Source organism: Diadema setosum, chromosome 18 (genome assembly GCF_964275005.1).
Source record: "Diadema setosum chromosome 18, eeDiaSeto1, whole genome shotgun sequence".
NCBI lineage: Eukaryota > Metazoa > Echinodermata > Echinoidea > Diadematoida > Diadematidae > Diadema > Diadema setosum.
Window position 1 is genome coordinate 29624963 of NC_092702.1, and position 72089 is coordinate 29697051.

General features: G+C 39.1%; 5 protein-coding genes across 5 annotated transcripts in view; 2 read left to right on the forward strand and 3 right to left on the reverse strand.

The window, feature by feature from the left end:
* The first annotated feature begins 4180 nt into the window (after positions 1 to 4180).
* On the forward strand, positions 4181 to 13387 carry LOC140242118 (F-box/WD repeat-containing protein 4-like). The gene is made up of 8 exons (XM_072321881.1): positions 4181 to 4626; positions 5305 to 5400; positions 6138 to 6332; positions 6659 to 6880; positions 9662 to 9727; positions 10914 to 11051; positions 11920 to 12064; positions 13195 to 13387. The coding sequence occupies exons 1-8, from the start codon at positions 4355 to 4357 to the stop codon at positions 13327 to 13329; spliced, it is 1269 nt and encodes a 422-aa protein (XP_072177982.1). The 5' UTR covers positions 4181 to 4354; the 3' UTR covers positions 13330 to 13387.
* A 106-nt stretch (positions 13388 to 13493) lies between these two features.
* On the reverse strand, positions 13494 to 28315 carry LOC140241440 (melatonin receptor type 1B-B-like). Its single transcript, XM_072321169.1, has 4 exons — positions 28087 to 28315; positions 21550 to 21700; positions 20210 to 20825; positions 13494 to 13724 (listed from the first exon to the last, which is right to left on the reverse strand). Exons 1-4 carry the CDS (start codon positions 28313 to 28315, stop codon positions 13494 to 13496), a joined length of 1227 nt encoding a protein of 408 aa, XP_072177270.1.
* Positions 28316 to 41671: 13356 nt separating this feature from the next.
* On the reverse strand, positions 41672 to 48260 carry LOC140241545 (actin, cytoskeletal). The gene is made up of 6 exons (XM_072321280.1): positions 48131 to 48260; positions 46214 to 46381; positions 44851 to 45090; positions 44081 to 44327; positions 43385 to 43576; positions 41672 to 42825 (listed from the first exon to the last, which is right to left on the reverse strand). Exons 2-6 carry the CDS (start codon positions 46337 to 46339, stop codon positions 42500 to 42502), a joined length of 1131 nt encoding a protein of 376 aa, XP_072177381.1. The 5' UTR covers positions 46340 to 46381; positions 48131 to 48260; the 3' UTR covers positions 41672 to 42499.
* Positions 48261 to 62150: 13890 nt separating this feature from the next.
* Positions 62151 to 66743, reverse strand: LOC140241839 (uncharacterized). Its single transcript, XM_072321594.1, has 2 exons — positions 66640 to 66743; positions 62151 to 64723 (listed from the first exon to the last, which is right to left on the reverse strand). The coding sequence occupies exon 2, from the start codon at positions 64656 to 64658 to the stop codon at positions 62586 to 62588; it is 2073 nt and encodes a 690-aa protein (XP_072177695.1). The 5' UTR covers positions 64659 to 64723; positions 66640 to 66743; the 3' UTR covers positions 62151 to 62585.
* A 3566-nt stretch (positions 66744 to 70309) lies between these two features.
* Positions 70310 to 72089, forward strand: part of LOC140241588 (THO complex subunit 3-like) — a 10492-nt gene continuing 8712 nt past the window's right edge. The window contains exon 1 of the mRNA XM_072321321.1: positions 70310 to 70529. Coding sequence (XP_072177422.1) covers positions 70344 to 70529 — 186 coding nt within the window. The 5' untranslated portion in view covers positions 70310 to 70343. The remainder of the gene's footprint in view (positions 70530 to 72089) is intronic.

The window sequence follows — 72089 nt, forward strand, 5'->3', positions numbered from 1 at the left end:
TTTCATTATGTCTGCTACGTCTTTGTCCTTTATCAACGTCCACAAAACGTTTTTATGCTATACGTCGACTTTGTCTTTAATGAACTTTTAAAAAACGTTTTATTTGGTCCGCTCAATACGTGTTCGTCATTGGTTTCTTTTTCATGAATATTCATGCCTATTTATGAATATTCAAATGAGAAATATCAGATGTGAAAACTAGGGGAAATAGATAAAAGACATTGAAATCTAAAGATGTATGCTGGGTTCAAACTTTCTGTGTTAAAAATTGTACCTGATACGTTATTGTTCAGTTATTCACAATATCACATTGTGTTATGAAGAGGTATTTTCATATATAGGGCCTAATTAAGGTGTGTGTGATTTAATTTTAGTAACCGGTATGTCTTCATGCATTACAACATTTTGCTGGTATATAAGAGAGTGTGATAAGATTCAGCAATTCGGAATAGGATGTAGTCTGTATAGGTGGTAGGACATTAGGAACATAGGATTATATAGGATTAGGGTACATTAATTCCAGATTGTGCGTGTATGATCTCATAATTATAACTGTACTTTTTTAAATGCCCAATAAAAATAAACATTAGAAGTTCTTAAAAGGTTTTCTGGACGTTCTAGACGGATATGAAAGGTTCTCTAAACGTTTTTGGAACGGGTCATAAGACTTTTAGACGTTTTCAAAACGTTTTCTGAACGTTCTAGACGGTTTTCTGGACGTCCACAGAACGTTTTCAATATTCGTAAAAGGTTTTACTGACGTCTTTAACGTCCAAAAGGTTTTTCTGCACGTCCTTAAAAATTTTGAAAGGTTTTTTAATTGGTTTTTAAACGTTTAAAAAACGTTTTATATACGTCGATAACCTTCCACATAAAGACGTTCTGAAAACGTTTTGACAAAACGTCCAAAATAACGAACTTGGAACGTTTCAAGAACGTTCAGAAAAACGTCCAAATGTTAAAGCTGGGTTTTTATAATATTATGGAGTCTGGCTTGTCTTGTGTATAATTGTTTTCCCAATCTATTTTTATACATCTTTGATGTGACAACGTGATAGAGCTCTGAACGGTCCATTTCACACAGGCCTACATCGTATCATGGCAATTAACCCCCCCCCCCCCCCCCCCCCGGGGGGGGGGGAGCTAAATGCTGGTTAGATACAAGATTAAGAATAAAGATTGCGGTTAGGGTAAGGTTTAAGGTTTGAGTTTTGGTCAGGGTTAGAATTAGGCTCAGGCTTATATGTAGGTTTAAGGTCAGGGGAATTGTCCACGGGGTAATCGCCCTACTAGAACCGCCTGCAGTTGTGAGGATCATGATGATAATCATCTTATTTCATCTTGATCCGCAACCGCCCCCCCCCCCCTCGTGTAAAACATTCCGCGACCCTTGAATCAAACAAGAATCAAACACTTTTCAGACCTTTCGTCATGAAATAGTCAAGACGAACTTCCTCTTATTAGGTTCGGGAAAGTACTATGGTGTTTTTGTTAATATGGTTTGTTTTCTTTGTTATATTTTGCTTGTAGCTCCATGGTTGGTCTTTATCAGGCCTATTGGCCTAAAACATATGTCTAATGATATTGTTGCTCTGTAACTTCACCCCTCAACTCTTATGTAATTTTACACAATACTCATATGAATTCTCAATGAATCAGATATTCAAATTCATGAAATTCTTCCGTCGAGATGTTTTCATTGCAACTGATTGACAAATTGCCCTACATCGACGTGAATAAGCACTGAATTGATCAGTGTTTTAGTAGTAGCCATGATAAAGAAAAATCATGGGCGTACATACTCGAGCAGGATTCGAACCTACGACCTTCTGATCACCGGACAGGCATCATCTCCACTTACTCTAGACCACCGAGCTTTGTCATCTCCACTATAGACCAGCTCGGTGGTCTAGTGGAGATGACGCCTATCCGGTGATCAGGAGGTCGTATAGGTTCGAATCCTGCTCGAGTATGTACGCCCATGATTTTTCTTTATTATGGCTACTACTAAAACACTGATCAATTCAGTGCTTATTCACGTCGATGTAGGGCAATTTGTCAATCAGTTGCAATGAAAACATCTCGACGGAAGAATTTCACGAATTTGAATAATTACGCAGTACCCGTTGCATGCTATAATGATTAGAACCAACACTTGCTGTCGGGCGAAAGCTCGGTGGTCTTGTGGAGATGACGCCTGTCCGGTGTCAGGAGGTCGTAGGTTCGAATCCTGCGCGAGTATGTACGCCCATGATTTTTCTTTATCATGGCTGCTACTACTGATCAATTCAGTGCTTATTCACGTCGATTTAGTGCAATTTGTCAATCAGTTGCAAAGAATTAGATATTGGTTTCATTCAGTAATTTCATGTATTTTGCAGTGGCTGCAAAACGATAGGCTATTATACATTTATTATGATATGTACAAGTTATACAGAGAGAGGGGGAGGGAGAGAGGAAGTGTGTATTGTTAGGCCTATGTGAGTCGTGTTTGCTTTTGTTTTTTCCTTTTTCAGGCTTCACCACCCCCTCCCCATCCCCCCTTTCTGCAATTCCAATTCGTAGCAGGTCCATGGTTTTGGTAATACATTTTATCGTGATTTCAGTTACGTAACACTAGTCACTGTTTTTCTCCAGTATCATCGCACTCCGGAAGGAGCATCGTTTATTGCGCAATCAAACTTCCAGCGGTGATTGCCGTACTACATCACCACGGCGCACACACGGGATGAGAGCTCTGCAGGAAAGTGACGTCAATTACCGTACGCTGATATCATCAAAGCAGCGAGCACAAATGTGCATGCAGTGTTCGTAGGCTGGTAGGTTGTAACGTTAGCACTAACGATCTTAATGTCATTTCTCTGTGGGAAGTAATTTGATATTTTCTTCATATACTGCGGAACAACTTCAAATTTGGTGAAGCGACCAAGCATTCAAGATTCCAGATGGTGAACGGAAGTAAAAATGGCTATATAGTTACCATCTTGTGCTGGTGACAGAAGAAATGGTCTCACTCGGCCTCGGGTAAATATACACACATCATTGCACATGGGACTAGGTAAACCGTCTACCTTTTACTGCACGTAGATCTATACATTGCCATTGATTGCATCGCACTTATATTTTTACCTGTAATGTACGTTGTATCTGCTTTCAAGTCGCATGCGTAGCTAGACAGCTTACCAATATCAGCTTTCAAATATCATTTAAACTATGTAACTCTTTACACTAGACTAAGTATACCTCTCTACGTGCTCTAAACGGTTAGAGCTCTAGAGCTCTAGAGTTTATCTAGATCTAGGCCCTTTTACAACTCTTGAAACGGGCACGACAGGGGGTGCAACAAATTAGACTTCGTTAGCCTCTTTCTTCTGTCTTTTTTAGCAGCACATAGCATCCGTAGTGATCTTTTTACTCGCACTTTTCATCTGGGAACTTGACAAGCACAAGTATGATAATACGCCAACGGCAGTCTGTACTTGATAGCTGGAAGAAAAAGAAGATTAATTCTAAAATCTAGAAGAATGTGAGGCGCTGTTAAAAATGCCAGTGGCAGTGCAGTAGCAGGCGCCTGTGCACAGGTGCCAGGACTTGGTGGCAGGAGTAGCATCCGTGGATACTTTTATCATGATTTTTACACATGTCCTGACTCCCGTCAAATGTCTTTACTCTACATAGATGATAGTCTTTTCTCTTAGTCTTAACCATAAAGAATAATGGATAATAATGATCATGATAATAATAATAATAATGATAATGATATTAAATGGAAGATTTGATGTCAGGAAGAGCAGGATAACTGGGGGTTTGGTTACCACTCCACTACCGTTCATTTACTGGAAGATAAACAGTTTTTCATTACATGCAGTTTACATGGTGACATCTTTTCCTAGAGCTCAATGGACTGTACATAGAAGAGAGACATATTTCACGATAGTTAATATGCTGATATGTTAATTGCCAATGGGGAATGCAATTGGCGCTGATGCAGATATGTACTCCATTAAAAGACCTGCGCCTAGGATTGACCTCCCGTGCTAAACTTTGACTGCATGTGTCATGTAGCAGGTGGTCAAATTTTGGAAGCTGTTACGGTCGAATTATAAGCACCTTGCTCTATGCCACGACAAACAGTAAATTTAATCAATCCTGGGCCTTAATCTATGCGTGTGCTGGATGATATGTGAGAAAATAATTTTCTTCACATCATATCCTCCCATTGATTTACAGGACCTACATTGTTCTTAGTTAAGGGAGTTGCATCAACGCCAGTAGTATGCAACGTACTGATGGGTTGCTAACTTTTCTTAATGTAGCTCTTTATGCAATGTTATATCCACTTTGTTGACAGAGAATGACAAGTGAACAAAGTGTGAACCTCAATATGTCAACCATGAATGGAGAGGTGAGCAATACACCTGCAGAAGAACTCCACTTCCTGAAACTGCCCGTCGAGATAGTCATCTCTGTGCTAGATCTCCTGCCAGTGGCGGACTTGGCTGAGGTCTCGGGCACCTGCAAACAGCTCTGGGAGATCTGCTGTGACCTGGCCATCTGGAGAAAGAAGGGTCTGGAGTACATCAACTTTGACTCGCACACTTCTGCTGGCGACATAACTGATGGAATGTAAGTTGGTAAACGACAGTATAACCCCATGCTTGTAAGCATTCATCCTATCTGTCATTTCCCTGCTTGTTTCACTGCGTTGTGACTGTTGTATAGGCCTAACTTGTCAACAAGGTCTGTTCTCAAATGACCACTTTGGTAGATCCAGCTGCTTAGTGCTGGTTGCTATGTGTTGCTGGTATTATTTGCTACTGTTACATCAAGATATTCTTGCAACATGTACTTCTGTAAAGGGATGTAAAATTTTGGTTGAGATGTGGCTACAGGTTTCCAACTTTTTTGTAAGATACTGAGAAACCTTTTATGAATATTAAAAATCATACAGTTCTAAGAGGAATTCAAACTTTATTTGATGAATGCTGGCTTTATATCTGCTGAGATAGCCAAAACAAAGTGATCCTGACAAAAGCTGGAACCCACCTTTTATTAGGGTCAGTTCATTTTACTTTGTTTTTGGATATCTCAGCCATTTTTTAAACTTACTTTCATCAAAAAACTTTGAATTCCTGTTAGAATATTTCATAAGCAGTTTCTAATTATCCCCCCCCCCCCAAAAAAAAAAAAGAAAAGAAAAAGAATTATAGCTATTAAAATCCCCATCTCAACCAAAATTATACCATCCTTTAAAATGCTGAACCTCTTCTTACTTAACATATTCATGTGTCAATTCTTCTGCAGAACATCGAGCCTTTCATTGAGAGACCGGTGCCGGATTGCACACCACTGGCATCATGGTAAATGCAGTGAACACGTATCACTCAGATTCAAGACCAAGTGAGTATGCATATCTGATAAAGCAAGTCCTCTGATAAAGAGATATGAGTTGGGTTATATGGGGCTGGCTTTACTTCAAGTTAACTTGATATAAAGTTGATGATAGTGAATGTCTGAAAATCATCAAACATTAGGGACTGTGAAAAAATGCTTTTATAGTTAGCTAACTGTGAGTTATCATTGATATTCCTAATCATTGAGATTTTTTTTTTGAGTAAGCCATGAATAGCTCAATAAGAACACCAGCCAACACTGCCGGCAAAACGTTTTCAAAAGTGTGTGTGGGGGGCCACTTCTGGGTTTCATGAGCTAACAAGAAAAAAAAGGGGGGGAAGGCCTTCAGCACAACTTCTAGTGCCACTTCCGGGTTTCTTCAGCTGACAAGCCCCCCCCCCCCCCCCCCCCCAAAAAAAAGGGTCTTCAGCGCAAAAACATAACATTACCGCGCTCACCTTCGAGGTTTATCTATTTCTTTCTAGTGCCACTTACGCACTTCTGGGGTAAAAAAAGTGGGGGCCCAAAGTGGTGACACCTTATGTATTCCTTTGTATAGTGCAAAAAAAAAAAGTGCCTCGTTTTAGTAAACATAGGTCTGCAATTCATTTAAAGTGAATAGATAACTCTGCAGTACTGGTGCATAATCATTTACCTATATTGCAGAAACAAGTCACACATAGTTTGCACACCTAATAATGTTTATTGTGCCCCTGTTTCCACACCATTTTTACCATGCCTAGATTGTTACCATGGCTACAGCTAACGGAGGACCACCTTTACATCAGTGTGATGAGTGACATAACCAAGCATCGTTTGAAGGAAAACAAGAGACTGGCCACCCACCACAATGCCAAGAATGTGGTCAAATTCACTGGACATTCCCAGGATGTCAATCGCTTTCTGGTCAAACACAATGACGTCATCAGTTGTAGCAGGTCAGGAATTTGTATGCAAAAGTTTTTCTGTGTGTCTGTGTGTTTGATATTGTGTTGTATAATATATATTTGCATAGATGGATAGATAGATAGATGATTAGATTATTACATCAGTTTATACATTTTATATACACAACAAATGGCCAGTGACAGCACATCAGATTTTTAAGAACTTGTAGTGGAATGAATTTTGAAACTCCTGGCTTGTTTTACATACTTCCTAGGCTTGGCCCTGAGGGTCATCAGCACACCGTAACCCATACAAACATTGGTTTTCAACATCATCAAATTACTAAAAAAAAGTGATGTCTTCTCTAAAAAAATAGGGATGGTCAAGTGCTGGTTTGGGACAAGTCGAGTGGCACAAGGTTGGTGACCACCCCCAGCAGCCGATCCGCTGTGATGAGTGTGGACGCCACTAGGACGCTCCTGATCGGGGGCACCAACAACATCGGTGTGCGCATGTGGAGCCGGTCCGACGGGAGGCAGGTGCATCACATTCGAATGGAGGACCGGGTGTGGTCGGTTCGACTGGATCCCTGTGACAGGTTGGGAGGTGTTTTAAAGTTTCCTTCTCTATGAACTTCAAATGTATCTTTACATTCTCAAAATATATACATTTCTTTTTCTTTTAAATTGCATTTGTTCATATTCCAAATTACAATAATAACATCAAGAATTTCATGCACATGCATTACCAGAGAAGACAAAGAACAAAATCAAATAAATCATTTGGAAGATTGAATGAAGGTCTGCCAAAACAGTTTGTTTACCTCAGGGAGGTGGAAGAAAGATGGAGATGGCACTCTGAGAGCTTCCCTCAGAGAAAAAAATCAAGTGGTCTTACACCGATTAACGTCTTGAAATCCAACCCTCATTCTGTGATAAATATGTCAAAATCTGGCCTTATCGGTCCACCCATCACCCTCCGGCGCACTAGAGTGACGCAACATGATCTCCTTTCCAGGCCTTCCATAAACACACGCTCGTAAAAATCGGGCTTTGAAGCGATGCGTGGCACCGACAATATGACGTCATATTCAAAATTTTGGCAGTCTATTACATTCAGTGAAAGACGTCCCCCTTCGAAAGCTACAACTTATGGCTCAAGAATTGGGTAGCGTGGTATGTCTATACCTTTCGCTGGTTCAGCAGACTGTGCTGAGGAGATTACCGTTTGAACCAGCGAAATCGGTACACAAACAACGGAGTTACTGAGCAGTAAGTTTTGTGCGCTAGAGATGTCATCATATTGTTTCTGTATCGATTATGAGAAATCCCACACATTTCCGCAATTTTTTTATAGTTAGAGAGGTAGGCCTGACCTTGATCTTCAAAATGATATAAGTTACATGAGCGTGTTCGGGCGTGTTTTCAAACAGTTCGAGTGTAAAAGTAGTGCTTCATAGAGACCGAAGCGGTTTTTTTTTTCGTCTGCACCCGAGCGAGCTGGGGCTTTTCAGCGTACTCGTCGGGTTGTTGTAGGGCCGCCGCTTAGGCGTCGGGACAGCGTTCGTTGCCGTTGTTTCGGTGAATTTGAGTTACTAGTAAATACATATTGGAATAGAAAGTTGAGTGTTAAAAAGTGTAAATTAGACATATCAGCCTTGATTATAATAATTTTCCGTAGAGAATTAAAGATGATATCTATAAAAGCCTAGATGTATGATGCTGTAAGTATATTTTAGGGGGAAAAACAGAGCTTAGTACACAGTGTTTCGCCTCGCTCTCCCTCGATCATTCATCGGTAAATACTGGTAATCGGCTTGACTCTACCCCATGCTAACGTTACAAAAAATTGAATTAAAAAGTAGTAGAGAACACCTCTGGAGCTAGTAGAATCTAACGTTTAACAGTGGTTAGATTCTAGTTTGTGAAATACTAGAGTCTACTAGCTAGGACTAACGTCAGGTATGCTTTTGCTAGGCAGCGTACCTGAGGTGACGCTGCGCTATTAAACAGTGTCCTGAGCCTTGCCCTTGCCTTGGCCTCCAATTTCCAAGCCAAGGCCCAACTAACTTTCTGAGTTTCAGTTTCAATTGCAAATCAAATTTCGTTAAGTTGCTGTGTCAATGTGATTTTGAATTTGCTAAAAGCAATTCCTCCTCAACAAACTCGTCTCCGTCAAAATCACGATCGCCAGAACCACCACCACTGCTTACACCACTGCTTTACAGAATACACTCTATGGCCCGAATTCACGAAGGTGGTACAAACGAAACAATGGTTTAAACCATGGACAAAAACCATGGAGCGCCAAGTGTCGCACGGAATATTTCGTTACGAAATTGGTCATTTCGTCGACAAAATGACCGTTTCGTTAAGGAAATTATAATTTATTGGACGAAATGTTCTTTTAGTTACAAAATGTTGTCAAATTTTCGTTTCAAAATAATCATTTCATCGACGAAAAGACTGATTTCGTAACGAAATATTCCGTGCGACACTTGGCGTTCCATGGTTTTTGTCCATGGTTTAAACCATGGTTTCATTTGTACCACCTTCGTGAATTCGGGCCCATGAGTTCTGTGCTTACACCGTAGGACGCCATTTTATTCCCCGACCACAATGCATTTCGCGTCGTGATTTCCGCCACAAGATTTACGACTTGCAGTGCGCCGAGCGTGAGTAATGGGATTACGGGAGGGGGGAAAAAACGCTGTCGGGGCCACGCATGACTTCAAAGGAAACTCAGAAGAGCACACTCCATCTTTCTTCCACCTCCCTGTTTACCTCAAGCCTTTCTGCGGTGTAGATACAAACATATATGTACTTCATTCGACTTTCTCAGTGATCAGCCCTTTTATATGTGACTAATATTGGTCACGAGGTGAAGGAATAATTTCAAAGCAAGGCTGTTTACATTTTTCAAACAAAACATCCTATAGTATCCGCTCATCTCATCATGTATGAAAAAACATTTGTGTATGAAAGTGTGCAATATATGTCTTTTTAAGCAAAGTAAATCTGGAAATCTTCCCCCCCCCCCCCAAAGAAGACTGTTCGATAGATGATTCAACAAACATTATATTTTACTTGTGACTGGTCATAAGTAGAATATGTGTTTGGCAAAATAAATGACTGGCAACGTGATCTACTTTATCATTTTATAAATTCCATTTTTCCATGAGAGCCACCTGAACTGAAGTTTGCCGAACAGTAGCTTTTACGGTTCACAATCTTAAAATGCCATTGATATTGTCCACAGATTGTATGCCAATGAAAAATACAGTGTTACGATGGATAAGGATTGAGAGCTGAAGCATACTTTGGCAGTCAGTGTTGATTTAAGCTCATATTTTCTTCATTTTTTTTTTCTTGCTTGCCAGGTTACTTGCTGTTGGCTCATCAGGCAACAGTGATCTCAATTCCCTAAAGCTGTGGGACCTTGAATCGTAAGTAGATTAATCACAATGTCTTTCACACATTTTTCTTGAGCATCATAGGCATGCAGGAGAATATGCTATAGTTAAGCTACCTAGGTCAATCAAACCTCTCCTTTTGTGACTGTATTCTGTTGCCTTGACAACAGTCACCGCCAGATGCCAACTTAAATGCATCTAGATTGAGTTTCAGTTGATAACGTACAGATGGCCATTAGTTTTCTTGTTGAAGAGCAGTGGTGTCAATGCCTGCCAGGACAGCCAATTTAAACTCCTACAGATAGTAAATGCAAACAAGCTCTGCATGGTAACAAAAGATTTGAACTTGTACGGGTAATTGAAGGAGAAGAAACACTCAATGATACATACGCCATATCTTAGAAGTGACACTTTTTGTGACAAAAAGTTCTACAACGAAAAAGTGTAGGCTTCATTTTCCCATTTTTTCTCGTATCACTTTGTGATACATTGTTCAAAATGCACATCTTTTTCACTTTTCTCTCTTATTTCTCTCTTATCTCCATGATTGTCCATCCTTGTCCTTCCCCCATCCTCTCTCCTTTCTGGTTCATCTTTCTTCCCCCACCAACTTCCGAATTCTTTACCTGATTTTTACTCTGTTCTTCCATACAGCTGTCCCTGTCTCCTATTCTCTCGTCTCCATTAGTGCAGCCTCGACCTCTAGCTGCCCTTTGACTGTTACTATTTGCTATCCGTGCACTTCCCCTATGTCGCTTATCTCCTCCACTGTCCACTTTCTAGTGTCTCCAAACAACAGTCATTTTAAGGACTTCATACACATGGTATTACTGCAAACCTCGCTTCCACAGAAGTCTAGGCCTAAAACAACAACAAACTTCAAAGGCTCTATTGAGTCATTCCAATCATTCCAAACTTGTATAGTAAATGGCAAAATGTTTTATTCGTTTTTAAGAATATGAATCTAGCAGCACAAGTGTTTTCGTGTGCAGGCTTTGTATGTGTGTGTGTGTGTGTTGTTTTTACATGGTGTAAATACAGTCAAGTACAATCCGTTTTGTTGTCATTTTCAAAGCAGTATGATATTTGTCGCATTTATACATCTGTGATAACTCCGTGCATGGCGACTAGATTAAGTGATATATCTAGAAAGGTATTCAGTCTGTTGTAGCAAATGAAAAAAACAACAACATTGCATTTGTGTGTGTTCTTGTGAAAGGCACAAACCCTATCTGGTTCTTGGTGAAAACAAACGGAAAGGTGCCGGGATCCTGGACTTACAGTTTGAGTCGTCCCAGAGCCTCCTGTCTGCTGGATATGATACGTACATCAGACAGTGGGATATTCGCACACCAAGGTCAGTTTATATCTTAGCCATGTAACGTCTTCCTCCATTAATGGATCTTGTTCGTGCCTATACCACTTACACAGTAGTTGGCTGTCCAGTTCTGACAATGGACAAACTACACTGCTTTCTCAGCATGCAACAGAAAATAGTAACAGCCAAATTTAGCATCCTGGAAAATGCATAGTCTCAACCATCACCTTACATACTGTAAAGAAAGAAATTTTCACAGCATGAAATTTTCACAAATTGTAGTCAACAGCCTTTTTTGCAGCATGAAATATTTGCAAATTCACTACAAGCATTCAATGCAAATAGTGTGACACGGACGTTCATGTACATTTTTATTTCGTGAATCTTGGCTGTTATGAAGTTTGCGAAAATGAAATGCACGCGAAAATGTGTGGTTTTACAGTATTGTGGGATGCTGCCCCTAGTGCCAGAAAACTCACAGTTAATCACATTTGTTAATGATTGTGTCCAATGGGAGCAGTATAGAATAAATGTCATCCAGCATATACATTATAACCATGGATACCAACATGTTCTTTGGTAGTTTCCTGTATTCTTTATCTCTTTTGTACACATTTCCAGCTATATATGATGACCTACATGTATATTTTGTATGTTGAACAGGGTGACACATAACACAGTGCAGACATGCATGGACATAACACCATATTATAATAAGAAAAACAATCATGACCCACTTAAAGAGAAAAGAAGAGTTTGTGACTGGGACAGGTGCACAGACTGTGCACATTCCAATGACAGCAATATTGCAAGAAAGACTTTATAAATGTGTTAATGACTAAAGTAGATCCAACTGCGCCTTAAAGTTACCACTTCTATGTCCCTTCTCACGCTTCCCCGTATTCAGAATACCCACCCTGGAGTTTGAAGAGCCAAGTGACAATGTGGTCTACTGCCTTTCGTCAGACAACAACAATTTCATAGCTGCCGGCTCGTGCAGACACGGAGTTGTGCGATTCTGGGACAAGCGGAGAAGTGACACGTGTCTCCAGGTATGATTGTGTGAATGCAGTAGCAAACTACGAAGTAGATAGAAGCTTTTTTATGAGAGTTCATGTGTAAGAGTGACCTCAGCCGCAAATTTTAATGCTGCAACTACAATGCAGAAAAAGTGCATGCAATCATTGAAAACAACTTTGGTGATCATCTTGTTTCTTTGTGGCATAGTCTAACTCTTATAAATGTCTGTGAGGCCATTTGTGTCAAATTATTAGTATGTTACCTGGCTCCACATGAAATTGACACAGTTGCAACCCTTAGCAAACTGCTGATAAAATTACTGGCCTTAAAATGAGATATTTCTTAACTTGTATATAAGTCAGAAATTTAATGTCCTGACTACCTCATGTCCGAATGCTTTGAGTTTGAAACTTTTCAGTTCTCATGATAGATACCACTGCAGTGGTAGACCTCTTGGGTTCAAAGCCCAGTCTCCTACGTGCTTTGTGGCATTTCAACTTCAAAGCCAATATTTTCTCAGGTCTGTGTTTACCTGATTGTCAATTCTCACTGTTTTCTTTATTTTGTGTTATGTTTGGGGAAATAGCGTGGGACAAATTGCATGGGGTCTTGAAATTTGAACAATACCTGAATCAGGTAGTTAATTTTCATAGACTTTATCAGATGTTTTGGATTGCAGGTGTCCAGGTGTTCCACAAATTGTTGTTATTTTGGGGTTTATTTTTGCCCCTGCATGATAGGAGCACAAGTGTTCAGAGTGTTTGACAACAGGTTTGACCCTGCCCACTCTCACATTATGAATTAAATGGGATTCAAGTAGGGCACAGGGGACCTCATAGTCATTGTTTGAACCCAGTAATTATCCTTTCCATTATGAAGATGATTAAGGGATTACAAGATTTGATAATTCAAAGGAAAAAGAAAGATATGTACTGCAGACAAGTCAACATATTTTTTTTTTTTGAAGAGTTTCTGTGGCAATTTGGTTTGCATGTGTAATGCAGCAAATGATATTTGAGTGTGCCATTGCCGTATTGCTTTCATGATTACAGTTTTATCACTGTCATTCTTACGTCAGTTCCAGACATTTCCTCATTCTGAGGTTTCAACAATTTTTCAAGACATTCAGTCATGGTTTTTGCTTCTTTTTTTCCTCATATAGACGATCTACGTGGGGGCCAGATCAAAGTCACCAGTGTACAGCATCCAGCATAATTACCACTGCCTGTATGTTGCACTCGCAAATGGAATATACATCCTGGACTTCAATCAGTACATGGCTAGTATCTCCAGATAACCTACTTTTTTGTGCTGTTTGTATACCAAATGACTTGGTTATGGCACATACTGTACCTACATCAAGAGTATGTGCTGTGGGACTTCTGCCCACTGATGGCCTTATCTACCTGGTGCTAGTGTCTTCGGTGTAAGCATTGTGTTTCCAAAATGGCCCTGCCATAATCATGGCACCAGGTATTTGAGGAATACACCCAGCGATACACCAAGGTCAAGAGGGACAAATGGAACAGAGTAATCCTGTCCAAGGGTGCAGGCCACAGGCTGAAGGCTGGTACCTTGGGATTTTCTGTTCTCAAGACCAGCAGTCTTATCCATCACACCATAGTACTCCTCCTGTTGAACAGATGCCTTCTTCCTCCATGTTGTACAGTCCACCGCAGGTGTATCAACGTGCTAGTGTGTCGGCATGTGTCGGCATTGTACAGATACTTGTGTAATTGTATACAGTGCCATTCAAATACAGCTGTATCAACAGAATCAGCACTGCAAAAAAAATTTTTTTAAATCTTGGTTTCTCACTTGTATACAGTGCCATTCAAATATCAATAGAATCACTATATGCAGTGTAAAAAAACAACCGAACAACAAAAAAAAAAATCCAGGTTTCTCAATCGCGTTGGATTTCCTGCACCCTCTGTTTGAAGAGCTTGAAAGAGATGCAGCTGATGACGTCTGGTGGAAGATCGTTTTACAATCAGGTGAAATCTGTGAAGAATAATCTCTTGCAAGTGACCAATCCTGTGATGCAGTGCCATAGTAGGGGGTGCCTCAGATGTGCAGAATAAAATGGTGGCATCCTCCAGTGATATGAGCTCTGGACACACCTCATTAGACTGTGTATCTCCAATTCAACGATTGTATTCCTTGTCCCAGTGCTTCAGTCTGCTGTTTGTTTGTTTGTTTGTTTCATTTCCATCATAGAAGATGGCTGGATAGCCCATATTCAACTGCACTAGCTGGTCTTCCTCAGGGTCCAGTTGGGTGTGAGGCGGGACCACTTCTTCAGGTTAAACACCCTGCTCTTTGCAATGAATGAATGAAGTGGGATCTTTTAGGTGCAAGAGTTTGCTCTCTAGCAATTTTGACAGCATCGTAATAGTCACCTGTCTCAACAAAGGAGAACATGAGGCTACTGAATTTAATGTGGAAGTGATTGTTTGTGAATGTAAGGAGTGCATTTTAAAGACCATTCAGGGCAATATGCATACAGTGAAATTGATGCATTTGTACAGGAAATTGTAATGAATGGAATATATTTATGTTATATATATATGCAATATTTTTTCTATGTGTAGATTTCAGAGTACATCCACAAATTATATTATGTCAGTTGTTTGTCAGAACTTGTATTTCTCATAATTCTTCAGTCTAGATTTGGTAAAGTATATATAGCACTAGAGGTTTTATTGTGACAAATGGTCAATTTTTTTCCTGTATTTATTCTTTCCAGTACTTAAATGTTTTCAGGGAAATTGAAGACACTTTCAGGTCCATTCAATTTGTTGAATCAAAATCAACGAGGCAAAGTTGATTTAGCTTTGAAAGTTCTTTGTAACTGTAATTGTCTGTGCAGAGTTTCTCTTACAGTAATTCGCCTGTACGTATGATATGGCAAATAGACAATGAACTCTTGTAGTGATTCAGTAATGCCGTGAAGAAGTTCTTGTGTGCCACACTCCAGGGAATGTTGTATCAAGTGCATAGCTAGGGCAGCTGTTGGACTAACCAATCTTAAAACTGAGATAACCAGCACAATGCTGAATTTGTCTGTGGTATGTGAAATAGAGTCTAACAAAGAATAGTGAATGTTACTCCTAAACGAAAGGTAATAGTCACAGTCATATATTTAACCAAAGGAAGAAATGTTGAGGGGGCCTTGCAATTTTCCCATTGCAGCATAAATTCCCTTTTAACTTGGTGCAGGAATTCAAGAAAGACATGAACAGTATAATTCTCTTACTCGTCATAATGTTCTTTGTTAGCAATAATAGTTTTGTTTAGGGTGGGGATTAGATTACACTTGCTCAGTTTTTGACAACAAATAATGAGTGTACCTTCCTTTTAATGTACAAACCAATGGGAGATCTGTGAAACCATTACATAAATACCCTGTCTAATGTGCATATTAACCAGTTGAGGACGGATTGATTTTGTTACAACACATATTTCCCATAGACATCTGCCCGAGTATACGCGGGACTCGTCCTCAACGGGTTAAGAGATTGTGACTAATCTTATTGTCTCAAGGAAACATGCTTTTCAAAATTCCATTGTGTGCAACTTTCAACTCAAATTGAAGAGTAACTTTCAGTGGTATGTTGGATTTGCTTCCTTTTTGTCCCTTAAAGTAAACTTGGATGTGAAGTGGAGGTTTTTATGAAATTTTCTTGCCTGATTAGCATTTTAAAAATGATTTTTTTAAAAGCATTATCTTGTTTGTTCTTGTGACCTCCATACCGTGGTATGGCTGTGCTTTCCCCCTTCCCTTGCCATTGCTCCTTATGCCTTTAGAGCAGATGCATCACTGTGGGCCAGATAAATTTGTCTGCATATTTTCTTCCTCAGTGGAAGAGCTGTCACATTGTTACTTCAAAAAGATGCGGGGACGTTAGGATATTCAAATGGGAAGGATGTGCCTGTGTTGTCATAAATGAGAGAAAAGATTTGTCATGAAAATGTTTTTCATTTATTACATTTCTCAAATTACGGTCAATCCTACACATACTGCTGTACTTACATCACTACATACTACAGTCCATTCACCAAGCAAGTGGACTGCCTATTGGCTTGCTCATTTGTAAGAGTCAGCTGCCTATTCTACAATGTATTTCAAACTAGGAATACCTGGTATCCCCAGTATGATAGCTTTGGTTGAGATTGGAAATTCAGATTTTAACTTTTTTTTTGCGAGGTAATTAGAAACCACTTATGAAATATCAAAGAGTGTACAATGCTAGAGGAATTCAAACTTTATTTGATGAAAATCAGTTTTGAAATGGCTGAAATACAAAAACAAAACATAGTAAAGCAAATTGGTCCTAATAAAAGGTGGGTCTCATCCTTCATTGGAACTGCTTTGTTTTTGGATATCTAAACCATTAAAAAAAAAGATTTTCATCACATAAACTTTGAATTCCTACTAGTTTCTCATTGTCTCACAAAATTGTTGGAAACCTAAAAGCCCTATCTCAACCAAAACTACACCATCCCTTTAGTGTATATATATATATATATATATATATATATATATATATATATATATATATATATATATATATATATATATATATATATATATATATATATATATATATATATATATATATATATATATATATATATATATATATATATATATATATATATATATATATATATATATATATATATATATATATATATATATATATATATATATATATATATATATATATATTTGGGGACATCCTCTCAGGTATTTTTGTCATCAGAATTGCTATATTTTAGAATATAAAAAAACTACATGTAGGCCTCTACACATTTGATTATTTCTACACTGAGAATCCTAATCAAAGTTATCAAATGTACAATGAATGATCAGTGTACCTACTGCTAGATTTGTGCTCTAGGTGGCTGAGAGCTGATGTTGAAACCATGGATATCACCATTACACTTTGAGCTGGATTATTTGTCCATTCAACAGGTGTTATTGTTTCCATGTTCTTTAAATGAAGTCATTGGTTTTTAACTCACAGGGTACTGCTGATGAAGATCAGATTTCCTATGTGTATATGAATGTGTAGCATGTGTGTGTAAATCACTGAGGAACTGCCCTGTGATTTCAATAACTACTTTAACTACCATAAGAGTGCATTATATGATATGATACAAAAGAAAGTTAGGATAGATGGTGTGTGCAATGCAATGCTGAAAAGAACAGCGAGAACACAGCAGGAAAGAGAGTGAATTCGAAAAATTTTACAGTGCTGCACTGAAAACAGACAGACTGGATGCATAGATAATTGCAGATGTTAGTACTTTATGAAGATTGAAGTTTGATAGGCATATTCACTTTTTCGTTAGGGAAGATTATTCAATAGGGACTGGGACATTCTACGTGAAAGTCTTGGTGGTGTATACTATGAGTATCTATTAACGACTGCTCGAAGCTTGCTACCAGAGTTTGTTCTTATATGAAAATTATAATAGTGTGCTAACTTGGAGACAAGGGTTTTTTTTTCCACATGAGAGAGAGAAAAAAAAAAACAACCTACAATGTAAGAAATGTGTAGGCAATTTGTAGCTCACAGTCAGATTTTGAAAACTTCTGTTTGACAACGCTATTAGAAAAGGAATGAAGCTTGCATGAAATGATGACTACTTCCAAGAACACAGAGTTCTAATTTTTTTTTTTTTTTGAAGATAACATGGTCATCCAGTGTGTTGTAATAACCAACAGAATACTGACATGTTTTCTTTAAAGTATTCAATATCATAATATACACAATAGTGATCATTCGAAGGTATCAATGTCATGTCATGTAGACCACTGAGAGAATCATGTTCTCTTTTAAAATAATTGCATGTCATACCATGGAGCTACAATGTGTTTTAGCGCTATGGTCATACAAACGAGATTGACATGGCAGTTATGCAGTTCAACGGTCAGCGTACAAGCTTATCCAATGACATGTTTGCACTACAATAATCCTAGTGAATTCTCCTTTTGATATTCTGCAGTGTTTATTGTGTGTATAGGATTTGTATTATTTCCTCTGCATAACCGATAAAATGTAATGAATCTTAAAGGGAGGGGGGGGGGGACACGAGGATGGTAATGTGAATCGAGCTTGAATGCTTTAGATATCTTGAGAATGTGTCCTCCAACATTAAAAACAAAATGAAGGCTACATCCATCCTTTTCATTTGTGCACGACTCTCTTATTCTTTTCTGTATCTGCAGTAGTAATTTGCCCGTGGTGGTGTTTGTGGATATGCCGATGAAGTGTATTTGATTTTACTAACTGAGACTGGGTGATTGATTGATTGATTGATTGATTGATTGATTGATTGATTGATTGATTGATTGATTGATTGATTGATTGATTGATTGATTGATTGATTGATTGATTGATTGATTGATTGATTGATTGATTGATTGATTGATTGATTGATTGATTGATTGATTGATTGATTGATTGATCGATCGACAGACTCACTCACCGAATGATTAACTGACTAACAGACTGACTGACTGGAAAGTGTCATGTAACTCTAGTCTATTTATTCAGTGCTTAATAAAAACATACACAAAATGTAATAATGTACATTGTATCACAGTGTAATACCTGAATCACAAAAATCCGCTTAGTGCACTAAATATCCACACTTTATGGAAACATGAATAAGGTAGTGAGTGGCTGCCATTGACAGAGGTGCATATCTACAGGAAGAATAATAGACACAAAGGCAAATTCTCAATACAAAGCTCGACAAATGTGATATTGTACATTGACTGTGATACCTCAAAAGTCTCGTGGCAAGACTTCTTACACTGCTATCTACTGTCATTCGGCATAATTGCTTGTCGGGCGAGGGCACCGCCCGCGTATGACCGATATTTCAACTGTTGACTGCTAAGTCTTCGGGTATAATGAGTTCAAGTAGGACTACTCGTGTGAAGATGAATAAAACGCGCGCCGACGTCGATTATCTCTTCATCATGTTCATAAAGATTTCCCTTTCTCATTTTCATATATTTTTTTTTTTGTCTTCCTGATAACACGGTGAGACGGATTCTCGCTAAATCCGACATGCTTATGAAAGCGTCAGCGTTTTTTGTTGTTTTTTTTTTTCTGTCGGTTCGCTCTTCATTTCCATTATTCATCTTTTCTCTCTCTGAATAACATCAATGAAGAGTGTTTGTCCTCATTGTCGTGTTAAAAATTGTTCAAACACTGAAAAAATAAATGTAGGGATTTACACATCACTCTGGCTGGGTATCTCAATAGCATGGAGATAATTTCTTTATGCAATATTTGAAGTAAGCATGCAAACACTCTTCCTGAGAAGTTGAAACAGTGTGCCTCCTTGTTTTCATTCAAAGCAAACTTTAAGAAGTACATTCTATTACAGTATATCTCAAATACGAACTAAAAACAAGCAATTTATATGACTAATGTTGGTCTCCCGATAGCAACATCGCATATCGTCCTCTCTTCCAGCAAACCAATTTTATTATTCTAAATTCCAGCATATCTGCCCTTGTGCACTTTCAAGCACCTCTGTATATTTCCTACATGTTCATGATTATGTAACTTATGTATATCGTTGTCTACGCAAGTCAAACGACTCTATGTTGAATTTACTTTGTATATTTCCTACATGTTCATGATTATGTAACTTATGTATGTTGATTTGCAAAAAAAAAATAAAGTATCTATCAAACAACAAAAAAAGGTATCTTTCCTAGTATTGAAAGCTAAATGATTCATTGACTGTCACACAAATTACATCAAATGAATATAGAAAAGAGCTGGGATTTCCTGTCTTCTACGCATTGTTATCACGAACAGGCCTTTCTGTCGACCACTCTCAACTTGGGTTCTAAACTTAACTTCTTTATGGCACCGGAAATTTTGAATTTTCTTTTCCATGAAAGATGTTTAAATATCATTGAGAATCCGAAATTCAAAAAAAAAAAAAAAAAAAAAACCCACTCGTCATCGTGATATTAAAGTGATAATTAAATACATTTGTATATCAGGGGTAATTTGCATAAATTGGCTGACATCAATTCATCTTTTCGGCCAAGTTTCGAGAGTCCGTCCTCTCGTTGTTGCAGTTTTTCCCTGAGAAACAGTTATGACGGTTTTCTGGATCGCCTTTGATGCTCTTACCCTCCTCAGTATCAGATCAAGGCAAATAGAGTAGCCCTGCCTGAAATTCCTGTTGGTGACCGCGTAGATGAAGCAATTCACACAACTGTTTGTGTGAGCAAGCAGGATGGAAAAGATGTAGGTGTTTCTCCCGACGTCGACGACGAAATTGATGACGATGCTCAGGGCGTACGGTGCCCACATGAGGATGAAGACGACGATGATGATGAAGACGGAACGAGCGAGTCGCATGTCGCCCACTCGATTAACGGTCGTCCCCGTATCCTTGCAGACGTTCTTAAGATTAGCGGCAGACCGCCACGCGCGCCAGTAAATACGTGCGTAGGCGTACAAGATGACAAGGAGGGGGAGGATGAAGGCGGTAACACTGAAGAAGATCGTGTAGGACTTGCGAAAACTCATGTTACCCGTGCACAGCATGGTCTTCCAGTCAAAATTATGGAGTCCCCAACCGAACAAGTTCGGGAGATCGATGAGGAAAGAGAGGATCCAGATAGCCGCTACCATGGCAACAACCGTCTTTCGGGTGTACACGGTGTGATATCGGGGCCAGTGGCAGATGCACACGTATCGATTGAGACCGATTGCGGCTATTGTCCACATGGAGCATGCGCAGCTGTTTTAAAGAGGAAAGAAAAAAACTGCCTTACTTATGAGCTGTCCCTACCTTTCCACAATCATTAGCGGTGTATAATGCCTACAGGAAAAAACGACAAACGATGATGGAATGTTCCACGGCATCATGAATTCCAACTAACAGACTTTTGGATGTATGATACGTAATGATGTTACTCAGAAGTTCAGGGTCAAAACATAGGTTTTGGCTCTTCTTATCAATGCGGCCTTGGGCCAAATGCTTACGATTTCATGCCTGACCCCCTGGGATTCATTGTTGTAGACATCGTTAATAACTGATTTCATATTTTCTCAGGACTATACGCAAACTACTACAAGGACATCATTAATCATTTAATTGCCACACCCAAAGACAAATTGAATCGATTCCATCACACAATCCCTAAATGCCAAGCTATTATCGTTATTGTCATTACGAGAATCATAAACATGTCGAAAACTATCCCCCAACCCAGGTGGAACTGATGTACGCTCGACTAATCAAGTGCAAATTGAAAACGATATTCAATGATAATGTAGTCACTCCCAAAATGCCAAGCTATTAATATTATTGTCGTTACAAGCATTTAATATGCTTGATACTATCCTTCCCCCCCCCTCAAGTGGAAGATGTACTTTCTATGTGCTCTCGTGTACGCTCGACAAATCAAGTGCAAATTTTAAATGATAGTCAGTCTTTGACGAAGTCCATTTATTAACCTTACCAAGTGATGCAGATAACACCAACAAATTGACAGAGCGCTCCCTTGCCAACGAAGAACCGTGCCTCGGTCACCAGTCCGACGATACCGAAGCTGTTAACGATGGTACTCACGCTCAAGTCTGCTACGGCCAGGTTGACGATGAAGACGTTACCTAGCAAATTGACAATAGTTTATAAAATACGTTACATAAGTCATGCATCGCATTATTAGTTACTAAATTGACACCTATAGTTACAATGGCTACCGGTAGCTATATTGCCGCACCCAACAGGGAAGCATCGAAAGACCGTTAAAAAAATAAGGCATAATTATCATCAGTAGCATCATGAAAAAAATGAGAGCAAAGTGAATCAAAAGCAACGCATCAGTGACATTGTGCACAAACGTGGTCAGGTATTTACAAACTTATGGTCAGGCGAATATCGATTAATCATCTTGCACAGACGGTGTCCAATGAACGTCAAAGTGCTTGTCTGCGTCACGCGACTTTTACGACGTCACAAGGACATCTTGTCTCACCTGTGTTCTCTATCTTATACAACCGATTTCCATTTTCTCCATGGGCTACTGAGGATATGCCAAGGAAATCATTAATTGCCACACACCCTCCAAGACAAGTAGAATCTATTCCTCCACATAGTGCACGAACTCCCACTATATCAAGTTACAGTATCTGTCATTATTAAGGGAAAACATGGTAATCGTGATTACTTAGGAGCTATCTCACCGAATAGACCACCTTTGGATCTCCATTTTTGTAGCCACGTCCTCGGGACACGTCTACGAGTTTCTGCCACTTTTAATGGCATATCTCTCTTGATAGGTGATGAAAGTTCTCTTAGGATTTCTAAGATTTCCAACCTCCCTCTTTGCATTGCAGATTCAAACCAGTTTTATCACGTACAAATTATTGATACAGATAATGATGTTGTAAATTTTATATACTGTTATTATAAAGAGATGTATAGTATATTTGTATAAAGTAAATGATGTTTCCTCATTGCACTGTTATGACAAATATTATATATCGGTCTCTTACGCGAACGCATACAAGGTGTACTCATGAACACACGCATCCGCAAACAACCACTCACACACGCTCACGCACGCACACACACACGGGTACACTATTTAGGGCTCACACGGGTAAATAATTCCCCATAGAGACGTGTGTTAAAATTCAAATTTCAAAAAATTCTGTAAAATAGCTGGGAGAAATGAGGTGTTTGATCTTCACTAACCTGAATAAGTGAGATATTACCTTTCATCCATCAGATTTCCAGGGTGGGTTGTTCTGCTCTAATTCTGTCCAGGGGTCCGCAAAGCCAGACTACGAGTTCTTTGTCACTCAAAAAATCACCTATTTTCCGTACACGTACCCAATGAAATATAGTCCCCTCAAATTCCATCAGAAAAGCTTTCATCTTCCAACCAAAATGCAGTTTGTATAGGAATTCATACTCAATATCTACAGCTATTCAGTTTTTTGCCAAACTACATCATTGATTTTTAATTATTTTTTTTCTTCATTTATTTTGGTATCTTTGGTACGAATTTGTGAAGGGGTCTGGGACAGTCCATTTTATTTACAGGTGTGAGCCCTATAGTGCCATCACCATAACCACCACCATCATCATCATCATCATTCCAAAATACATATCAGCAACACTATAGTGACCTGAAAATCACCTTCATCCAGAACTTTTGCCAATATTAAGTGTCAATGTGTACTATGGCACAGACACTTCACGTTTCGCTGAGTCTATATTATATCAGCACATCTATATACTGCAACCTATCTTCAATCTCGGGACTCAAACCAGCTATAAAAGCACTATTTCGGAGTGAGAACATAAATGTGTCACTCACAACATCCACTGATGAATGCAGCGTGCCTAGAAGCACATGAGCGCGCGTCCCAGGCACTACCATGGGAAAGCTTCAGCGGGCCAACCAATAAGCATCGTCCTCATTCTCGAGAGATTCAATAAAATTCGTTATAACTGGAAATGCTGTGCAGTGTCTTATCGCAAGTCAAAGAACAAAAAAAAAAAGGGAAACAACAACACAGGAGAGTGGAATAATATTGGGGATGACATCCGGGGATGATCCGTAGTAAACGATAGTTTCTGTCCTGGAAATGCTGCCACAGAATACTCTCAGCATGATGATGCAAAAATCCAAATGATGAACCAAAAGGTATGCCGACTTTGATCTAGACAGAATTTGTGGAACAGTCTAATACTACGATGATCTCCGCTGAAATTTATGTTATTGAAATCTTATTAAGGGGAAGGCTAGTAACCGATCAGTGGGAATCAGTGGAAATGCTGGGAGATGATTGTTCCAATCCTTATGGGATTCATTCAAGAGTTCATTGTATATCTATTGTTGTGTGAAAATGATTTGCTTCAGAATGGTCTCATATTCAAGTAATGTGCAGTTTAATGCTTCCAGGTTAGCGTCCCTGGTCAGTGACGGAGCATTAATCTGCACATTACTTGAATATGAGACCGTTCTGAAGCAAATCATTTTCACACAACATAGATATACAATGAACTCTTGAATGAATCCCATAAGGATTTGAACAATCATCTCCCAGCATTTCCACTGATTCCCACTGATCAGTTACTAGCCTTCCCCTTTAATGTCGTAAAACAGTGGGTATTTCGTCGGGGGCATCCCACGAGACCGACACCCACGAGTCATACGGTCCACGAGACCGACATCAATAATAGGTCCATGAGTCATACAGCCCACGAGTTATACGGCTCAGGAGTCATACAGCCCATGAGTTCGACACTACACAAAAAAGGCTCATGAGACCGACACTAAGCAAACATAGCCCACGAGACCGACACTAAGCGATAAAGGCTCATGAGACCGACACTAAGCAAAGAAAGCCCACGAGACCGACAGTAGGCAAAAAAGGCCCACGAGACCGACACTAAGCTAAAAAGGCTCACGAGACCGACACTAAGCAAAGGAAGCCCACGAGACCGACAGTAGGCAAAGAAGGCCCACGAGACCGACAGGATAAACAGCGCCATCTACATGTCAATCACCTGTACAGGGTGTTCCATGAACGGAAAAATAACATACTGGCGGGTGTAATTTCGTAACGCTATCAATTAAAAGATGGTGACCATCTACATAATTATGAACGACATCAAATATGTATTTCTACATACTTCTGGGGAGGGGGGGGGGGGCAAGTGTGTCAGGAAGCGACATTGTTATCAAGTAGAACAACTGAATTGTATTCTTCATGCCCCCAAAAAGAGACAAAAACACAAATGAATTTAAAAGAGGACAATAACGATATATGGATTAATTTTAGAGCTTTGATAATGCCATCATGCTATTTTTAATAGGCTTTCTCAGTTTTTAGCTAGAAGATGGACAAGATATAAATTTTACCTCTTCTCTTTCCCGATTCACTAGTTACTTATTCTATTTTAGATATTCTACCCTCCTGCTTTGACGTTTTGCAGCAAGATCTATTTGTAATTTTCTCTGTAACTATAATGTAATTCTACTGATTAAAACGTTTCATATCGCAGGGATTCACCTCAATTTTGTGGCTTGTGTTATTCTCCTCCGAACAGTACATTTTATCGTGAAATACGTAATAGCTGTTTTCATGGATGCATCTGGTTTTTTCCGAATCCCTAACGCTACCTTAATAGACGATTCCGTTATTTTTTATTTTTTATTAATACTAAATCAACACCCTCGGAGGTTTATTGTGGAAAGATCTGTTACACACTTTTACTGTATTTTGTTCATTTTTTTTTGTCACAAACACACACCCATGCAAACACAATTAAAGATCCTAATCATTTCAGGGGGGGGGGGGGGCAACTGATGAGGTAACACCGTGCCGGAGATGGCAACTCTTCTTTTCCATCTCTCATATCTTCCTATGCTATTATCAGGACACCCTAAACAATTTATTGGTCTATAGGTGGCGCTGTTCATCCTGTCGGTCTCGTGGGCCTTCTATGCTTAGTGTCGGTCTCGTGAACCTCTTTTGCGTAATGTCGGTCTCGTGAGCCTTGCATGCGTACCGTCGGTCTCGTGGACCTTTAAAGTGTAGTGTCGGTCTCGTGGGCTTTGTTTGCTTACTGTCGGTCTCATGAGCCTTTTGTGTGTAGTGTCGGTCTCGTGAGCCGTATAACTCCTGGGCTTATTCTACTTGATGTCGAACTCGTGGGCTTTATTTACTCAGTGTCGAACTCGTGGGCTGTATAACTGGTGGGCTGTATGACTTGTGAGCTGTATGACTCGTGGGCTGTATGACTGGTGAGCTGTATAACTTGTGGGCTGTATGACTCGTGGGTGTCGGTCTCGTGACGTGCACCCATTTCGTCAGGGTGAGACGCTACAGATATCTGATTGTGGAAAAGTCTGACGAAATTACACATTGCTTTTCATCACAATATTGACATTAAATTCTTTGATCGCTTAACTCATCTCCTGGAAACGGGGCATAATAGTAGTAACTAACACAACTTAACGTGTTGAGCATTCTCCCATTTTCAGTTGGAACATAATCATAGCGCGTCTGCATTGCAAGCAAATGGCTCGGGTTCGAGCCTTACTGCAAAGTTGTGAGTAATCATGTCGTCCCCTCTGAGTTGATAATAGAGGCAAGAGCAAAATGTCTTTCGGGTCATAATGCATAGAAATGGAGGTCGCGTATTCAGAGGAGTCACGAATCAAGGCGAAATGGTCCGCCCCACTGACTTATCCAAGCCAGAAAACGGGGGATGATGCCAAGTCACCCTCTCGTGGTCCATCGCTCAAGGCGACTTGCAAGAGTCAGTAGATTGTATCAATTCGGCACAATGTGCCAAACGAAGAAAAGGAGGAATCAACACTTGTGAAATTTAGGTTTTGTAGAGCTAGAATTTTGAAGTCTAGCGTCAGAAAAAAAAAAATCCTGTTTCCTACTTGGCTTTGCGTTCCAGAGTAACCTGTAAGAAGACTACCTCCCTGAGACTATATTGTAGAAAACTTCATAATATAACTTCAAAAACCTCATAAGCAATATATGTTGCAGTAAACTTCGTCTTGCGTTGTATTCCACCTAGTTTACAATTGAATGTATACTGGGAAGTCGCAGGACTGATGAAGTTAGATTAAACCTTTTCTGTTCTGCACTCCTCAGTCGACGTTTGAGAACTTTAAAATATGCATTGTGAATTCGTAGCAGCATACTTTTTAACTTCACTAGCATTCATACACTTTTAAAACGTGTGCTCAAAATTATATAAAATATTTACTTTGCATATGGAACACACATCACGACAGCAAGAATGTGACATATCACTCTCATTCAATTCGATCGAATATTTTGGAGTGGATTTATACATTGGTGCACCTTTGTGTTGTATACAGAGATGATGCTTATTCTCTGACCAAGTGACACCAGAATATGCATGGTGATTGATTGAAATTCCGTAGGTGATGTTTTTAAAGTGCCCATAAACAGAACGGAAAGTGGGGGCAACGATATTGGCTGCATTTACAAGCCTATTTATGTTTTTATGGTTTCTTTTGTATCCTTTTCCTCAATTCCACCTTGCGATGTTTTCGATCAGAACAGCATCACCCGATCCAGGCAAGTACGAGCAATGAATGTTCGTTTCTGCCTTGAATTTGATTCCCCACTCACTATTGTCAGCTGCCACAGTCATGAAAAAAATTGAAACTTGCTGATGACAGTACATAATACTTGCATCCATACGCTGACACATTAACTGTGAAGGATCTCGGATGCGATCTCGCATTTCCTCAATCAATAAATGCAAATAACACATACGCTCGCATACACGGGCAACAACATCCATATTCATAACACTCGGACACACGACAGAACATCCACTCATGCAAAGTAACACCCCTTACCTCCATTTTCTATTAATTTCCATGTTACCTCTTCTTTCTTTCTTTTTTCTTCTTTTTTTTTGGGGGGGGGGGTCATAAGATTGTTATTATCATTATTAAGAAGTGTTTTGTTCCCATATAAGGTATGAAATGTTTGTTTCATTTTTCATCTGAGAAGATGGCTGGATAGCCAATTGTCAGCTGCACTAGCTACCCTGGACTAGCTGGTCTGCCATTATGTCCATGGGGTCCACTTGGATGTGAGGCGGAGCCACTTCACCGTGGTTATGCCCCCTGCTCTTTGTGATAAATGTATGAATCTTTTGTAGGGATCTTTTGCGTGCGTGAGTTGTGATGCTCTCACACTTGGGACCTTCATTTTATGTCCTATCCAAGGGACAGAGTGTTTTTTTTTTCCCGTAACAGAATGGACAATATGATTACGCGGAACATTGCTCAGTTGGACTCGGGAATCGAACCCAAGACGCTTGGATCTGGAGGCACACAGGCTACCGACTGACCCACCCAAATCACCGCCCTGAAACGTTTACGCGTCCAAGTGAAATGCAATATAAAATGATAATAAATCATAAACTGCATTCTTATGGAATGCGTATCTTCATTGTGACATCATCGTAATCTTACCGACATTCCTGAGATTCTTATGAAGCAACACAGCGGCAATGACGAGGATGTTTCCCACCGAGCCGCACACAAGTATGATGGCGGTCCAGACTAGAACGATCATGTGAACGACCTTCTCGTCGGGATAGAAATTGACGTAGTCGCCTAGGTGGTCGGACGACGTCGAAATCGGCGACGCCGAAGGGTCCATTGTCCAGGATGTGTTCTTCTCTCCGTCAAAATGGGCCATGCTTGCTGACAGATGCGCAAGTCTCCAGTCCTGCAACTAAAGCGTGGGTTATGATTATGGTGCCATTTTGTTTATTGCGTTATGGTTATGTTGCCATATTGTTTATTGTGTTATGACGATGTTGGCGTATCATCACACCGTACTAGTTATAATTTCGATGTGAATACAGAGGATTCTGATGCATTGATCGATTCGCTTTATTCTAACAATAACAAGAGTACTGAATGACAAGGACAAGTTCATCTTGTCACTGTCGGCAACCAGGGATAGTCTGGTGTTTAGTGTCGCTGTCCGGAAAGCAGTAGATGACAGGTTCGAGTCCCGTGGTTCATCCCTTTTCCCCGACATGACGTATTAGATTACAGATCAGCAGTTGCGATCTTACAAATTTCATTTGTAGTGGAGACAAAATGAAGAAAAATCAAACCTCAACCTTCACCCCTCTGATGAATATTCTCTTGCTTTCAATGATGATCTTCTCACATGATCTCTTGGTGTATGTGTGTGTGTGTGTGTGTGTGTCTGTGTATGTATGTGATTGTGTATGTGTACGTGTATGTGTATGTGTTTGTTTTTGTTTTTTGCTACATTTCCAAACATCACTTAGTATAACCATAAAATATGCCTTTTAATTCTCATATACATAATTACCAAATAAATAAAAGGTTTAATCATTCCTAAAAGCATGTGACAGCGCAAAGTATATACGTCAATGAAATACTAATTATTGAGATTGAAACAAAAGATTAGTTTTATGTTAAAAATGAAGACTAAAGAACACAATGATTTTTAGCTGTTCTTGTTAATGATGGTGGACTTTGAAAAAAAAAAGAGAGAAAATTATACCAGTAGTGACTATGATAATATTAACAATGATCGTTACATCTCTTGAAAGTAACAACACAGGCACACTGAAAAAAAGTGTAAAAAATATCAATATCTCCTTCTGCACTCCAAGTACATGATCTCGTTGATTTCACGCAAATAAAGTAAAAACGGGGGTAGGGGGTAAAGGGGAAATCGTAATTACGTTAGAGCTATATGGCCAGATTTGGAAGTCTCGCAAATACAATCAACTGCTATAGTGCATCTGACACATGCCGGTCGAGAGAGATTGGAAAATTTTGCCGGAAACATGGCTTACAGCTTACAAGCCCGTCTCCATGGAAGGCACGATAGGAGCGTGGAATGTATAATGGACTCTCAATTAACGACTCTTCGGTGTAGATACCGCAATCGACAACGTTCTTGAAACAGAACTGCCAATAGTAATAAGAGAGGTAAAAGGACAGAATTTTGCGAGTGCTTTGCTCACAGCCTTTTGGCTCTGCTGCAAACACCTGCAATCAAAGTTCAACACAGTTTGGTCCTTCTTGCCATAAGTGATGTGCGCCCAAATTTTGTTTAGTTATCATAACGATCCCATACTTGTATCGTCGACACTGCAAATAATATTTGTTGTATTTGTTATTGTTGATCCTGTTGTTGTCATTGTTTTTGTTGGTTCTGGGCTAAGATGCAAGTCAATATAACGACTAGACCGATTGTTTCGTGTTTTCCTTAACGCCATATAACATAATACCTCGGCTGTATATAGGAACATTAAAAGTGAGAAAATTATTGAATTTCAAGGTTTCACAGGTATTGAAAATAGTCCTAATATTTGAAAAGCTGTTGTTGTTGTTGTTGGTGGTGGTGGTGGTGTCATCTCATCACATTATCCAATCTATACTTGACGTATAAGAAATACACATCATTGATATGACCAACGTGCCGCCTTGATAGCGAAAGCGGTAAAATGAACGAACTGATGGAACTGTGGTCTAGATCACCGTTTCAAATTGCCATTGGTTTGCTTACTAGCATGTTTCCAATGGCTATCACAGGGTTAATAATCATAGTTGCCAGAAAGAGACAACCACTGAATGTCCACGTACTTTTATCTTGATTGTATTATAAATTTTACATAATCTGCAATACACTCTGCTGGATTGTATACACGGCAAATGCATATCAGCCCAAGTACAGTTTCTTTTCACCGAGGCAGAGAGGCGTTGTGAAATAAAATTGCACTCTGGCTAATTATGCATTTAGAGTGTATATCGGGCTATAGAAGCACATAAAATAGTATGCTCCATTTGTTATAGTGAATGAAGAGTATTCATAAAATTGATTAATAATCTACTAGACTCTATGTTACGTTAATACGGGATTCACCATGCAAACATAAACAAGTATGAGCATGTATAGTGTACTACCTATGTTCAAGACATGAAATTTAAAGAGTAAATGAGTGTCATGTGGTACCAATTCTATCATCACAAATGCTGTTGTAAATACATAATTCACTATAGAGATTATTGAGATAGTAGCATCTGAATGAGTGGCACAATAGTGAAAAGGCACGGGTAACAATCGTGCATTGCGATCAAGCGAATAAACTCACCTTCTTAGCACTGCCTGCCTGATATAGTTCTTGGACTATGGTTTTCTCTTCGAAGACTGAATCCACGTAGGTTCTGCAGAACATAAAAGTAGGACCGCGATGTTAAATGATATTATCTTTTCAAAGTTACACGTGGCTGACCGTCACTGCTATTGGATGTAAAACAACGCTTGGTATGTTTGGTAAGCGCTTCAAGTCATTGTTACATACACTGTATATGAAGAGTTTGTTCGCAAAAACCGATAAGACCATTTTTGAAGATTTTGAAGTATGGTCTCTGTCATAAAGTACAACATAATACCTTTTAAATGATATATTGGTCAATACATATAAAGGTACGTTGTTAAAGTTCTGGTCAAAAGAAGCAAAAAATGTCTTATTATTCTCTTTATTTTTCTTGACCTTTAATCGCAAATATCTCTGTTCGGCAAATATGGACTTATCGGTTTTTGCAAACAAACTCTTCATATTTTACGGATGGTAACTTCTTGGGATATGCAGTGAACAGTGAAGTTGCTGGTTGGCCCTATTTGTAGAGATACGTATCATGTGCTAAAAAGTAAAACTCTCACCGGGCCAAATACAAGACAACAAATGCTCATACAAAGTTGAACATTTTGATCAAATCAGTCGAGTTACAAGCTAAAAATAAGCAAAATATACGTTCTAGAAATACACATTCAGCCGTTGCTTCTGAGATAATGCATTGTATTGAAATTGCTCATAATAGGGATGTTTGTGAGTCACTCCAGTAGTGGGTATAACAGTTTTTCGATATCAACCATTTTTAGCTGTTCTAAATGTGACGCACTTGGCTAGAAAGATCACTTGGAACATAATTCATATGAGACTACATTGTATCATCGATGTAATGTATAATAGCCATGGACTCATGCTTAACTAGTTTGTGTAATTCTTTTTGTAAATTTAATCTCATTTGTTAAGTAGAAGATCAATGATATAAGATGTGGTATGTTTGGGGGGAATGCACCCTATACGATACAAGCTTTGCTTCTTCAGCATTCCTCCCCCATCTCCTGCATATTCGCAATTTCAGAATGTTTTTGTGTTTTTTTTTTGTGTGTGTGTGTGCTTATTTCCTTTTCACTTTGTTATTTGTATATCTATAAATTCCACTTATCACACTTTGTAATATTCACATATATATGTATTTATATTTCATGTGGAAGGAAAAACGTACTTACAAGTTCCGTTGGAGATGGAAAAAATAAATGAAATGAAAATGTACAAACTGGGACCGTGCTCCTCCCATTTCAAATAAAATTTACCAGTAAGACCGGCGAGAATTTGCATGTTAGTAAGTTTAAAACAATCCCAAAACAATGATTACATGAAAATAAAAACATTGCTCATAATAATACAGCGAGACTCGGGAATTGAACCTGGGTCACTTGGATAGGTAAGCAGACCCTCTGTACTGACTGAGCCAAAACCGCCGGGGAACTACAATAAGGATGAGAGAGGACGAGGAAAGGGATGTTCATTGGACAATTTAACTACTTCAAAGTTGTCCTCAAGACTCATTTGTTTTTAACCGCTTTCCAGTAGAATTGTACATGATATTATTTCTTATTTCCATCATTATTGTTCCAGTTACTTTCATGTATATGTGTGTGTAATTATTTTTGTATTTCATTATTCACTTTTTTTTTTCACTGCGCCACATTAGTCATGTGGAATTGGCGCATTGTAAGTACCTGTATTATCATTTCTATTATTTCCCCTTGCATATGAAAATTATTTCACGGATAATATCCTACATGGAAACAGGTACATAGTCATGAAACAAGTACACAGTCATGTACCCCAAGTAAAATCAGTTACATGTATAAAGAAGAACCCTTGAACAGGATGTATTCCAGGTCTGTGTATCACCACGCATTTCTATCGCCTCATTCGTCAACTGAAGTATACCAAAAGCGGACAAAGGAGACAAAATGCAGAATACAAAATACGGTATACAACAAACGAAGGAGAAGGTCGTCAAAACTGTTACAAGCTGAGAAGAAAGGAGATAATGGCACTTCAAGAGTACCTCTTGTGGCTCTTCGTGTAGAGCTTAGAATATCGAAGTCCACATCCTGTTTTTAAAAAAAAAAATGTTATTCTTGAATATTCTCACTTTAGGCTTGAGTTATTCTGTCTAAGGGGTTCAGAGTCCAATGAGAGCACAGTCCGGATTGGAAATAGTTTAATACACACAAAACTTTAGGTTTTGAGAAAATTTGAAGGATCTATGACTCATTGTTAAAAGTGATTCCATCAAAAAAAAAAACAACCACACATCCTCGTTCGGGACATTGATTCCATTACAAAAAGTCCCCGTCCGGGGGAAACGAACTGAGCTTAAACATAAAGTCTAAATTCCTGGGAAAATGCCAGATTCTTAGTTGCATGGCTACGTGCAACAATGCGCGTGGGTACCAAAATCTCGTTTGTTTGTCTGTTTTTCTATCAAAGTACCTTGCGTAATTTGAATTGATCAGTAAAGTATTTGGTTTAATAAAAGTCACTGGGGAGTCTTTCCTCCATCTTTCTAACGTTGTAACATTGTAACAAAGCAAAACAAAGAAAACAGATAAACACAGTGATGAAACTACCACGTCTAGACAGAAACAAACATGATCAATCACTGTACACGTACTTCGCCGTAGTTTAGAATGGAAGAGACGAAAACAAAGGAGAGAGAAAGAGACATGCTCATTGGAGAGAGAGGGAGGGAGACAGAGGGAGACAGAAATAGAAAGAGAGGAAGAGAGGGAGAGATAAGGAGAGATAAGTGCATGCAAAGAAAAAAAAAGACAAATACGGAATGTCATAATTAATACTCATTTATGTTAAGGACACACTTCTTACAAGTGTTTGTATTTCTAGAGATGTGCTTCCAGCATTTTCAAAGTGGTCGCATGTTATAAATAAATAAATAGATAAATATATATATATACATATATATATATATATATATATATATATGTATATATATATATATATATATATATATATACATCTATATATATATATATATACATATATATATACATCTATATATATATATATATATATATATATATATATATATATCATTTTTGATGGAAATAAATGTCATTGAACCTGAAAACCTGAACCTAAAAATTTTGTTCGAATGGGTAGCATTTAAGTTGGGGAAAAGGATCTATTAGTGTTACTTAACATGCTCGAATTGCTTGTCAGAGGCACGTCATTCAAATCAAAAGATTGAGAATGGTTCTACAGGCCAAATCATAGTCAGCCCAGCTAGTATTAAAGTAATATGTGCAACTTACAAGAATTCTATACTTTTTTCTTTGTCAGTGATACTGTCGATACTCGTACATGTACTTTGAAATGAAAAAAATGAAAAAAAAAATAATAATAACAATAATAAAACTCATATCTGCGTACGAGTGCCAATGCTCACGAGGGGGGGGGGTGGTGGGAGGGACGGCTTTAATGCTCATATCGTACGCAACTGTTGTCATGGAAGCGAAACAAATTTGACATGAACATGACTTTACAACATTTCAGACGTTGGGTTCACTCTCCAATGTGGCCGCACCACCTATGCTTAACACTGGAAGCTTTCCGACTGTTTATCTAGAAAGAATGGGCACTTTTCTCATAAACTATTTTTTTTTATTTTACTATGCTGCCATAGCAACAACCTCATTACTGTGATATTTATGATTTGATTATGGCTCTAAATGGACTGAAACATGACTGCAAGCACGGGAACATCACGTAATGTACCCAGCTAAACATATAAAACACAATACTGGGTCATTTCAAGGGTAAAGAACATATTTTCGTTGCTGGAGACCTGTACGGTACCTCGGAAGTTGTATTGCATGCGATTTTTGTTTTTTTTTCTCAAAAAATATAATTTCCAAATTTGGAATTGTGTATGTGTTAACTCCGGCCAACTTCGTAGGAGTACTTATTTCAACCAAATAACCAAATATCCCATTCAATGTAGGGCGAATTCGGATAACCAAAAAAAAAAAAAAAAAAATCAAAATGATAATAAAAACACTTATTGGCATTCAGCTAAAAACTTTTTGCAATTTCACGATTTTGTCAATCGAGAGGGTTAAAACGAGGATTCAAACTAAGAATAACAAACTACAAATAAAACAAGAACTTGATATTCGCTCGTTATACGACAGTTGCCAATCGCCCAAATTAAGCCACTTTTTTGGCGATCGTCAGATTCTGCTTCAAGACTTACCTCAGTTTTTCGTCTGTCCAGTTATGGTCTTCTGGAAAGAGTGACCTCCATGATGTGAACAGCTTTCAGGAAATGTCAAAGCCCACTACTGCTGACGTGAGCCGCAATCAGTACAATTAGTTTTCATCTACCGTAGATCACGTTAACACCGTCAAGTCTCATAGTTCGAATACTCCAAGGAAAGAAGGGGAAAGTCTCATTATTTATTGTGGGCGCCAACTGAAAATCATACGTACGCACGCGTGCGCACACAGGTTTCCTGTACACACATGCACTTACACTGATTATCACTGACTCGCACGCCTGAACCCAACTCAAATGCACAACATTTTCATGAAACTGTCGACACTTGAACCATCATTATTGTTACTCTTCAAAATATCGACGAACAACAATGTTTGAGACCAAAGGCATGCAAGCAAACAGGCACATAGTATTAAATTGTTTTCTGTAGCTACTCCGCTTCAGATAGAATCAAGGTTATGACAGGGTACATTATTAGGGTAATAATCTGTCGTTCGCGAAGCATCCGGCCAATTACATAAGCTTATAATACCGGCCCGCCAATGTTTAATAATTCGCCAGCCTGTCGCATTCACGATTTCTCATTTTTTTTCATTTCCCCATAATTTTCCCATTATGAGTGAGATTCCAATCACAGTTAACAAACACGTAATATGAATACATTGAAAAATAGATACATTTACAGGTACATGCATGAACGTGTGCATTGAGAGCTTCATTACTTCAATCACTTCATATAACTGTGGAAATACATATGGATATGTAAACATGTACACATTATAAATAGATAAACATGTATGTATATACATAGATAAATAGATAAATAGATAGATAGATAGATAGAGAGATAGAAATATAATATATCCAAACTAAAGCAAAAATTTTTCTGATGTTAGACGTAAATGATCATGACGTTGCTGAATGGAATCCTCTGTCAAATTCATACATATTATCGCACGAGGCCTGATAACGGTACCATTTGTTAAAAATAAATCTGTATTAAGAATAATCATTTACTTCCATACAGACATGAATCTAATACCAATCAGGATACAAATTATAATTTTGTATAAGTGTATTCGAGGGGATCTTTGATGAACCCGCTCCGCTTGCATTAAAGATTTGCGAAGTCTATTTATTTATTTATTTTTTTTTTTGGAAAATATCTTTTGAGAAGAATTTCAGCATTTGGACAGAAGAAGGTGGATTGTTTGTTCAAGTTGTTTTTTGTTTTCTCATCTTAAAACAATCTTGCACTCCTGTGTCTTTCAAAGTAGGAGAAACAGATACTGTTAACATCACATTTCATTTGTTCGATAAACCTTTCTATAAAAAGGAGTGATAAGTCCCTAAAATGTGTCCTTGATGTTGCCATGGCAAATTTCCGCTGTCAGTGACAATGACTGACACTAGTATCCTGCTTGTATGTATTCGAACTTTTCCGCTACAGAGGATTAAGTGGCTGCTCAGGGGAATTTGTGCAGAAAGAAGGCGTTAATGCTAACACAAGGTTGTTGCGCACGTCAAGGATGCACTTGTTTCACCCACGATGTCAGCGTCCGTCCTTCACATTGGGAGATGGATGGCCAACTCGCCAAACCGCGTCAGCGTATATAGTGCGCCACCAAGGGTGACTCTTAACTCTACGGCAGAAACTGCGTGCTTGCATAATACCCCCATTCCACAGACATTTTTTTTTTCTCATCGGTCACTCATTGGAAGCAAAGATTGTTGCTTCCGGCCACCCACCGAAGTGTATCGCATCGCAATCAGATGAATCTGTCTTGGTTGGTTGAGTATCAGGTGAGAGTCACACAATGTCGCGCGTGTTCCTCATCGGACGATCTTGCCTCATCAGATCACCGCCCGACATGTCTGACACTGACCTGATAGTCGACTAACACATGTCGGATTCATCGGACTGCGATGCAATACACTTCGGTTGGTGGCCGGAAACGATAAACTTAGTTTCTGATAGTGACCGATGAGAGAAGATCTCTATGGAATGGGGGTATAACCCAAACTGAGGCGATTCAGATTCTAAGAGATGATACATTGTACGAGGTAAGTGGACATGCAGCTTGGCTGCAACGGTAGCGTCTGTATCCAGATTCTTACTCTTTAAAGCAATGTGTGTCTACGACTTTTTTCCTTATCATATATCAAATGAAGAATCACATAGTTATGCGAATTCTTTTTGAACAATACTTCACTGTTTTCACGAAACAGTAATATCAGTTGCAGCCGCATTTGTAACTTAGATGTGATGGGGTGACAATGTCATTGGCTCACAAGTCTCCAATTTACATTCCGCACGTATCTTCACAAGCTAATCTCTGTTTTTCAATGAAACAGAAAAAGATTAATCAAATTCTTCCAATTCAGGGATGCCAGAAGTGTGTTTATTCAGCAGTGGTGACTTTTATTGTGGGTGAGGGGTGGGGGGGGGGGGGGGGTTGATTGTTGCAAGATTATTGACCGAAAACACGTAAGCTTAATTTAAGACATGTACAAATTAATGAAAACAAACCTGTGAGGTGATAATGCCATCGTATTCTCTTATTTGCATATATCTTTATCTCCTCTTTTGTGCAAAATTATGTGACGATATGAAATTCGTATTTTTTTATTTTTATTCTAAGCACTTCAAATTCAATATCTTTTTATACCCTATAAAATGAAACTCCTACATTTCGTTTTAATAATTTTACGTTATCAGCTTAAACATTGAGTCAAGTTATGTTTTATGTTTAATCTAGAAATCAGGTGAATAACCTACGACACATCAGAGGTAAACAAGGGAAAATATCGACAACAAATTTGGTCTTGGATTTAGTTCCACCCCCCCCCCCCCATTATTACATGTACACTGTATAGTGTATCGTATAAAGTGTATCTCTAACGGAGCTTCGCATGATTGATGCAGAGGCGATGTAAACATCTCATTATCACTACTTAACGAAGAGGTTGTTGTTGTTTTTTTTTGGGGGGGGGGGTGGGGAGAGATGGAAGTGTCATTTCAATTCCACGAAAACCCAACGTCCTCGACCTGCTTCCGGTTTGCTTTTAGCCCATCTATAGGTAAAGATCTGTAATATCGTTGACAACGCCGATGTTGGAACGCAAACGCCCTCTCTCCACAGCATACATGACGCCCATAGAGCTGGATTTTTTTTTTCAGCAGGATAAGAATCAGGATTGCTTTTCTTAGCACCACCTTTGGCGGTACTAGTGATATAATTTTTGAAACATTTTTTTTCCAGACATCATTCCACAGGCCTTTGGATATGTTTCATAGTCCTGCACCACTTCCAGACACGAAGATGGGGGGGGGGGGGGAAGGGTAGGAGGGGCAATTTCATTTTTCATTTTATTTTTCAATATTCCAGATAATTCTGTTCAAAAATGGGTCCAAATATAACAATATAACAAAACAAAGATACGCACTTATGATTATTTTGATGTTTCATTATTCTTCATATAATTATAAACCATATATATATGTGTGTGTGTGTGTGTGCGTGCGTGCGTGCGTGTGTTTTTGTGCTTGTGTATTTGTTCACGTTTAGATTTTTTTTTTACTCTTGTGTGGATATCTAGTATTTAGATTTTGGCTCTGGTTCTTCAGCAGCTGCTAATATTTGGTTCAATCATTCGTTTTCAGATTTAAGAAGCGAGAATGAAAATGATGATTGCAGTTGTCGGAAGACACCCCAAATTAACGGTCTTTGAGGGTCTTCATTAGGCCTCGATCCGTAAAACCTCAGGTCCAGTATGATGTCATGCGAGTAAACTTATTATAATAATGATGCACGATAATAAGCTGCCCATCATAGTGGATTTGAGGCATAGTTATATGCCACGTGAGGCCAAGTAGTCGACGAATGGTTTGGTCCGGAGGTCATGTTAAAGAAAGGAAAAAAAAAAAAGAAATGAAAATCAAAGCAAAAGAAAAACTTGTGAAAATAACGAAAAAGATACCATACAACAAACTCTCATACTCAATCAAGGTTTAATAAAATGATGATCTGATTTGAATGTGATATCTGAATGATATGAGAGACTCCTTATATTTCTTCGTTCACTTCACTCAGTTCAGGTCTGGATTAACTAATTTGTCCCATCAAGAGAATATGTTTTCAAGATCCACTCAAAATTGACATTAAGCAAAAATGAAAGAATACGTGTATCAAATATTTCTTTTCTGGACCATTGTGTAGTTATTCATTTTTTAATCCATGTGTTAGTGCATGACGTTTCAGTCCGATCTGCCAGAGTTTTTAAAAATTGCAAACCGGCTTGGTCTCATCCAATTTACTAGTGATTGTGGTACTGGATTGCTCAATTATTTATTTATTCATTGCCTTTTTTGTGTCTACCAATTATTATATGCGAATATTGCAGAAGCTGGCAAACATTTGTCATTATAACTTATAGTCACATAACCGTAGTCATTATAATGACTAAACTTTTTATATAATTGTTAGGATCACGACAGTCGTCACTATCAATATTTAAGTAATATCTTTATAGTCACAATTTCACTTCAGGTGCAATTACCTCACATGAAAAGGGTGATCGTGACCGGCAAATTGCGGAATTGCACAGAATGCCTCTGCTCTACGATAAAATGCCCTTTGAAAACAGAAATCGCAATGGTCGTCTCAAAAGCATCACGAGTCTATGCCTCCCTATAGTGCTGCTTTTAAAATGGTTTACTAAGTCATTTTTATTGTGAGAGGGGTTGTATTTCTATATATATGTTAAGGAGTTTTCCTGAAAGAGTATCAGTCCGAGGATTACCACGGATGTTGAAAATGCATGGAAATATATACCTTAGGAGTGCTTTATCGGAAACCACTTAAAAATCAATATAATTCATCGAAAACTTTTCGCATATATACTGTGGAATCCTTTACTGATATACATTTGCGAGTTCTTTATTTGTGTGGTAGCAATGCGATTTCAAAATATTCAACTCTAATTGATATTGATTTTACCGAAAATAGACGGGTATTCACGTACTTTGTATATGTGATATTCTACTGTGCTCAAGAAGCTCTTTCATACCGTATGTTTAATCGAGCTCGTGTTGTCATTTAAGAGATTCTCTTATTGCGTAGTGATATTTGTTGAAGGATATTCTTATAATAATTGTTCTGTTATTGCCCTATTTTTCGTAAAAGATGGTATGTATAGCTCTCTCTCTCTCTCTCTCTCTCGGTCTTTTGCATTATGGAAAGAAAGTGTGCTCTTTTGAATTATGAATAGAAGTGTGCATTTTGATCATTTTCACTTATTGCTGCTTAGAGAGGTGAAATAAGAACGGGTATGCTCTTCTACCAGTGCTACCTTCAGCAGGCTACACCACTTTACCATGCAAAAGATAGACGGACAAACTTGCGGACGAATAAAGGCTGGATACAAGGCTGGATAGATAGAATGCATAGAGGAAAATGTAAGGTTTGTGTGTATGATATATATATATATATATATATATATATATATATATATATATATATATATACATATATAATATATATATATATATATATATATATATATATATATATATATATATATATATAATGAAATATGCCCACTGTCTTGAAAGCTCATAATGTTAGACTACCCTATCGATAATGGATGGATGTATTAAGTGTTCGAATTGTTGGATAATCACTTAGGAGCATCCAGTAAGAAAGATACATAGATGGATAGATAGATAGATAGATAGATAGATTGATAGATAGTGGGGGAGGAAGTATTACTGAAATGCAAAGACGAAACTGAAAGAAGTGAAAAACTAATCAAAGCCGTCGATGAAGTTTGGATGGCTTAGTAAAAACTTGGATTCTCTATTGTTGATAATGATATGATGATTTGATATAAGTATAGTGAGCATAACACTATGCTCCCAAACTATAGCAATATTTGTGAGTCGTCAATGTTGAATGTAATTGTTGTTTAATTGTTAAATGTAATTGTTGTCTTTCTTTGTGTTGTATCAGTTCAATCGTCATTGAAATGATTGAATGGTTCAAAGACAAACTGAAATCGCTCAACGGAGCAATGTGTCTGATGGTTTCGCCACCCCGACTCCAACAATCAACATGACATCATCAGGTTCACCTTGTCTGAAGTTCACATCGCTGCCCACAGTCAACAACCATTGGCGAGATCTTAATGTCAATATAGAATCAAATCAGCCAACGTCACCACACACGATCGATCACCAAAAACACTACACGGAATGCCATTGTTGAATAGACTCTTTGCGTATGTTGGGATACGGGGACAAAATTTGCCGTTTACCAGTCAGGTAAATAAATATTAAAGAAATGATCAAGCTTACAATAAGGAAGTGTGTGTGTGTGTGTGTGTTTGTGTTTGTGATGTCTGTGTGTCTTTGTTTATGTTTGTGTGTTTGTTTGTCTATCTTGTGTAGATCGACAATTTTCGAAAACCAGAGACAATGGATGATGCCAAGAGTTAGTGACCTCATATAAACTGTGGTGGAAAGCGATATTATTTGCCAAAGACAGCAGTTAGTATCCACAAACTTTCACACTGAAACATTTCACTTTCGTAAATTCAACAAATGAAAACTGACCATGTGAGCTTGAACGGCTTTCAGTACTTTATTCAGTGATACTAAACCATAGAAAGTTACATTTCAACTAAATCTAGGAGAGAAAAAAAAAGAATAGAAGATCACAAAAAACTGCCTTCGCCGATCAAAAATTTCTTATCTTTCTGTTTCTCTTGTCTTTCAAACATATCTTTGATGAAATACATAGCAAACACTTGTTTCCCGTAAGAAAAGTTTTTAGCTAGCCTGTCCTTCCGATAACATGTAAGATTCCTGATGTTGCTGAATCAGTATACAACATAACGATGTCTTGATAGAACACGGCACGGTAGGCGCTCTTCGAGGCAAACCTTGCAAGAGGATTCCCGTCATGCACTGGGCGAGATCTTCAACGGTAGATCAACAAAAGAGGGCGACATACGAGTAGAGATCTAAAACAAAATGACCTAAAATAATAAATATAATGCTATTGGGCTCCGACTACAGATTGCACAAAGAAAAACTGCCAATGTCAGCCCTCCAACCCACGAGCCCTCAATCTGCGTGGAAGACAGTGTGAACAGACTATGCTTTTATATAAAAAAAAAAAGAACGAAAGAGAGAGGGAGAGAGAGAGCAAATGTACATAAGAAATAACTTAACCCTTTTATCGAGACGTTGTAGCGGAGTCGTGATGCATGGTGTACAAGTTGGCGTGGTGCGCAGAATACATGGTGTTACCAAGATGGATGACAGAGAAGTATTAGCCAGGCACTGGCATTGCGAACAGGTGGGCTTCACACTGCCTGCCTAGCCTCCGCGCCGATAAAGAGTCTTTGCACCCATCTTGGTGTTTTGGCGGGGGTGGGAGCAAGGCGCTTAGAAGCACTTGCGGTGGACGATGGATGGGCCGGACTCGTCGTACTCCTGCTTGCTGATCCACATCTGCTGGAAGGTGGAGAGGGAGGCCAAGATGGAGCCACCGATCCAGACGGAGTATTTCCTCTCTGGTGGGGCGATGATCTTGATCTTCATGCTGCTGGGGGCAAGGGCAGTGATCTCCTTCTGCATGCGGTCAGCAATACCTGGGTACATGCTGGTACCACCGGAGAGAACGTTGTTGGCGTACAGATCCTTACGGATATCAATGTCGCACTTCATGATGCTGTTGTACGTGGTCTCGTGGATACCAGCAGATTCCATACCTGGGGGCGGAGAAAGAAAAGATGATATGATCGATTAGCACACGAACAACAAGCCGTAAAGATTAAGGTTCATGGGAAGCCCATCCCTTTAGGTCTGAAGAAAATTATAAAAACAAAACAAAAAACGAAGAGACTGAGATGACGAGATTACCATTTTGATTATTACGAGTTTTCAAAACTGTTGGAGGGTAAATAGTAAAGAGTATCAACAAGACTTGGTCTTACAGCCCGTCTTCAGCATATCCTTCACAAAATATTTCTCTTTGAACAAAAGATTTGGTCTATGCATTTTGTTGGCTTAGTCATTAAAAAAGAAAGAAAAAAGAATGCATTCGTACAAATTTTACCACATGTTACAGGTGGCTAGCACTGAATTTTGAAAATAGAGTTGCATGCTGTGAGCTCAAAAAATGTTGAAATCTCTGTAAGTGTAACCCTCTTCGGACCCAGTCCCTCACCCATCTCAGCATGTCAATGACAATGTCTACCAACAGACTTTCATTGGCAAGGACACAGTACTGTTAAGAAAGATCCAAGGGACACTTGAGTAATCGCTTACCAATGAAAGCTGGCTGGAAGAGGGTCTCGGGACACCTGAATCGCTCGTTGCCAATGGTGATGACCTGACCGTCGGGAAGCTCGTAGCTCTTCTCGAGGGAGGAGGAGGCGGCAGCGGTGGCCATTTCCTGCTCGAAGTCCAGAGCGACGTAGCAGAGCTTCTCCTTGATGTCGCGAACGATTTCGCGCTCGGCTGTAGGGGGCATTTTTCAAAGAGTTGAATTAGCACCAAGTGCAAAACGTCGTCGACACGTCACGTCAAACACAACGAGCATGGTCTTTATGGTGTGTAATTCGTCAAGATTTTCTTTTCGACAGTACGGCGGCACAATGACGTAAAAAATGTGGCTTCGGCCACGAGAATATCCTTCTAAATCTATGATGAGTGCATTGGTTGAATTACCTTTACCGATAGAGTGCCTGCCTCATTTATTTCTACGTATGTCTCTGAAAATGTATTCTGCGTATACAGGATAAGAATCAAATAATGATACAAATCATGATAAACTCTTCGTGTGTCGGAGCCTTGAAGCTTTTATCTCTTTTATATCTCTAAGCTCGTGTTTCAAACATTTTGGTCATATCAAAATCAAAATTCAGAGGAGGGAGTAGAAACATTTTCTGTAGGCGAGACATTTCAAATCATGATAATAGGTAGGTCTTCAAGTAAGTATTTTCTTCTGTGCAACGTCCTTACCCGTGGTTGTGAAGGAGTAACCACGCTCGGTGAGGATCTTCATCAGGTAGTCGGTGAGGTCACGGCCGGCCAAGTCCAGACGGAGGATGGCGTGGGGGAGGGCGTAACCCTCGTAGATGGGGACTGTGTGTGTGACACCGTCTCCGGAGTCGAGCACGATACCGGTGGTACGACCGGAGGCGTACAGGGAGAGCACAGCCTGGATGGCGACGTACATTGCGGGGGCGTTGAAGGTCTCGAACATGATCTGGAGTGGGCATAGAAATAAAAAAGGATTGAGGGAAGCCAGTCGAAAGTAACAGTTTAAACACGGAGGGAATCTCTGCTCATAACATACTGGTTGAGCTTAGATGCCACACACGCCTGTGCGAATGTGACTATAACGGAATCATACAAATTTGGCTGGAGCAACGCACAACGCACAGCACCAACCTCGCCTCTCTTTCCCTCACAATGACACACACATCATAAATTAGTTTTGGACGGTAAGATGTGTTTCGATTTGAACGCAAGGCCAAAACATCCTCTCTTTTACTTTGTTTCCTTCCAGCAGCATTACATAGTGTTATAGCTTGCTATTTGTATCATAAAGCTACTCAAATTGGATACTGGATTTGATGAAGTTTGAAGTTAGAAGTAGGAAGAGGAATAGTGATAGTGTTCATAATGATCGGCTCTTTGCAAATTTAATATTGTCAACCTTTATTTTTGCCGCGTTGCTTTCATAAATGAAACCGCAAATTTGTCAAACAAGACTAATGTATTTATACCTGGGTCATCTTTTCCCTGTTAGCCTTGGGGTTGAGGGGAGCCTCGGTGAGGAGGACGGGGTGTTCCTCTGGGGCGACACGGAGCTCGTTGTAGAAGGTGTGATGCCAGATCTTCTCCATGTCGTCCCAGTTGGTGACGATGCCGTGTTCGATGGGGTACTTCAGGGTCAGGATACCTCTCTTGCTCTGGGCTTCGTCTCCGACGTAGCTGTCCTTCTGACCCATACCAACCATGACACCCTGGGAGGAGAAAGTAAAACGAGATGAGAAAAGTTATAAACCAGCGCCATTTCGGCAAAGGAATATATAGAAGAGAGAAATCATGGGACACCTCGACAACTGAAAAGCTAATGAAACATATTTCTGCTTCCAGGAGGAATTGAAACGGGTCGTCAACTTATAATCTGACATTAAAATCAAAATGCTATAGGAAAGTATTCCCACATGGATCAATTTTGTTCGATTTCTGTAAGGATAACAATAGGGATTAGAGAATATTTAAATTATAATTTACAGAATTGCATGTACTTTGCCATCAAATCTAAGTCTTTTCTTCTCCATCTTCATTTCATAGAAACAAACAGAAAATAATATCCTCCAATTCTGACCTGAAATATCGTTTTGTAATCAAAAGAGCAGATCGTAAGTGACATTTTCTCACTCATGACATGAAACGTGGCAGCGTACTAGAATCAATCCGTCCCAAGGGAGACAGCGGACCAACGCAGACGAAAAAGTATTTGCCATCGTGACCTTATCATTTGGTGGGAACAGTGAAACTCTGTCAATTGTAATTTCGAAGCACGCGGAGTATTTTGACCAAAAAAAAACCCGACAAAAACAGAAAATAGGACTAGCTTGTACTGCACGCAACACGAATTTACAGACAGAACGAAACGGTCGGAATGGGGAGTTTTCTTCTTTTTTTTTTTTTTTTTTTTTTTTGGGGGGGGGGGATAGTTGCACTCCTGCCAGCGTGATCAAAACAAAGGTGTGGCTATAGTAAGAACACATAATGCTTCAGTACTCTGTGTTCAATTTACAATGTAATTATTTCTGAAAGAAGTAACGCTTCATCAGTTTAAAGAAGTTGTTATATAATAATTTAGTAGCTTTGCTTTCGATATTCACACTATGAAGAACCCTTCAGCATCGAGTGAAAGGGATGTTCAGTTTTCGTTTCAACTATTGAATAGTCAATGCGTTTTGAAAATCCCAATATCTCAAATACATGCCAAATTTGAAATCAGAATGAAGAGTGGCAAGCATAGAGATCGCTCATCCGCACAAACTGGAGTTTTCGCTTCCTGGGTTTGTGAAGTTCTTATCCTTCAGAGCTCGATGATTACAGGGCTGAACTTACCTGGTGACGCGGCCTTCCGACGATGGATGGGAAAACGGCCCTTGGGGCGTCGTCTCCGGCGAAACCGGCCTTGCACATACCGGAGCCATTGTCGACCACCAAAGCGGCAACCTCGTCGTCGCACATGATGACTGTTCTTTGTGTTTTACTGGACTTTCAAAAGAAGACCTGCACCGCAAAAGATGGAAAAAGAAAAGACGAAAAATTGATAAGCTGACAAATACAAAAATGATGATACAGCAGAAACATAAAGGCCCCCAGAGAATGTAAAATGTTTTCGAGTATTGCGGTACACAATATCAGCGAATTCTGAAACTGAGAAAGCTCTTTTGAGAAGAATGTGACGTTTGGCAAAAGTTGAAGAAAGGAAGGGAGAGGCAAATTACACGCTGAGTTCACGTTTGACTCCTGCACAATGGTTTAGGTAGGAATGATTCAAAATATTTCTTGCTTGCTTGCTTTGTTACAGCCTTCGAGCAGTCAGTAACTGTTCAACTCGACTTCGGAATTCTTTGTACCCCAAGTTTCTTTTAGACACTCTGGCAAAGAATTAGTTCATCAGCTCCTCCATTGGAATGTCGATGTGACATGACGGGTCTGAATGCCTGGTGCGCATTTAATTCAGTAAGAGGATGAAAGTGTTTCTATTCCATTCTATGCGAGCGAGACGATCGGTCATGTAGGGTTAACTTTGTTACCAGCTGGCCCGCCAGTGAAATTGTTTAGGACCAAATAAGGAAACGATAGATGACATTCCATTGGCAGGGAGTAGACGGGCGTAGCCACGCCCCCGCTCAGTTCGGCCAATCGGATGCACTGAAGACGACTATGCACGCGGCTACTAGGCAACCATGTTAGGACATATTGTGCGAATGAGAAGGATACATGAGGGCCAACTCAATTTCAGCATGAAAGGTTAAGATATTTTGGAGTCCACAAGTTTAAATCTCAAGATACCCGCAAGATTTTAGGCGTGGGATATAAATTCTAAAGTGAAAGACATGTCATTATGTCTACGCAGGCATGAAGCAGAGTTGAAGGCATGATCAAGTCAGCCTCTGCAATTCTCTGACGATGAAAAATCCCAACGAGATTTGTATTTACCTCAACTTCGCACGGTATGTCCAAACTACACGAAAAGCAAGTGATAGCATGCATATAAGTTTATCTATCAAGAATTCCGTGAGAACTAAGCTTTGCTCGGCGTATAGGAGGACAAGTAAGATAAGTAAAGCTCTGCCAAGTTTAGTATTCATTGACTGCCTAGTTAAGGATGCCAGCTGTTTTAGGCCAGACCCGTTGTAAGTGAATGGCACTTGGCTGCCATACAATGTCATTGACTGACTAACCGCAAGTAGTAGAGTGTGGGCGTAGAGCCAGAGCCTGAGGCTATCACGTGGTAGGGAAATTATTATAATAGAAAATGATGCCCCTGAAGATCGCATCGCGAACTTAAAGACAGTAGGCCAGTTGTCGATTGCTGGAACACGTTAAGTAAATGCAGAGTTGTAAATACAACTTTGTTGGTATTTCCGAAAAATAAGTCATCAACAAATGACAGAAAATTTTGGTGTCGATGTAAATGTGTGTTACGAAATATTAAGCGTCCTCTGTTATAGTGCACACAGTTCCGGTGCAGAGAAAAGTACGTAAGATTCATTTTGAGGCCGGGTAATAACAAAGCAGAAACGGTATGTAGAAACCAGTAAGAATCCGGGTAGGAGCAATTTGTTTGTGGAAGAGGCATCATCTCTACTCAGCACACCCGCGGTCTTCCACTACTCCTAGCTATCGTCCACCGGGTATCTCACCCGTCGGTATATCCTCAGCGTTTCGCTCAAAGCACCAAGACCTTGAGGGCTATGTAGGCATACGTATATTCCGAGAAGAGGAGTATAGTTAGCTAGAACTACTCACCGATTTCGCGCTAATCCTTTAGCTGCCGCTGTTCACGGAAGGTGTGGAGCTTGGAGGGAGGAGGACTAGCATTTATACCGGGCCAGACCTAGTGATTCCCAGAAACCCTTGTCGACCCTGCCCATTTTAGGCCACAATCTGCATCCCAACATACACGGGACTCTATTTTCCAAAACGGCTTGGAGCGGGAACCGAAGCCTGTCATCATTGGCCCAAGTTTATTGGACTGTTGAATATGACATGAATATTGATGAGTATTGCATATTCACGAGGGAGTTTTTCTCGGAAGCGATTGAGGGGGCGACCAATGGGAGGCGTGCTACCTATGTTTGGAGCAACCCGGGCGGCGAACCGAATATGGCAGCGAGGGCCCGACAGCCGAGACGGTAAATGCAGAGGAGGACGAGGTATGCCGCACGAGGTATGTAGCGATCATGTCCCGAACTCCCTGCCGCGGTATCCCGGCCGCAGAAAATCAGACACTCGCTTAGCCACCAGTCTTACATCAATAGTCCCACACATAGCAAGAGCAATTACATCTATTAGCATATCAACATCTTGATATACCTTTTCTGTATACTAAAGTTTCATGAGCCATTGTCGCTGGGAGAAAAAGCCATTTGACCTCTTTCGAATGAAATACTACAGAATAGCGTAAACCAAAAAATGATAGCATGACAAAGATTGCTCATGACCAGCCAACCTCGCATCCAGTCTTTTCTTGATTTATGCACTTTTTTCCTCCCATGAAAATGAAGAATTATCAAAAATGTCAACTGAAATATTTGAGATCACATGATAAACTGACTTCACTGACAGGAAAATACAAAACGCAACCTGTTTGTTATTGCACCAAGGTTGTAGCTCTCATGAAAAAGATATCTTTATCATCTCTATAAACAATGATGTGAAATTTCATAGCTCACATATAGATAAGATATAATCGTCCATGTCTCCATGACAAGATTTCCAAGCTCTGGTGCAGAAAGACATAGTTAATGTATTGGCGATTAAAGCTGATTGAAAACACAGAAAATATCTTTTAAAATATGGGATATTTCTAATCATAACTTCAAGAATATTCCTTGTTATGTTGCAAATAAGATATCACCAGAAGCGGTTTTTTTTTTTTTTTGGTTATTATTCTCTCTGATGATGGACTTACTTTGAAATATTCGAAAATGGCGCTTAAACCATTTTGAGATGAAACTCTTCAAACATAATCACTGTAATTAAACATGAAACTTGACATGACATGTTAATTATCTCTTTCCTCGTCACAGCGAAACGTTTTGGTGCAGCAATAAAACATTGCGGTCGACAAACGGGAAAAGAACGCAGGTGATGTAAACAAAAATTCAAGGTGCAGATTTGAAACTGGATCACTTACACAAAAAGCATGAAGTCGGACTAAGAGTTGAAATGTGTTGATTTGTTGTTTGTTTGTTGTTGGGGTTTTTTTTTAATTGATGGGAAGGGAAAGTACAGAAGAGGTCCCCTTCTCCCTCGAACAGGCCCTGATGTGCTCGTCTGTATGGCTTCCAAATATAAACTTTCGAAATGTATTTTTAGCTCCATTGAAATTTACACCACCATGTTCTGTAATGCTCTAACTACAGGCGAGATCGGAGCGTCGCTTTTACACGTCTTATCATTATGGTGACCCATTAGCCAGGTTATGATATCCATAGAATGTATATCAAATCTTTTATGTGTAGTTATATCATACCTATGCACGAGCATCTTTTTTTCTCTCATACAAACCTATATAGTATATACAATAACTACAGTTATCAATTCAGAATTATTAAAGGTTTCAACATGTTAAAGTGCAATAAACTATCATTGAATATCGAAAAAAAAAAAAACGAATTATGTTTTCGTTTTAGAAGTAGCCAAACACCAATGGACAATACCATGATACAAATCGATGGTAAGCGATTGGATCAAGAAAATTTATGGGGTAACTATCGATTCACATCTAACATGGTCCGCGATCATATACACCGAGTTCATTCAACAATATCAAAGAATATCGGGATCCTCTGGAAAGTAAGAGAATACCTTACCAAAAAATACCCTTCAAATTCTTTACAACGCACTCATATTACCCAATATCACCTACTGTATATTGTGTGGGGAAACTGTGGTATCAGCAAAATAAACTAATATTGTCATCATTACAAAACCCTGCCAAAAGACTTATTCATGACTCTCACCACCTATAGCACACACTGAAAGTTTGTTTCACGAAAGACTCTTAGAATTTCCGATTTACATACATGGCAAACACAATATTGTATGTATAAATATACTAGCAATCAGCTCCATGAAATGTTTAAAGATATGCATATTTCAAATGTCAGTATTCATTCATATCCTATCCGTCATGCAAAAGATTATCATTTGGAAAATCAAAAGTACATAAGTCATCATTGTCTAGATATATGGAACTCATTGACTTAAGATCTTAGACACTGTTCTTCTTTACAATGTTTTATATCATCCTATAAAAAAAAAATTCTTGCAATGTATCACTCGAATAAGAAATTACTCTCTTATTAATGCTCCCGACTCCTGAACACTATATACATATATATATATATATATATATATATATATATATATATACTATCTTTTTTTCCCCTTCTCTTCTCTTCTTTCTACTTTTCCTATTCGGTATACCCCATTATTCTTGTCCCTAATTTTCGGGGTTTTTTTTTTTCTTTTATATCCACCTTGTGTTGTCCTTTTCAGTCAAATGACATTTAGAATACCAGAAAGTTTTGCATTTTTTATTTTATGTGTATGTGTTCTGTTCCTTTAGTTAAAAAAGAAGAAGAAGAAAAAAGATTGTTACAAGTCGTCATGTTCGGAGGCCGTTGTCCAAGTCGCGCGATTTGCTTATTGATAACGGTCTCTTCCACCTGTATACTTACAGATTTGTCATGAAATATATATGTATTATTCACATTATCATATATTTTTACTGAGAACTTTTGTTTAAATCTTTATGACTTGTGAATATTTCTGATATTGTCATACTTATTTTGTCATACAAGTGGAGAAATAAAACTTACTGAAACTAAGACTGAAACTGAAACATTTATATTTGCGGACATAGAGTTGAAGAGTAGGTTTTTTCTGTTCTGGTAAATCATAATCGTGAAGAAAGATAATGCTGCAATCACTAAAAGAAGAATTCCACAAAAATTCATTTTTAATGAAAATTGCACATTCCATCAACTTGTTGCTGACGTATGTTATGGGTAATATCATTTCCCCTCCTTTCTGAAAGAGGTAAGTCAAATGCTCTATCATTCAGAAAGAAAAGTAAAATTATGTTGAATTTTCTTTATAGAGTACTCTCCTTATCCAGCCACTACAACACGAAAAATGTAAAAATTAATAACTTTTGCATCTATAGTCCGATTTTCCTCAAACCTTCACTGATATGTTCTGATAATGTTGTTACTTTCACTCAATCCATGTGCTTTTTAGATTTTGGTTTCCTTTGATGGTATAAAGCAGGCCTCTGTGGTTCTAGATGGGACTGCGCTGCCTCTTTACTAAAAGCAGGCTAAATGAATAAATAGTTTAATTATCATTATACGACCTTTATGACCATCAACATCGTTACCATCACATGCGAATATTATTATTATCAAAATAGTGTAGGTAGCACTCTTATATTTCAATATATCATATTGTGATAATTCTTAGATGGCAGATATTATAATTTTCCCTTAATAGTTTTGATTTCTGAACTGGAAAGTGTTTCGTTGTTCTTTACTATTTTGATTTTGACAACACCATGTAGACTGTGTATATCAGCAGGTAGCCGATGGAAAAAAAAAAGCAGCGTTAAAGGGGAACTTCTAAAAGTGCAGGCCATTTTGAGCGTAATAATTACAACATGAAAACTTGTGCTTATATTTCTCAAAGTCTCATTTATAGAATAAAAACATAACAGCTAAAATGTCCATGATTATCATAATAAAGCATTTTATGTTTATATATTTGCTATAATTGAAAAATGGATGTTTTCGTTCCACTGAGCTTCGTTCTGAAAAGAAACGAAGTTACCTGCAGTTGACAACGCTATGCGTCATAAGAATTATTATCATCATCACTCTCTAGTTCCCGTCCTTTCATCCTATAAATCCAAATCCTGTATCTTACTAGAATTTCCACTCCATGTCCCGCTCTTGCTGTAGACGAACCTAAAAATTACGCCGAATGATGAATATACCGAATGGCAATTTACCAGTGCGGCACTCGGCTCGATAGTGTAATGGCTTACGCCGCTTATTACTATTCCGGTGTGGATGGCTGACATTCTACATTCACGCCGATGACCTTTATGGCATAACTGAGACGGCGTTCCAAGCCAGTAGTGCTCATATGTTTAATATAGCTCAGTGCCCGTCCCCCACCCATAAACATCCCATACCAGGAACACATACAGGCGCTTATATACACTCTGCAGTATGTACTTTTGTCATATTTCTCCTTCGATATTCTGCATTTACATCTTGTTAGATCCTCCACGTATAGTTGTCGGCATAATCAGCATAAGTTGTCAACATAATTCTACAAGAGGTATAAATAGGTATATAGGCCTATATGCGACCTGTCTGTGCATCTGTCAGTCACTGCTCATCGCTTTCATTATTATCCTGACCTCTATCTGGCCTGCCGCATGTTGGCAGTGAGTTATATAGAGTGACAGAAAAATTCATTGACGAGGAGTAGCCTACCAATGGCGCAAAGCGAGGTCGTGACGTCATAATGATTAACCCGTCGCTTCTCAGGCCCGTCGACAGTGTGGATATAGGAATTGGTCCTGCACTAACTAAGCGCTCTCTTCTGCTTCCCCTCCATCTATACATCATTGAAGTCCAGGCGCTTTGTCTTTGTACGTGTGATTCATTCTCAACAAGGAGGAAAACTGTAGACCGCTGCCAACGAATCGGAGTATGTTGGAATCCAAAATACTTACCTTTTTGGTAGATATTGGCATCTCCTTCATAAGTCTCTGTGTTCGATATACGGGCAACGGTATAGTGCATTGATTTTGGTTTCTATACCTCGAATGTCACGTAAAATTTCCGTATTTGCTTGCATGTATTCTCAGCTGCTCATCTTGTTTTCGTCTTCTCGGTCATGATTTATGTATTGCTGTGTTTTGAACACCTTACAACACTCTATCTGTCAATCAACTCTGGAGTATAATTTGTTATCCCCAACCCCTGGATACAGGCTTTCACGTAAATCATACATTTTCATAGCCAATCAACTTTCATATTTTCTTATTATTATGTGACTCTTGTTGTCGCTCTCACTTTGTACTGCTTTCGTATCGAACACGTGAATATCATCAATGTTAGAGAAAAACTACTAGGCGTGGATTTGCGTTTAGTACCAGTAATAGCTCAATAAATTATGCTTGTGAAGTCAAATTCGTGTGTTGTTTTTTTTTTTCTGTCCAAACTTTAAGTGATGTGCCGTTCATTATAAATCATCTGCCTCTCATGAGATTAATTTGCTTCAGGTGGAATTCCTTTTTTTTTTTTTTTTTTACTTCAGTTGTTGCCATCTTGTCAAATTTCAGGCAAATTTTGAGCGAGCTTTGATACATCGGATAACCTTCCCGTTTATGACGTTGTCGCTAAGCTCAAATCAAGTAGAATTTCGTCCAGTTGAGTTTAACTATCAGCATCCCCCTTTGTGCAATATAAACTCACGTGTAATGTCATGTGGTGTAAAGTAAGATGATGTTGTGTAATTTCAAAATCTATGCGCCTATTACTTTTTTAAAGAGTTTCTTTGTTTACCCTGCCACGTTGAGTAAGCCAGGTCACAGTAAGCCATAGTCTCAACTTACCTCTGCACCACAGCAGATGTTTCAAAACATGGATTAATATTTTCATTGGAAGAGCAGTTTCCGGGAGCAGCTGCAAGCAGAAAGCGGTAATTTACATTTATTAAAAGTGCTGTATGAATGGCTTTTGTTCATTTGATTGAAAAGAATAGACATTGACCTGTACATTCTGATAATTATGCACCTGATTCACATATGAATATTCATAACAAAGTGTTCATGAAGGCCTATTATTTTTTTGATACCTCAATAAGAGTCAGTTTCAAGAGAATTTCTGTTGTGATCTTCATGTGCACAAGCACAGATCGTACCTGTAACTGGCTCAATATACTCGTCGACGAGTTTGTATTATACTAAGCCCGGGATGGTTTGTGGTTTGACCGATTACTTTTCCTAGAAAAGTTTACACTTATTTAGATGTTTATATATTTATACATTCTAACGAAATTTCCTATTACATAACAGACGATTCTCAGGTTAAGTATATATAGTGTACAAATGATTTTACCTCAAACCGACATTTCAAAGTTTTGAGAGACGAAGGAAAAGTTTTCGAAATTATAGAATAGTTGGCTTATGAGGGCTCTAGTTGGTGTTGTTAGCTGCAAGTAGATAAGTTTACTTTTCTTTTGAATTGAATTTAAGCCTCCTATGATGGATGTGTAAAAATACACCAGCCTGTAGACAAGGCTATATACTGGGTTAAGCATTCAAAGAAATGGCTGAAGTAAGAGTTTACTTGAGGGGGCCGCATGCGAATCATATTCGTATTCCTATTAATACTTGGGCTTTCTAGGACTCTACGATTGTGAAAATCCTGCATACAGTATGCAGTATGTATTGATTTATTATTTTTTTTAACAGTATACGTGTTTGGTATACGTAAATTAACTGACCAAGAACTTGATTTGGGGAAATGATGCAGTCACTTGCATTGGTGTTTTATGCCATTTCTGCTCCTTTCTCGAAAGAGCGCGCACTTTCGGGCAAAAAAAAAAAAAGAAGAGAGAACATAATGACGTTTTCATATCTTGTCACTTGACCAAGAAGACTTGTTTTGAAGTCCCACGAGTTTCCATGTCAACTGAAAGTTTGAATAATTGCAACTTTGTAATAGACTTGTCCGATTTCGCTCGTATTTCACCGCTGTCGTTCGTGATTTCAGCCTTTCCATGCGAGAACAATGCCCCCATGGACATGATCAATGGAGATATATCCTCGTGATGGGCAAGCTTCAGAAATATATTGGTCCTTTACAGCAGGAGTGGTCATGCTTGATGTAAGATAGCTCGGTTACTCTGGGGATGTGACAACGGTAAGGATGATAGCCATGCGACTGTCGAGTGGCTGGGAAGGGGAGTCAAGCTCCAGTGATGCCTTGCATTCCAGCCGATCGAGTCGTTGACAGTTGTGGCAAAGGTTTCCCCGATGACTGCTCGTCCATTCTCCCTCTCGGGAAACACATCAGGCTGCGGGGATATAGGTTCTGCAGCTGCGAGACACGATGATGCATCGTGTGTGTGTGTTGATGTTGTGTGTACGGCAGATAACGATGAGCGCGCCATCTTTCCATCACCAAGGCAACGAGACGCCGTCTCCTCGGGGAGTCCGTTCACAGCGAGGCGAAGCACGTGCCGCTCCTTAAATGGGCATAGGGTGGTGATGGGCCATTCTTCGCGTGAATATTCATGATTTACGACTGTTGTGAAATCTTGACGAGAAACACCAACTTGTTTTCCGTTCATCCACTTCCAAGCTACTTGTGAGGACAATATCCAATGTTAATCTGAGGCTATTGAAAGTCTTTAACAAACGATTTTGGATGAGGTATGTGGTGGCCGGAGCGGCAGTGAGGATAAAGAAGGGTTGCAAAAGAGGCGTGATGGTGAATGTAGTTGGAAGAAACAATATGAGAAATCAGAACGTCTGCTTTAATGAAAATCATTCCAACAGACAGTTTACTAAATTGCCCAGAAGCATGGCAGTTTTAGTCTTGATGTCCTAGAAAGGATTTTAGTCTGCACTATTGTGTTAGTCTTATTGGTATGATTCCATTATAGAAGTTATTCAAAACATGATACAGGACAATCTGGTAATTGAACTCACAACTATACGTTATCCGCTATGATGCTAGTAATGCCGTCGTTGCAATCAACTAACAGAAGGTTGTGCAAACACCACATTAAGTTGATTACTTCTGACTGAAAGTAACAGTAAAGCCTCATTCCCAATCAAAATTAGCACTATCAGTATAAAATAAATCCAACCTGAAACTTGCTTATTTCCAACCAACCACCGCAGTACACATGTGAAAACTTGGCAAATTACTTTCCTCATCGAATTGTAGTAAAAGTGATATATCAAGGAGAAATGAACACGTATTGATATTTGTTTCATGTTAACTAACGTAGATTGGTGTAACTTCATGAATTATCAGTATTTCTATTTCACCTTATCAGTCCTTGTGTAATCAGGAACACTCCTATCTAACACGGGTTAAGAACATGACTTCATTAGCGGTGAAAGACAATGGGAGTTGTTAAGATTAATGTATATTTTCCCGTGTTTTTTTTTTTCTATAATATTGGATGTGAAATAATTATGATTATGTTGGGTGGATTTAATGCAATTTATTGGTAGTGAATGTCGGTAGATTCGTATAATTGAACGAATGATTAGAGCTACTTTTTTGTGCGAGTGTTTCTCAGGTTAAATGTATGCTGATATAAGTTCATTTTAGCGTTTTTTTTTTCTTTTCGTCCTGAAACAGCTGTTCATGTATCATGTTTGTGTGTAACTGTACTTGTATACATGTATATATTTGTGTAACTGTCAATAATAATTGTGGTGTGATGGACCGGGTCCACTGTATTTCTTTCCTTGTACTTACCTGCCTGTGGGCAGGTAGTATCCTAGGAATATTTATCACATGCTTTAATTTGCAAAGGAAATAAAGTATGATATAATCATACATAGATAGCTAGCTAGATAGATGATAGATAAATAGGAGGGAGAGATAGAGGGAGAGAGAGAGCTGTGAGTGAGAGCTGCGGAGAGAAGGAGATCAAAAGGAGATGATTATGTTTACCTCTGATTCATCTTTATTCACGTCACCTCATGAAAATTCATAGCGCTGGAGGTCGCGCAACATCAACCTGCCGCTTCGCCTTCCCGTCCTCCCTAAGGCGTTCATAAATGGTAAATGGGGCACAGGCGGGGTTGGGAGAGTCTCGGGTCGACATTCCTTCGATGCTATGTCCATTTGTAGACATGGACGCACCCTAGCCACAAGTCCTGGTCGACTAATCCACGGCGACTTCATCAAATTATTCTGTTTTCTTTTCCTGCGACCACAACAACAAGTTCATCAGCATCCTGTTCATCATTACACCACTCTGATTCTATCAATCCCGATTAATAAGTTGGGGGAACGCTGGCGAATGAAGTTTGGGTTGTGAACGACTTCCAGTAAGGTCCACTAAATGCAGCAAACGCACTTGGTGTATATGAGCACATCAAACTTTTTACTTCTGGTCTGTTTGTGTTTATTTCGTGTGTGTGCTTGTTTTCAAATACATATAGCTATGCATGCAACACACCATGCAGACTTTGACTTGAAGCTGTTCGTTCTTATTGCCAGTTATTTGATTATGGTAAGTGTAAGAGGAGGATGGACAACTTAAAAACTCTGACGTTATTGCAAGAAATTATTGGTTATTGGTGAACGAGGAAATCAGTCAATTCGTCAGCCCAGATTATTACACTGATACAAAATTCACGAGCAGAATATGTATTATGCGCATGTTGAATGCGCGAAACATGCATGTCTGCATGAGCGCACGCGAAAACACCGCATCGTACCCACGGACCGATGTATTGCACGGCGAATTCTTTACATTCCTAGCTATGATTCAGTCTTAATCATATTTTATTTTTCTTTACTGGTTGTCCATACAATCATTAGTTAAAATTTTGTTCTATAATGCTTTCAAACTGAGAACCAAAATGTAACAGTAATCGTAAAAATTTTCTTCCAATCATTTTCATGTCATATGTACAGGTATGTATAATTATAATGTATGTATGTGTATGTATATATATATAAATATTATATAGTTGAAAGAAATTGGACTGAGGCGGGACCCAGGGAACTATTTCTCACATTATAAATATTATATATATATATATATATATACTTATGTCATACAATATACATGTATATCACATAATCAAATACAAATCATAATTATTATATACATATAAATATATTTGTGAAATGGAAAGTATATAAATTGCGTAAAAATTATACGTCATCCAGATGAGTATATTCTTTGGATGGGATTAAGTGAATAGAGGATTTTTTTTTTTTTGCAATGTTTGCTGATCACACATAAACTCTACTCCATGATATGAAAGTGTTATCTGATGGGATTTTCGTATTTCTCTTGTTGCACGTGAAATACCAAGGTTAATTTTGTTACTTTTTGTTGCGATGTGTATCCCCTCCCCCCCCCCCCGCCCATTTACAGGCTGAGAAATCAAAGTGATGATAATAAGTGACACCGCCAAGACCTGTTGTGTGACTGTATCTCTGACCTAAGTGATGCATGAAGATGGTGTATTCATAATCTCTCCTCTATCATTACCTACAGAATTCTCACATAAATCCAAAATATCTTTTTGGAGGTTTGGGCTCTGCCTCATCTCTTTGACTGGCATCCTTAAAAATTGCTTCCATTGTTTCCATTCTCCTTCGCGCCTCTGTAAAATATACATTATGCAGAGAGAGAATTTACAAAGTGTATTAAGGCCATAATAGTTTGCTCACAGAGACAGCCATGCTCGGCTTGGCCATTCATCAGTGATGAGAAAGGAGAGGGGAGGGAAAGAAAGGTTGAAAGAAAGAGGAGAAAGAGGGGGAGAAGGAAGAGAGAAAGACAGAAAGATAGGAAGAAAGAAAGAAAGAGAGGGAGAAGGAGAGGGGGGAGAAATGAAAGTAATAATTGATACTCGATCAGTCAATTAGTGGACAGGCACTCTAGGAATGTCGGCCATGGAACATTCCCGTCATTCCGCCCGGGACTTGACGGGATGGAGGGGGAGGAGACTTTCGGTCACGACACGGTTTGCATGGTCACTCTCATCCTCCAATGCCCCTACCTCGGGAACGACGATCACGTCTGGTATTACCATGTCGAGTCAGAGGTCGTGTGCGTGCGCGCTTGTGCGTGTGTGCTTACCCTGCATGTGAGTCTGTATGACAAGGATTCGGCAAGGACCTGAACGAATGATTGGTCGAGAACTCCTCATTGCTATTGGTTGGATGTATTTATACATGTGCAGTAGGGTGGTGCAATACATGACACAAAACACTAACACACAAGCACGTACACACGCACATACACGCGTATCCCCACACCAGTGTAGCGTACTTGCAAAATGATACGTAATGCAACCATCTCATCAAACCCCGTATCAAATTCAATATTAAGTCCCAGCCCTTCACATAAAAGGACAATAGAACAAATTTTGTACGATAATAATCCCTTCTTTGTACGATAATAATCTCATATGACACCACAAATAGTCTTTGCACTGCTCAGCCATGATTGAAAATTACTGAGTAGTCGTAAACGATGTGTTTTTGTTTTTGTTATTATTTTTCGGGGGGGGGGACAACATACGATAATACACTTATATAACATGTGCGATCGAATGAAAGATGTATTGATAGGGCCTGGAATACACAACGTGTTTGTGTACCAGTAGTTTGTATGCGTGTGCGTGTGTGTGTGTGTGTGTGTGTGTGTGAACACAAACATAATGCGCTCTAGCATTTAGACCTCTTTAGACTGAGAACCATCAGCACAAAAGACAATAAAAAAATACATTTTTTTTTGCAAGCCGTTTGTACACAAAGAGAATGATTATAATTAAACACGAAACTTCAAAGATGAATCACTCCTCACATACATCAAGTATAGCGTCTTGCCCTTTCTGTTCCCTTCGTTTCCTAGCTGTCACTTTGTTTTTGTGTATTTCTAGGTGAATATCATTGTTGCATACTAATACACCATTGTTCAATAAATAAAAATGATCGTGCTAAAAATATAACCACCGCAAGTAAATTCGTGGTCAAGACAGAAAAAATTTCGTTGAGGTTTCATGAAATAATAACCCACTCCCCTTTTCCAAATAGTCTTTGCTGCAAAAGTAAAATCAAACCAATAGAACACTGAAAGTTTCATTGGCATGTATGGAACTAAAGATGGGATAGTTTTGGAATTTTTAAGTTTGACAAGTTTTCACAGAATAGCGATATTGGTCACACAGTCGCGTGCAAATCAGATCAGGGCAGGACCATGATCGCACAAGAACTCGGTATTCAAATTGTTCACAAATTCCAACTTACAGTAACATCCTTACTTGACATGAACTGAAGAATATATATATATATATATATATATATATATATATATATATATATATATATGTTACATATCATATGCATCAAATCATTGAGTATCAATGACTATAACGTAACGATAACTCTGTTAAGTTATGGGGGTTCCGGTTGCTGAAATACTGACAAAAGACCGATTTAAAACACACAATGACATCTTCGCCTCGTCCAATTTTCATATCATTATCATAATTAAATAATATGCCTGCTTTGCGTAAAAAGTAACTTTAAAACTTCGCGACTGTCTTCCTCTTCGGTCTAATTGTAATAAAATTGACATTGTTCTGCTTGTCTTATACTTAGCTCTTCATATTAATAATCAACTTGGAAAACGTGGAATTACTTTCAATTACCTAATGGGCGGCTATCTCGGCTTCTGCTCATTGGTGCCAGTCAATCATTGATGTACCTGATTCAATTAGATTCATAACTGTTGACCATTGTACAAGCTGTACTAATTATCAAAATAGCATACAGATTCTTATTAATATGACAATATTAAAAGAAATACAAATTTCCTTTCTATACAAAAACAAGTTAATGTAAAGATCATAAGCTTAGCTTTAACACCGCGAGGTGTTAAACTAAACTTTGGTAAATCTCGTCATATTCCTTCGAACTGATCAACTTTTCATGAAATAATAATGATGACAATGATAATTTGATGTACAGTGGACTAACGACCTCTAAGTATGTATATATTACGTACATATACAAATTCTGGATAATCTGAGAGGGCCTCGATCTGTTTCATATCTGAGGTGAGATGCTGAGCTTGAGTCACGTATAAAAGAAATGCGTGAAGTCCGTAAGCATTTCACTAAAATTCCTGTGCAATTCAGGATTCGATTGGCAAGAACATCTCAACCTGTTACTGCTCTAACAATGACATTTTCAAAGCGGAAAGTTAAAAATTGAAATTTACGTTTGTACGGATCATACCGAGATGCCATAACATGTATCTGAGTCAACTGTTGGAATGATATGCATATAACAATTTCAGTAATTATAACGAGCACCCCTGTCCCTCAAGAAAAAAGAAACACAACATCCAAGCAATTGAATGCTATTTAAAGGGGAAATTCAGTCCAAACATAAGTTCGTCTGATAAAAAGAGTTAAGTCTTACGTGTTCAACGATAAAGATTTGACTAAAATCGGATGAAAAATAAGGAAGTTATGACATTTTGAAGTTTTGTTAATTTCTGCAAGACAGTTCTTGTACAGTGGATTTAAATATGCAAATGAATGAGCTGAGCACGTCATAACCTCACAATTTTCTATTGATCGTGTACAAAAAAAAAATGACGAAAATTCAGTGTTTCTGTCATTGAAGTTTGAAACATGGTGTTATTCCTGGTTGAATAACTTAAAAATAGTGAATAGTTAGATATACCAGGATTTGAGCCTCGGGCATTATTGCGTTTGAATGAAAAAATGGAAATTTAAAATATTTTTATGTACACACTATATGACAAGTTGAATGACATGCTCACTTCAATTACTGTTGATTGAAGTGTTTCTTGAAAAATAAGAGAAACTTCAAAATGTCATAACTTCCTCATTTTCACCCGATTTCGATCAAAATTTTACCATTGAACTAGTGATATTGTATTCTTTCTTATCGGATAAACTTATATTTGGACTGGATTTCCCCTATAGGCAAATCTTCCTGTTATTCATTCTTTCAAAGCATCACAAAAATAAATTGTACGTTATGCTCAATGGTGCGTAGGATGTAAATCAAAACGTTCTCCTGAAGATAAATATGCAAATGGACTTACAGCATGTATACCGGCTTAAAGCACCAGTATGGTCACTTTGATTTCGTTCACTCTTCAGTTTCTGGGGTTGTTCCATTGTAAGCTCGTTGGTACTATTTGGAAGAGAAGTTGATAGGCACTACTAGAAACTGAGATTCCAACAGAGTGAAGTCTTAGATTGAATAAATAGACACACATAAAATGATACAGTAACCATCATCTCTGAATAACCTCGAATGTCCTTATTTGGACAACCTACATAAAATCAGCCGTTATATTCTTCAAGCGGGAAATATTGCAACTTTTCTTGTCGCTCGTAGATTCAATAGTAATGTAGAAATGGTAACTAAACGTCATGAGACCACGTTTTCTTTTCCTTGTCCTCGTCACACTTGTGGCTCGGATCCTTGAAGGTTTTCCATGTTCCTATTAAGACTGTTGTCTTCTTGAAGCCGTGCATGTTGAACGCTCGCCGCAGACGACACGCATCTCGCTTGCTGCCACCAACTATGAATCCTCCCGAGTGCTTGAGGGGAACTCCGGCTCGGAAGGCTAGGATTCCCGCGTAGGCGTCATCGATGGGGATGAGCTTCGTAGTCACTGCCACGGAGGCCATCTGTCGCACCGCCGCGGCAGACATAATGTAACCACCGCCGGAGAAATAAGGCAAAAAATACTTGAAAGGGTAGACTTCCCTGCGGACCTGGTACTTGGACGAGGTTCGGATAGCGGGACTCATGGACATTAGATTCCCCATGAAGAGGTTCTTTGACTCTGGTGTCTGGAGCTGGTCCAGGTAGCCGATCATGTGCTCAAAGTTTACCAGCATGTCGTCATCACCCTTGTACACAAAAGAGGCAGAAGGGCATTTTTCTGAGACCCATCTCAATCCCAAGATGACCTTTAGCGTTAAGTTATGAAAAGATTCAGCAAAGTTAGCTTGCAATATGTCACCAAACTGTTTTGCTTCTCCTTCGATATCTTGGACTGATTTCTGCGTTTCTACTGTCTCTCGGCCTATAACAAAAATTAATCGCACTTTTAGGGGTTTGATGTAATTTGGGTGACCCCAAGTCACCCGTATTGCACTTCGGAGATTAGTATTGTGCGGATGAGTACTAACTAGAGCTAACAGTGATATATCTTTGCCTTCACAGCTGTGAGGCTCGTGAATTAAACGCAATGTCTCACTGAAGTACTGTGTATGGTTTACGCCTTTAGTCCACCATGATACTTCGGTGGCGTTGGGAAGGGGGTTTGGACAGTAGTCCATCTTGTGCGTATAGTTCCTCCATGCCCCACGTATGAGATCTGGTCGATTGAAGTCACCCAACGTCAAGGTATCGCGTAAGTCGCAGTAATCGGCTTCACCTCCCGACTTGTGGAACTCCTCGTGGTAGCGAGGAACTATGTTTAGTTGGTTTGAGACTATCCCGACCATCGCGTCACTCAACGGGAATGCATTGGCTCTTTTGTTAAAACGAACAGCTCGTGGGTGGATCTCTCTCATACAAGGCACCGACATAACAAAGCCGGCCCCTCCCACGCAATAATTTGGGTATGTTTCTCTGGCGTACACCGTCTCGGATACATGGTCCCATCGAAGAGTATCTCTTTCCACTCGCGCGAATTTCTTCACTCTCCCAAGGATGAAAGTCTTGAATGGTTTGGGGGTGACGAGTTTCAAACGCTCGACGATATGATGGATATTGACGAAGAGTTCGTCGTTGGCGAAGAGCACAAACTTGGCTCCAGTACAGTAGGTGAGAGTCCACCCCATTTCTGAGAGCAGGACCTTGGAAGAGGGTCGATAGGAAATCAAAGAATCCCCCGCCACACTATGGATCACATCATCGAACTCTGCCGCCTCCTTACGAAGGCCGGTCATGACATCCGGGCGCGGAGAGACCCCGGGTGTAACGAAGATAACTTTCACCCTGGCACCATTCACCTCGGACATGTTTCTCGCCCATGTTTCTCGTATCGCCTGGCGCTGGGCGAAGTGGGGTGGAAGAGAATGGACGAGCGTCAGCAAGAAAATGTCTTTTCCACTGCCCTGACAACCACCTGCTGGCATAAGATCGAAGTTTTGGGACACTACCGCAGCCGGTATAACCTCCCCTTCACCGCCATTGTCTCCCTGCAGTCTTCGCCAATCATCATCTTCCTTCCTCGCGATCTCATGGTGAGCCTGGTCGTCATGGTAACCAATAAAGCTGACATTGCTTCCCCCGCGGTCGTGCTGTCTCTTCGGAGCCTCCCTCCGAAGGACAGACCCAGAAGAGTATCCGAGCTGAAAGACCGGAGTAGGGGGCGAACTTTGTGGGCCGAGGTAGATGACGACGAGGGCGATCCGCGCGCAGGAGACGAAGCAGCAGATCGCAAGGAGATTTTTTATCAAACCGTCTCCCATGGTCATAAGGTCAGCTTACTCCAGCAGCCGTCACAGTCGTATTGGAACACTCGTAGCCGATATACGATGCCCTGGAAATATAAACAAACAAAGAACCCAGATACTTCATTGTTGGTGTTTTACTGAAGTACTTAAAGGGGATGGCTAGTAACTGATCAGTGCTAATCAGTAGCCTACTGATTAGCACTGATCAGTTACTAGGCTCCACACTAACTTTTATTTTTGGTGGCCCAAAGGCAAACATCCGACCTTTTTTGGTGGCCCGATCAGGCCACCAAATTCTACATTCTTAAATTTTGGTGGCCCGACGTGCGTTTTTGGTGGCCCCGGGCCACCGGGCCACCGGGCCACCGTTAGAGTCGAGCCCTGCAGTAGAATGCTGGGGGATGATTGTTCCAATCCTTGTGGGATTCATTTAAGAGTACATTATATATCTATTGTTGTGTGAAAATTATTTGCTTCAGAATGGTCTCATATTCAAGTAAGGTGCACTTTAATGTTTCCAGGTTAGCATGCCTGTACAGTGACGGGGCGATCGTTACACAATAATAGATATGTAAATTTAAATGAATCCCACAAGGATTGGAACAATCATCCCCCAGCATTCCCACTGATTCCAACTGATCAATTACTAGCCATCCCTTTTAAGTATTTTCAGTATTGATGACATTAGGATTTTGACACCGACATCAACAAGGACACTTACCATTACAAAATGTCAGTTCATCAATGAAGCAAAGGAATACGTCATTATTCAGACTGACCCAAATATCGCCAAAAATAGCTTGTGCGAAGCTTATGTTCACACGTACATCCATGAGTGCATATTTCTATTTAAACTAAACACATACATGTCAATAATCTATAGCAATTATGGGATAGTTGTGATCAAATGCCACGTGAATATGCCGTCAGATTGAACAGTCATTCTTGTTATGTCAAAATATAGTAAGCGTATAATCCACCCCCCCTCACACACACACACATTCTTTCCATAGAAGCTAGTAGGTAATTATTGCAAAAAAAGATCTGAATATAGACAGGTAGATAAAAAGATAGATAGATAGATAGATGGATAGATAGATATAGATATAGATAGATACTTAGATAGATAGATAGATACTTAGATAGATAGATAGATAGATAGACAAAAGATAAATTGAAGATTTAAGACATTTGATATGCACATGTAAAGGAGGACAAAATGAATGTTTGTATTGTTAATTCATAATATTGCAATTATGTTGTGTTTGTTGTGTGTACCGTGTTAAGTTACATGTAAATGACCTTGCAAAACAACAATAACAACACTAAGCACAATAACACACAGCTTCAATAACCCGATTATATGTATATTTTGGGAAGATAGATGCTACACCACTGATTGTTTGTTTGTTTTGCTCTTCAAACTGGCCTGGGTGAGATGAAAAGTTGAATTCCCTTAGAATGAGGTGTTATGGCGCAATATATTCTCCCTCCACTAAGACGTTAGTAAACAATAGTATGATGATAATCATCATCATAATCACCCAGGGTTCCCTTTCCAATGTAAGCTCTGCTCTCCCAGAAAGCTCTATTATTATCACTACTTTCAGCATTGCCATGAAATGATTTTTACATCTCCGTAACTTGAGGGACAGTCACGGCTGAAACATCATGCCCATAGCTAAGGATGAACGAACTTGGAAGGATTCGAACCTCAGACCTTCTGTTTGTTTACAATCCTAGACCCGTATCCACTCTACCACCGTACTCCTCGATTTCTAATACATGTAACTCTTTTTACATCAACGTGTTTCGCATAAACTTTGATACAATAAGTTTGGAATGGTGATCAATAATTATGATAACATCTCGTTTATTTAAGGAGACCGTCTGCTATTTGGTGAATCTGAGAAATATCATTTTGAGCCTCGGACCACACCCACTTTTCCTGGTTGCCGTTTTGTCGTCTATTAACGAATAACTCCAAACAGTCTGCACTCACCTTCATAGTTTGTAGAAAGTGTGTCACCAGCATACATACATTATGCATTATGGTCTAGCGGTCTAATTAAAATGATGAACGCTGTAGTTTCAGATTGCAGCTCGCCATGTAGTATGTCGTGTCCAGAAGTGTTAACTGTAGTGACTCCACGGACCGCTTCTCTGCCACGTCATACTATGTGGAGACGAGACAGAAAAAAAGCAAAGCATTAAGAGACGGGGTAAATACATCTAACAAAGGTGAAAAGGAGAGAGGAGAGACAGAAAGAAGAGAGAGGCGATCTCGAGTGTGTGGGTGTGAAAGAAGGATAGAAAAAGGAGAGAGAAGAAGAGGAGGAGAGTACAAATGTGCAAACAAAACAAGGAGGAAGGGGAGAAAAACAAGACGACATAATATCAGTTCGAACATAATGGGAGAGAAAGGGAACACAAAGGAAAAGGAAATACAGGTAGTCTTGAAAAGAAAGAAAAAGAGCTAACAGGCGAGTTCTAGCGGAACAGGGAGTTGAGAGAGATACCCCAACCTCGTGGGCAGACTTCGATTCCACTTATTCAAAGGTCTGTTGAGGATTCACTTCAACTTACATAGGCTTTACAGCTGTTTGAATGCGAATCCGAACGCTTTCAACCGAACCATACCCGGCTACTATCTTTTGTTGACCCCCTGAGGTTACTCTGTAAGGGAATGTTTGCGTTCCGCTCGACCCGCATAAACGAGGCTCAGCTTGCCCCTCGATCTTCGTCGTCACGGAGCGTTGTGCCTAGTGCGGCAGGAATTTTATCAGTAAAATCATTTAGCAAATCATTTTAGAGTGATCTGGACACCACTTGAAGAGATTAAAGCACGCCGTTTTGTATTAAAGGTATATAAGACAACCGTTGTTCGAAGAAGCTCTTAGAGCTCACAATATTGTTCAGATTATCTTTACCATGTATAGAAATCGTCATTTATACGACGAGTCACCCATTCAAGTAAAAGAGAGAAGGGAGGGAGGGGGAGGGAAAGCTCTAAGGGAGAGGACGGAAGGGGGTCGGCAGAAGGAGAAAGTGGGAAGGATAATATGAGAAGGCGAAATTGACCAGAAAAGCAGATTGTCATGTATATGCAATAAGGATATAAGAATACGCAGTTAGAGAAAATAAAGGAAATTATGAGTACAGCTTGTTGATCAAATCGTATGTGATAATTCAGTCTATACAAGTATCTACATTTCAACAGAAATACACAAATTGAAATATTTCCTACATTAAGTCAACTGTACTAAGAATTTTCATAAAGTTATGCAGTCTGGGTAACAGTCGAAACGCCAAAAGAGCCAGACAAAGTCGCTGGATACCTGTTCAGAGCGGACATCCAATAAGAAGAAACAGAAAAATGACGACTTCACACATGCAGGTTGTCTATTAGACGCAAATGACGCTACAAGCAAGAAATATATATTCCGGGTGCAGGAACACTGCGTGGCTTCAGAACTGATCGTATTTAGGTAACCCATTACAATTGTAATGGGTTAACCGAGTTGGCATTGAGTGTCCCTATCAATGTCAGCATAATTAAATTCTGGTGTGGTATGAGAAAAGCAATATAGGAGATAAGAGATAATCATATCTATCGAATTGTCTGATCCATCGATAAGTCAAAGGTTTTTCGTTGTACAATAAAGATTTGTAATATCCATAGTCTTTATAATTATGATATTTCTAATCTATAATGCTGAATAAAGGCCAACCGAAAAGTGAAACACGCAACATTAGAATATTATATCACACATTGATTGTTGACTTACTGTGGTTGCTCTTTTCCTGCTCAAAAAGTACTAGAGTAATAATTTTAGGGAAATACTAAACGGAAATAAGTCAGATCTACCTGTGAACTAACCTTTTAAAGCTTCCTCGCCATTCTTCAGTTTCCCTCGAAAAGCAGTCGAGTTGAATTTTTCTTGGGGAGATTGCTAGCTGGTGGTATGGTACAAGCCCTTGCTATGATACACAGTGGATTGTGTTCTTCACAGAGAATGCGAAGACTTCTATGCACTCGCCAGTCCTACACGCTTTCTTCGTTATTAACGCAAGGGGGTGCAAAATTGCCTTCCAACCTGTCACTCGGATCAATAAAAAAGGTAAGAACCTACACACCCATTCTCCGCTCGAAGGAACACTATTTACATAACAATAGGGTATAATCTCCAGTCATCACATAGGGGAAGTCATGTTGTAAACAGGTCGGGATGGACAGCATTTTGCAGGACGCTGTGCTGGCTAGCGTGTCATATAATCCAACTTTTCTATTCCCTGCGCCCGAGTAGTCAAAGCTGATAATTACGAGATTGGCAAGAGACGGCGCAGGCCTATATCTTCATAATCTGTTTACTTTCCTTCATCCTATTTACCTTGTCCGACAAACAATAACGTGTTCACGATTATGATGATGATGATGATGACGATAACAATAATAATAAGTATAGAATGATATTCAGCAAAATGATAATTACAGTAATAATAAGTAACAATTTCATATTTACTATCAGCATTATAATTGTTATCATCGTTATCATTATTATCACCATTAATACTATCATTTTTGCTAGTATTATGATCATTATCATCGGTATCATTATCAATATTATAGCTATGATCAAATTCAGGGTTTATCACATAACATAAGGAAGGGGTTTGAACCAGCAATGTTTTGTCTTAACTGAACTACATATAGGGCCTACTCGTAATATGCAACAGATATCATACAAAACAATGCATTTCCATACGTCATCATAAACTTCAAATTCAATTTACATAAAGTGAATGTCTGATGAACATAAAACTCTAATGTCCCTTTGGATCTTCTTTCATATACCGTATGCAAAGTAATCTTTTGTTGACGTAAATTGGAATGATCTGTGTGGAGGGTTATATTCGTAGTCAGAATATGTAATACTGATTTTCTAGCTCACACTTGTATCTACTGAAAATTCATGATGTTTACCCTTTGTTCAATAGGGACGTTCATGAAATATGTTCATGTAATAGCCTGGCCATAAGTTACATTTTTTTAAAATAGAAATCCTCCAAAACTACGACAATCACAAAACAAGTCTACCCAAAGCTATAGTAAATCATTATTCACTTTTACTTTCATAATTCATTAGTAAGGAGACTACTATACACTTCATGACTGTAAATCATTTTTGTGATTTTACTTCATGACTGGTGTAAATACTCAGTCTTGAGTGATACACGCCATTCAAACCAAAACAACAGCAGCAACAACATGCCTACATTAAAAATGATTAATGGAATACAGGTATAAAGAAAATTCAACATATTTTCACTTTTCTGTCATTATGAAAAGCACTCAAATTATCTCTCCTCAGAGAGCAAGGGGAATGAACCCTTAGCATGTATGTCAGTAACAAGTCGAGGGAATGTTAAAAAATGACATTCGTGGAATTCCTTAGTTATATTCCGTTGTCCAAACTGACGTCATGAAGTGATTTAATCTCATCCAGTGTTGGCGGCACCAAAATTTGAAACATTCATGACTTTTGAAAGGATTATCCTATTTTCCTCAAACTTTCACTGATATTTTCTGCTAATATTGCTGCTTTTACTCATTCCACAAAATTATGTTGTGGACTTTGTTTTCCTAAGTTTTGGAAAAGAATTTGTGCTATTTGAGGACACCATACTAAAGCAAGTGAAAAGCAAATGAAGATGGCTTCTCCTGTTGACGGACTCCGCAAGCATTTTGAGAGGAATTCTCGAACCAAAGAGCACAATGGCGCTCATGCCTCGAAAGTACACTCTGTCGCATGGAATTGTGATGGGAGAATGTTAGCTTCGGGTTCATTCGACAGAAATGTGAGCGTTTTCACTCTGGATCGAGATCGGATGGTGAGTTGCCGACGAACTCAGCAGAGCTCGTAAACACATGGCTGACATGCGATAAAAATTAAAGGGTATTTTCGGTCACCATTTAACCTGGCCTCGTTGTCAAATACTATCGTTACTCGACGTTAGGCCTAACGTTAGACTAGATCTAGATCTATATGTCTGCTGACATAGAGGTCTACTAGACCTAGTCTAGTACTGTCGGCAGGCATGGTGTGGACGTGTTTATGTAACAGGTTAAAAAAATGGACCTAACGTTAACTGTTACATTTTCTACAGTCGTTAGACGCCAATAAGACGGTTTAGAAATCTAACGTTAGTCTGGAATCATTGCTATTATATAACTAGATCTAACATTGTTAGATCTATTGTTCACATTTTGTGTAAACTTTGCTTAACATTAAACACGTGTTAAACAATACTTGACATCGATTAGGGTAAGGGCACCAGTATTCAGTCAGCTAACAAAGTTAGGCCTACCGGTATTCGTTCACTTATCACTTGTCACCAGCCAGTAACTATATGTTAGGCTAAGTTCAACTGTCACAACACACGCAAATCACATCAATTCACATACTTGCATAGACAGAAAGATCCGTCTGTCCGGAGGAGTCTTTTATTTTTTTGACGTTATCGCGGGATCCGTGAAGCCAGACGCAGTCTCCGCGGAACATTTCCCCGACGACCAGATACAGACCGATCTTTCGGTCGTTTGCACACTCATTCACAACAGGAAACTCCCTTAGCCCCCTCCAAAAATCCATCCAAAATCCCAAATTTTACTGTCAAAAGTGCAGAATCGGCGCAACTTTCCAAAAGCGCGCGCAGATTGAGCCCAGTTTTAAGAATACGGGTCGCCGAAAAAGCGCTAAAAATCGAGAAATTTGCCATTCTCTCGCGGGATTTTTTGCTTATCGCAAGCTTGGAGTGTGATGGTATCCTCAAAAACAAAAGAAAAAAGAAAAACAAAATTTCCATACGTGCTGATACAGTGTCTCAATGTACAAGGGTTGAATGCAAGTGCCGATTCCCCAGTATTCGGTCACCAACGGACCCCGATGCAATTTTGCGCCAACAAGGTAGTGCGTGGCACACTTTTCAGCTGCCGTGAACACGCATTGATTTTAAACGCGCATATCGCATGACCGAATACTTGTCGCGGTGACCGTATTCTGGGGAATTTTCAAGGTGATATGTTTTGGGATTTTATGAAATTCTGTGTGATATTTAAAGATAATATAAAGTTTTGGTATTACCTCAAAAGTTTCCCTGAATTTCCTTGTCTTAGTTTGTGTTTCAGGTTAAAGTACCTTTCATATAACTAACACTGTGAGACTTACTCGCCTCAAAGTGCTCTCATGTCTTAGTAGGCCTAATCATTCAATAATGGTTTTGTACCAGAGCCGCCGCCATACGGCGGCGGCGAGGTCGTACACGTATTGTGCGAGATAACTGCGACCAGCAGCGTGCAGCCCCATACACATACTGTGTAGCTGACTGAATGTGACTCGGTCGAGAGGACCTTGGGAGAGCTACACTGAATTGACGGCCAGCGCATGCGCA

Bases quoted from the DNA above. Each gene is read 5' to 3' on its own strand.
- LOC140241545 (XM_072321280.1), bottom strand. From the start codon at position 46,339: ATGTGCGACGACGAGGTTGCCGCTTTGGTGGTCGACAATGGCTCCGGT. The intron at 45,091-46,213 runs GTAAGTTCAGCC...TTCTCCTCCCAG, and splicing joins TCGGAAGGCCGCGTCACCAG to GGTGTCATGGTTGGTATGGG. The intron at 43,577-44,080 runs GTAAGGACGTTG...TGCCCCCTACAG, and splicing joins TTACTCCTTCACAACCACGG to CCGAGCGCGAAATCGTTCGC.
- LOC140241440 (XM_072321169.1), bottom strand. From the start codon at position 28,315: ATGGCCCATTTTGACGGAGAGAAGAACACATCCTGGACAATGGACCCT. The intron at 21,701-28,086 runs GTAAGATTACGA...TCAATTTGCTAG, and splicing joins TAAGAATCTCAGGAATGTCG to GTAACGTCTTCATCGTCAAC. The intron at 13,725-20,209 runs GTAAGAGCATCA...CCGACACACTAG, and splicing joins TTGATCTGATACTGAGGAGG to CACGTTGATACACCTGCGGT.
- LOC140241839 (XM_072321594.1), bottom strand. From the start codon at position 64,658: ATGACCATGGGAGACGGTTTGATAAAAAATCTCCTTGCGATCTGCTGC.
- LOC140242118 (XM_072321881.1), top strand. From the start codon at position 4,355: ATGACAAGTGAACAAAGTGTGAACCTCAATATGTCAACCATGAATGGA. The intron at 11,052-11,919 runs GTCAGTTTATAT...CCCCGTATTCAG, and splicing joins TGGGATATTCGCACACCAAG to AATACCCACCCTGGAGTTTG. The intron at 12,065-13,194 runs GTATGATTGTGT...TTCCTCATATAG, and splicing joins GAAGTGACACGTGTCTCCAG to ACGATCTACGTGGGGGCCAG.